Raw genomic sequence first — 72,089 nt, forward strand, 5'->3', positions numbered from 1 at the left:
CATGGAGCTTAAGGTAACAGAAACCCCAACAATGGGTAGAGTCCGCGGGTATGGTACAACAGCAGAAAGCCTGAGGAAATGCTAATAGTGCCAACAGTAACCACAAAAATTGCCAAGACATGTCAAATTAAAAAGCCTCTGACTATTTTTTTTGGGGGGGTAGTATTAGGGATTGAATCTAGGGGTATTCTACCTCTGAGGTATACCCCCAGCTCTATTTAATTTCTATTTTGAAACAAGGTCTTATTAAGTTGTGGAGAACTTCACTAAATTGCTAAGGCCAGTCACGAACTTGTGAACATCCTGTCTCAGCCTCCCAAATACTGAGATTACAGGCATGCATCACCATATCTGGCACCTCTGACTTCTTGATAGATAATCTTACACAAGTCTTAACATCTGACCTCAGGGTTTTCATATGTAAAAGGAAGTTTTTATATATCTCTAAGGTCTTTTTCAGGACCAAAATTTTGTGTTCTATGTACCATAATGAATTTGGTTATTAAGAACTTTCATCCCTTATAAAGAAATCATTGTCCCCACTTTATGGTTTTGTCAGTCAAAGCAGCAGTTCAAGGTTTGCAAATCTAAAATAAGCCCAAGATTTTTCATAAGCCAGATAGTGCTCTAGTCCTGCATCCTTCCAGTCAGTCAGACCATACATACCAGGGCCACTTTTGTGGGGAAGGCTCCAGAACACTATTTCAGAGCCTTCCATTTGGTGATATAAACTCTGGGCAAGCATTTCAGAACTTTCTAAGTAAAAGACATTCTTTTGGGGGATAATAAAACAAATTTCATATATCAAAAGCCTGTAGTGATTTATTATTAATTATCAAAAGTAACAATAAATCATCTCAAAATTCATGTTGCATCTTTCTAGATAATAAGTGGAACCGCACATTCATAAGATACTTTTCTTGGGCCAGAGTTCAGTGGCCTCCCATGTTAGAGAATCTGATATGAGTCTAGTTCATTTCAGTCAGCACCCTGTGGATATAAAAGGAGATGGAAAGGAAGAGATATAGTGGTAAACTTTGTATTTTTTAGTTTGTGACATGATAGAGCTGAATGCAGAATAGTATTAAGATGCCAGCAGTCAGGGTATCAACCAGTAATGAATGCTAGGACACCATTGGAAATTTAGGAATATATTGATAAAAAACATAGAGTTGGAATGAGCCTCTCACCTGCTCAAGTAACATGAGGTAATGCTATGTTTTGAAAGTCAAATGTTCCCTGGACCTCCTACTCTAGAGGCAAACATGCTAAGAGTTGGGTTTCTGGCGGCATAGACAGGTACAGGGGAATGTGTGTGCACACATGCAAAAATGTCCTGGCCACACTCAGCTGCGTCATCTGACTCTAATCCTCTCTCTCTGACCTTTTGCTTGATACTCTCTTCACTCTGCTACCATTATGCCCTAAAGAACTATCACCCCAGCTCCTGCTTGGCAGCCAGCTTAAAATGGGATATATAGCCAGGCATGGTGGCGCACGCTTGTAATCCCCACACTTGGGAGGCTGAGACAGGAGGATCGCACAGTTTCGAAGCCAGCCTCAGCTACTTAGTGAGGCTTTCAGCAACTTAGTGAGACCCTGTTTCCAAATAAAATATAAAAAAGGTCTGGGAGTATAGCCTGGAGGTAGAAAGCCTCTGAGTTCCACTCCCAGTAGAACAACAAAAAAATAATAATAAAATGGGATATATATATATTACATATATATATATATATATATATATATTACATAAGTTATCTGTATCTTGTTCTTTTTTTTTTACGGGTCTGGGGATGGAACCCAGGGGCATTCGACCTCCGAGCTACACCCTCTGCCCTATTTTTTATTCTTTATCTTGAAACCGGGTCTCACTGAGTTGCAAAGAGCTTCACTAAGTAGCTGAGGCTGTCTGCGAACTGTGATCCTCCAGGTCTCAGCCTCCCGAATGCTGGGATTACAAGCATGCGCCACCACGCCTGGCTTGTATCTTGTTCATATTTCTAATTTCAAATTTAAATCATATATATATATATATATATATATATATATATATATATGCAAACAAACACATATTCTTTCCCCTAAGTTGTGGTCATCAGATATTTTGAATCACAGTGGTGAGAATGCTGACTGAAATAGGTAGTACGTTAGTGAGCGGCTGTCTAAGAAAGGAGATTGGGTTAATACAGAGATTTTTCTCGTCTAAACTGGTCCTCACCTTTGGAACTGGTAAGAATAACTTAGAACAATGAAGAGAAGCTAAGTTCTTCAATTTGTATCTTCTCCTCATAAGATAGGTTCTCAGCCTCTGAAGAACAGATGTTGAAAGTATATCAGGCTGATAAGAAGTGAAATTATCAGTATATTCTTGGGATGCTTGCATGTGTTGCCTGGCGCTCTCCCACACACATTCCTCTCGGGTCTCAGGGAAGCAGAGTCTACAAGGAAGGGATTGTACAAAATGGGATTCCAGCTAACCCAGGAGACTTGCTTCTCATTCCATTCAGTTAGTCATGTGATACTTCACATGACAGAACAAGCTGCAGTGCAAAGCATAGTGCCAACTTGATGAAAGCACCACACTTAGAGTTAAGTCTGTTCTGTTTTTTGAGTGTGTGTGTGTGTGTGTGTGTGTGTGTGTGTGTGCAGGTGCGTGCGTGCGTGCGTGTGTGTGTGTGTGTGTGTGTGTGCGTGCGCATGTGTGTTTTGTACAGGGGACTGAACCCAGGGTCACTTTGCCTCTGACCTATACCCCTAGTCTTTTATATTTTTTTATTTTGAAACAGTCTCGTTATGTTTTTGAGGGTCTCCTCAAGTTACTGAGACTGGCCTTGAGCCTGCAATCCTCCTGTCTCAGCCTCCCAAGTACTTAGATTACAGGTTTATACCAGCTTTTGTTTGGTTTTGGTTCATGATAAAAAGTTCTTATAGCTAAAACCTCAGTCATTGACATTTAAAGTGGCTTATTAAAACACAAGTAATTGTCTATATTTTAACAATTAAACAAGCTGCTAACAAATAAAATGAATATAAGAAGTCTGCTATGAGTGGGAAACCCAAGTATGTCTTTTGTGCTCAACAGGTACCAGGGACCCAGGAATGAGAGTGCACAGTTCCTCCCTGCCCCTCTCTGAAAAGAGTTTTCAATGCATTGGATGCTGAAGAGGAGGAGGAGGAGGAGGAGGAGGAGGAGGAGGAGGAGGAGGAGGAGGAGGAGGCGGAGGAGGAGGAGGAGGAGGAGGAGGAGGAGGAGGAGGAGGAGGAGGAGGAGGAAACGATGATGATGACGATGATGAGAAACAAAAAAGAAACACTTTTAGCAACAGCTTTGGACCTTGTTTTTAATTCCTCCTCAAATCTAGCTTTTAATCTACATGTAGTACCTTTTTAGAATATACCAGAAGCTCCCTAGACTAGATATTCGATTGTTCAACAGACATTTATCATGGATCACACTGCACAAGGCACTGCAGCAGGTGCTAGAGATACAAGGATGGATAAGATGAAGGGCTTAGCCTTAGGTAGCTCAAAGGTAGGAACAGCCTCAGGTGACTTGGTTGTGACATTCATACAGAGAGAAGATAAAATTACATGATCTGATCCCATTCACTGAGGACAACAAACTATACTGCTGAATCCTCTAGGTATTGGCTAGGCACTAGATTGCCTTCAAAGGAGCAAAGAGGGATACTTTAAATAATAAAGGAAGTCACAGATGTCAAGAAATTTGCAGTGAATGGAGTAAAGGCACCAGAGCTCTGCATGGGGAAAGTGTCGGGAGAAAACTGAAATCACTGGCTAAGGAGTAGAGAAAGGAAGACACACAGAAGAAAAGGCCACACTGCTGGAGATCTTCCTAGAGGAAATCCATGTGCTGTGAGGGGACCTGTCCCCATGACCTCACAGGTATGCAGGAAACTTGAAATTCTGTAGAAACCAATGAAGACTGAATTTTGGCTCCCAGTTGGCCAAGTAGAGAAATAAATTCTCACACAGAGGAGGGGGAAAACAGCCACTATTTTATAATAAAAAATTAGGAAACCAGGACAAAAATATATTAAGCCAAAAGGCTGCACTGTACTCCCTTTCATGATACAAAAATGTTGAAAGGCCATAGTACTATCTCTGCTTCTCAGGGCTATCGCAAGATGAGGACACAGTCCCCAGTCTTGAGCTGAAAAGCCACTCCTGCCCAAGGGTACACGGAGGAGATCCAAAAGTCCAACTTTCTGAAAATGAAAGATTTGGGGGTCAGAAAGCTGAAATAAGAGGAACATACAGTACATGCAAAGGAATGTTAGAAAGAATTTCTGGGACCTTGTAAAAAGAGAAAGAGAGAAAAAAGATTCATGACTCAGCTACTCTGCATCTCGGTGAAGCAGAAATGCTGAAGCAATCCACCGAGGGCAAGTGGAAAGACCAGGAGAAGAGGAGACAAGTGAAAAGGTAAAATCCTGAGAGCCAATACTCCGAGATGTGGCAAAAGCAAAAACTCAGGGTGGGAAGTGAGAGATTATTTAATGGTAGAAAAAGAGTAAGAGCCAGTTCTACATACATAAAGGATACGTTTTACTTCCAGGAAGGGTCATGAATTTGTGACTAAAAGGAAAGAGAAATTTTTTTTTAATTGGTGCATTGTAGTCATATATCACATTGGAGTACAAGACTTGAGAGGATATACAAGGGTCGAGCTATAGAAAGGGCCCTATAGTGAAGCAACTAAGGTGACCAATCAGAGAGTATGGAATAGGGGAGGATGGAGCCTCTTTTAAATGCAGGAGGAAAGAGAAATTTTAAAAGGATCTGAGCTACACTCCCAGCCCTATTTTATTTTTCTTATTTTGAAACAGGGTCTTACAAAGTTGCTGAGGCTGCCTCAAACCTGTAATCCTCCTGACTCAGCTTTCCAAATACTGGAGTAAGCAGGCGTATGACACCACACTCAACAAGAAATGGAGGATCTATGAGAGTTTGATGCTGAGAAATGGATCTAGGGGAACGTTCACAGTTTTCCCTCAAAGAAGCTTGCCTGTCTTTGTCACATTTCACGGTAGAGAAAAGAAATAGGTCAAATGCGGCACGTGTCCCTCCCCCAGGCTTTGGCTGGGGACCACTGACCTCTGGCTTCTCCTGTGGCTAATGTTGTCCAGGGTGCTCTGGCCACTCTCATTGTCATTCCTAAGTAACTATCAGGGCTGTATCATGGCAAAAAGGAAGATATTTTCCCAAGTTCTTATAGCTTAAATTCTGCAGTCTCTTTGAATATGACCTCTCTATTTCTTCAGAAGGATTTTAATTAATTTGCAACTCAGCAATGGTCCCTAGGCCTACACAACAATTCAGGACATCGACTCTCTGATTTCAGAATTGCTCTTTGTTGTCTCCAAAACTTCAATATTGAAATGGAAAGTCTTTTAACTTGAAGAAAACAAAGGCTGCTGCAGCCACAATGTCGACAGATGTTGAGTAATGGCCCTAGCTCACCAGAGAACTAAAACTCAGAGTGTGATTTTTGAAACCAGTAACTGGCAGTCATGAAATAGTTGAATTGCTTTATACTATACAATGAAGTGTCTCCTTGTAAATCTGCAGGGAGGAGAAAAGCAGGGATTAGGAGTGATGCACTATGTAGATTCACTTACGGCAGCAGTGGTTACCATGACACAGATGTCAAGCAAGGAAAAGTAATTATCGCTCATTAATCTCTACGAGGTTTATGAAAATGTGTTTATGATCAGGCTCCCAAGTATTTACAGTGATGATTATAAGGATGGATTTTTTATTCCAAATAAGCCAACAATTTTTCTGTGTAATGAACCTCTCTTCTTACAGATCAAAATACATTCAGGAATATCAAGCAAATGATACTCAAATAGAATTTGTTACCTTTAAGTTTATTTAGTGTGATTACACTTAAAAAACAAGGAAAACACCTCCTCTCTCTCTCTCTCTTTCTCTCTCTCTCCCTCCCTCCTTCCCTCTCTTCTCTCTCTCACTTTGAATTTCCTATATGTGAATTTATTTTAAGTAATTCTGATATGCTAAATAGATATCTAAGAGTATATTTTTGCTCCTCATCTTCCTTGATATGATTAAGAGTGATTTTCAGCCTCCTGTGGCACACCATGAAAACAGACAGTATATCCAGGAAGCAGAAAAATAATAAAAGGACTTTGTACCAAACAATGGTGGGGTAGAATCTCTATTTTATCAATTATTACATAAAAGTCACTTAATCTTTCTCAGCTACAGGTTCCTTATCTGTGAGATGTGGGTAGAATGGTTTCAACAGGCTGAGTACCACCTGTTCTTGGGCTTAAAACTCTGTGTTTCCTGAAAGGTGACTCCCATCAACAAGCATAGAATTCACTTGTCCCCAAACCTACCTGGACCACCTTGGCTATGGCCATAATGGGGCTCCTGGCAGAGAGGACAAATGCAAAAACTTTGATCTAGGGAAGATAAAAGAAGTCTTTAGGTGGTACCTGATTCATTTGAATTCTTAGAACACTCGGAATCTGTATACTCAGCTCTCACGGGCTAATTGCTTTGAATACATATCTGTTTTTTCCAGTGGGACGAAAATTGAATTGTGTCTTTTACTGTTTAACTCCTTTTTTAAAAACTAACATCTCATCAGCAAATTCATCATATATATATATATATATATATATATATATGTATATGTGTGTATATATTTCCTTTTTAAAAAATCTGAATTAGTTATTGTATTATTTTGGAGCATTAGTCATTAGTCCTTCTACTTTATTAGAGATCAAATGACAGTGGCTTAAAAGGGCAAATTGGGTGATATGTGCATATAGTCTCCACCATCTTGCCTCCCATTAAGATGTATAAATAAAATGCAACAATAAAAATTTTAAAAAACAAGATAGGCATTTAATTATTTTCTACTAAGGTTCTGACCTGGTAGGCAATCCCAGCGTGTAGACAACTCTGCTTTTATCTTGTTGCTCCTAGCTACCCCAAAAGTGATGAACCCATTGATGTGGTTGAATAAGAGGGGGGGAAAGAAGTAAACTCCAAGGAGCTTCTTTTTAAGGACATGAATGTAGGCTTGCACGCAGAATTCATCTTCATAGTCCATTGAGTAACACTTGGCCAATGGTCACGGTAGCTACAAGAGAAGCTGGAAAATAAGTGTCTCATTATGGTGGATAGAGAGAAAAGAGAGAAGATGTGCCTAGTCAAAGCTTGAGGTATCCATGACAAAGAAAGAAAAAAAAAATTAAGGTAAATCCTGGGGCAATAGCACTCCATGCCACAGTTGCCACATTTTAAGTCAGAGGATTTCATATAAAATTTTAGAGTGATGGCTTCTTTTTTAAAAATAGAAAGATTTGACACCACAGGGAAGAAATCCCAATGTATAACAATTAGATGGCTTTGGATAACAGATGCTCTATTTAAAAAGAAAGCATTTGCAGCATCTATTTTTGTCATGGTCCCCAGCAGGTCCTTATATCCTTCTTATATTTTTGTCTCCATTATTCCTTATTATCATTTGCCTAGTCTCTGGGTCATTTGAGATTGCACTTAATGTCTCTGGCATACTGCTGGCCCCCACCTACTGTGCACACACTGTGCACCAAGCACTCTTCCTCTATTCTCTAATTTTATCCTTATAACAATTTTATTCTGTGGTACAACAGAGTGAACTAAGGCTCAAAAAGGTTAAACAGCTTGCTAAATTTATTTAGAAACTGACAGATACAAAAAAATGTAAACCCTTTTGCTGTCTGACTCAAATGTCCATAATAAGAAATAAATGACAGAGGGAATACAGAGAGAAATATGACAAATTTCAATTTACCCTTTTCTTTGGTGAAACAAGGTTCTTCTTTCTTACCCAGGGCACCTTTAATATTGACTCTTCTTACATATAACCTATTTCTAGCACTCCTCAGTATCTTTTCAAAAGAATTAAAGTCGGAACACCATAGTGTTCTGTACAAATACATATACATGCATATCCATATTGATAGCAGCACAAATGTCTGTCAAAAAATGAATGAATGAATAAATAAAGATGTGGCATATATGAACAATAAAATTTTCCTCACCATAAAGAAAAATAAAATTATGCCATTTGCAGGAAAACAGATGAAACTAGAGAGTATTATGTGGAGTGAGATCATCCAGTCTCAAAAGGTCAAGGTTTCTATGTTTTCTCTCATGTGTAGAAGCTAGAGACAAAATAAGAAACAAAATATATTTTGGATAATTGAGGAGATTGACAAGTGGACTAGGGAAGGAACTGAGGGAAGGAGACAGGAAGAAGACAAAGGAGAACTGATGAAGAAAACAGTTCACATAATGCTCTGTCCATATATGAAGGTATCACTACCAACTTCACTAATATGTATGGGGAAGAATAGAATGTGATGCGAAGAAAACACATCAGTGTACGTGTATATTTGTGTCAATTTGAATTTCATTGTGACGTATAATTATGATGCACCAATAACAGTATTAAAAAGTGACTCCTCAGCCGGGCGTGGTGGCGCACGCTTGTAATCCCCGCACTTGGGAGGCGGAGACAGGAGGATCGCGCAGGTTCGAAGCCAGCCGCGCGCGCTGGCTTAGGAGACCCTGTTTCTAAATAAAAATATAAAAATAGGTCTGGGAGTGTAGCCCAGAGGTAGAAGGGCTTCCAGGAACCCCAGTACCACCAAAAAAAAAAAAAAAAAAAAGTGACTCCTCTGATAAAACAACACTTCTATTAGGTAATTCAAGTCATTACAGGAGCACATCTTAAGACCCTTGTACAGAGTGACTGAACCAGTTTGGAGCAGACATCATGAGGTAAATCCTAACTCCCTGGATAGTCCAAAGGTTTTCACTGACAGTCTAAAAGACTGCCCATCCTCAGCAACACCAAACACACCTGCATTGTCCTCTCTGGTGCCTCCCCTCCCCTGAGATTCTCTCTGCTAGCCTCACCCTCTAGCCTTCTGAACCCTCAGGGGCTGAAACAGTTCAGCCTCTTCCAAGAAGTCTGTCCCAACCAGAGAGGGCTCTTCCCTTGGCCACCCACTCTTAGATGCTAAGACCTTCAGTTTTTATCATCGTCTCTTGGTGACATGTTCACATCCATGCCTCCAATCCCCACACTAGAAAGCAAGCCTGTAGCACTGAGCTCAGTGCCCAACACAGAGCAGATCCTCAAGAAATCTGTGGAGACTGATCAATGTTGTCAGATTGAATGTTTCTCATTTTTTAAAGTCAGATAAAATTTGTATTCTTGGTTTAATACTTACTACTTATATACTTGAAACTTGCCATTTCTCCTTTTCCTCTGATTACTTCATGATCACTATGGGAAACAGTGTATAAAAAAAAAAGGAGTAAAGAAAAAATTGCCATGCAATCTGAATGTCAAGTCTTTGGATTTAGTTTTCTTGCCATTCATTCTTTCCTTCATTCATTCCACAGACATTATTGTGCATGTGCCATAGGCTAGACCTTGAAAAAGGCACTAGAAACACAAAGATGGGTAGGACATGCTTATATCCTCAAAGAAGATCTCATTCTGCTTGAAGAAGGACATGATAAAACAGAAATTGTATTATAGGTTAATAAAATGGCTATTAAAACACTGGGCCATAGACAAGGAGTGTGGAAACCAAGCTGTGGGAAAGATTTCTACTTCCCTGTGCTTCAGGGTTTTCATGTGGCAAGAAATAATCATTCTGCCTTTGCTAAGCTTTATGCTATCAAATTAAGCAAAGTATTGGATTTATAAGATATCATTATGGAAATTTGGGGTTTTGTTCTTCTACTGGTCTTGACAACCTTCATTAATCTTTGTAGTCCTTACTCTTGTTTACCAAAAAAGTGATTCATAGCTACATAACAATTAGTGATAAAGTTAATTAGAATCCAGACTCCTTAACTCTTTTTTATTTTTCAGCAATTGCTCACTGTTTAACAGGAAAGATCACACTCAGTGTGAGATAAATGAAAGCAAATATTCATTGGCAAGGGACTAAAAACACCCAAGTACAAAGGATATCTATTTCTTTGAAGATAGATATTTGGCACAAAAAAAATAAGTGTGGATGAAGGAAGACTAGTTGGAGTAATTGCCCCATCACTGCAGGAAACTTCTCACAGGGTTATTCATACCACAGAGGTTAGGGGTAAGAAAAAGTTTGGAGGTATGGGAAAGAATCTGACTCTACCCTGAGCTAGTGTTGAGCGTATACTTTCCACATATTTTCACATTTATTTCTCACAACAACTCTATGAAGCACATTCGAGATTATTCTCATTTGATAGTGGAGGAAACTTAAGTCATCCTGATTTAAGAAAAGTCTCTGCAAACTAACATTAGTAATTATTTAAATCATCCCTCCTTCCCCAAAAAAGAGGCTATAGAGAAAGAAAGAAGAATTATTCAGGACAACATTTCCACCAATTTTCTTCTCAAAACGTGGAGTAAGAAGAGAAGAAACCCCAGAGGAGAGTGCCTGACCGAATGTAGTAAAAGCTTCTTCTATAGAACACAATTCATCTGGGTTGGCAAATAATCAGAGCCATGCCAGACTTGTCAGGAGAAAAAAAAACATGAATCTGCCTCCTGCTTATCATGACTGGATTGCATGACAAAGGGAAAATATAAGGCTCTTGGGTGCCAATTATATATTGTTGAAAACTGAAACTAACAATTTTCTTCACTCCCAAAACCAAAATGACCAAAAGTCAGTTCTGATTAGAATAACTACCCCTGGATAAATAATTTAATAAACTCTGCAATTAAAAAAAATTATCAAATTCAAAACTGGGTGCTGCTAATTGTTCTGTGACTCATTCCAACCACAGTTGGGACAAATTGTATTTCACTTATGTTTCTTCAATAAACTAAGAATTTTGATTTTGTTACTTGGAACTTATCACAGAGAGAGGCTTGATGGGAAAGGAAAATAATGAATAAGGAAGGAATCAGAAAGGAGATACCTCAATACTTATCCTCCCTTTTAGGAGGGAAAACTCAATGATTCAACAAATCCATCAAGCTAATGGTCTGACCTATCTTTGTGTAATAAAAACTACACACCATTTCACAGTAAGACTACCAAGGGATGTCAGTTATTGCCCTTGTAAGCATCACGCCAATCTCTCCAATGCATGTTGATATTGACTAGGCCATGTGTCCATGATAGCCCTGTCTTGCCAAGAGATGCCAGGCCATCTGTGATACATGGAGCTATGCAGTATCCTTCCAATCTGATGTAGGCCCCAGAGGAAAGGGATGCCATCAATCTCGATCTTTCCTAAACAATAGTTCTCTCAGTCAACAGATGTTTACTTAGCACCTACCTGAGGCCAACTACTTTGAACTCTAGCCTACTTCTCTTCCCTGGAATTATCCCATGTTGTCCATAGGCATTGTATGAACACTATATTATATTTCTACTGCTTGAGCCTAGCTCCTGGACATAGCTGATTGGTCCAGGAATGGGCTATTGATACACATAAATCAGAATGCCTTCCTTGGCATTTGGAATTGGAACCTAGACAGAAATCCTTAGCCTCTCAAAACAGTGAAGTTTATATCTTACAAATATGGAAGCTGTGGAGAATACCATGTCTTCAACCATATGAACAGGGTACAAAGGAAGCTCACATAAAGAACAAATAATTGGGGACACAGAGAAAAGCAGAAATCTGAAGCAAGGAGAGAGAAAAAACAAAGTTTTCAATCTAAATATCTACTGTCTTCCAGGTCCTGGTGCTTAGTACCCAGTATCATTCCTGCCTTTAGGTTCTTTGAATCTCCCATTTTTCTTTCCAGTAAATTTTCTCTATTTTAGTTAAGCCAGCTTCACTTGTTTTCTGATGTTTAGAACCAAAAGTATTTTATCCAATTATAGTGAGAGCTGTATTGGAGAGGATTCCAGACAAGGAGTTAACATGAACAAAAATCCTAAAGTGTGAAAATGGCCTGGCTATTTGATAAATGGACAGGAGGAGTAGTGTGCTTCATTAGCTAAGCAAAGAAATATGGCCTTGAAATATCAGGAAATCCACCCCTTCTCTCCAAAAAGGGACCAGATGTGCTGGAAATAGTCCATATTCCTCCCAAAATTTTTAATTTGGAATGTGTTTAGGAATCATGGTCCAAAACTATCTGGCAAGGAAGTATAAATGAAAACCTTCCAGGGATCCTCATGGCCTAGACTCTGGGAACTTATGAAGTTTAAAAACCTGTAAAGGGCCAGCAGGAAAGAAAGCGGATATCAGCACTCAGGATAAATGTTTGCTCATTTATAAGATGTGGTGATGACAGACCCAGGAATATGTGAGTCTGCCTGTGTAGGAAATTCTATATTATGTGACCATAGGATCATAATGTCTATACACATACTATTAGAATTTATCTATTCTAGAATTTACTCCTCCATTTTCCACACATAAATTAATTTTCCACCATGCTCTTCTTTACCTCCTTAATCATGTTGGAGTCCCTTAAGTAGCTTCTGATATATTTTCAGTTCTTTTTCTAGTACACAGACTCTCATGTTACAGGGTAGAGGAAAATACATATCCACATGGCTTTCTATATTAATGCTATGGATAGTGTGGCCCCACTTCTAGAACTTCTAGAAATTCCAACTTAGTATATCACACATTGAACAGATATACAGGTAAACCTTATTAGCATTACAAATAGCATTACAAAAATGAATCTACTCTTAGCAAAGGAATGGGCTTCAAGGTTCCCTTAACTTGTCTGTTTCACCAGCTCAATTAAAATATAATGTGAAGCCAGGCATGGTGGTGCACACTCGTAATCCCTGTGCTTGGGAGGCTGAGACAGGAGGATCACACAGGTTCGAAGCCAGCCTCAGGTGGTTTATAAGAGACCCTGTTTCCAAATAAAACATAAAATAGGTCTGGGAGTGTAGCCTGTAGGAAGAAAGCCCCTGGGTTCCACCCCAGTACTACCAAAAAATAAAATAAAATATAATGTGATTTTTCCCCAAACAGCATTTCCACACACTCTCTCAGGAAAACATTATTTTTATGTGGTGGGTTTGACCTATATTTATCTTAAGATTGTTGGCAAAAGTAATTCTAAATCACAGCTCTGGGAAGTTTTTTTAAGGAAGCCAAGAGTACAAGTTACCTTTTGCTATATCAACACAGGAGGAGATGTGAGTCAAGGAAGTCTCTCTTGGTTTTAATAATTTACACATGGTGTTATCTATGTCCAAATGACCACAGGCTGGGGTATTGAGCATACACTCAACAACATCTCAGGCATATTAATAAACCATCTTCTGCTTTCAGTCCAGGAGAAAGTTATTGATCTAGGTCGTGATCTTTTTCTACCTGACTTTCTGAGCATTTCTAAAATAGCTCACCTTAGAGGAATTAGAGGCTCAACTATTTTTCTTTTGCCCTTTAACCAATAAAAAATCACTGATATCTTGCAAGATATGAATTCTGACAGAAGAAAGATCAGTATTTGCTATGATGGAAAAATAAAATAAGACTGACCTGGTATCTTAGTCTGGAAGTTGAGATAATAAGAAAATTCTCCATCCCCTGGACATCAAGGCCATCTTGCTCCATTATGAATCAGACGCCAGCCAGAAACAATGGCACAAGCTTGTAATCCCAGTATTTGGGAGGTTGAGACAACGCTAAGGATATAGCTCAGTGGTAGAATACCCCTGGAAGGAAGGAAGGAAGGAAGGAAAGAAGGAAGGAAGGAAGGAGAAAGAGGGTGAGATTCCAAAAGACTAAACTACAGCTCTGGATCCAAAAGGGAAAGAAATGCTGTAGTATAGAAGTTACTCTCTCTATACACTCAGTTTACCATTGGGGTATTCAACTAACAAAAACTATATTCTAGATCTGGCTCCTACTGGCTATGTGACTTCAGAAAAGTGTCACTGTTTACACTGCATGATTCTAAGGACTTCAGTATCTATGATATTCAGATGCCAATGGCTGGCTATCCAGCAGGCATTTCCAACCCTTGTCTCCTTTGATTGCCTCCTAACACAGAGCCACAGATGGTGAATTGTCTCTTTTCTCTCTTTGTAGTCATGATCCTGTGAGATGGATGATAAAATCAGCTAGAGGGATTCTGTATGAGCTTCATCCTTGAAAAATAGATACAAACAGGAACACACTCTCTTACCACCACAGGTATACTCTTGACTTCTCTTTTAGAACTTTCCATGAGAGTTGTGATAACTGGATGTGCCACACAGAGACATGGGAGAGAAGAAAGACCAGAGGAGCTGACATCTTTGGGGAGGTATCACTGAGCCAATAAACAAACTTAAGACTCTAACCTCTTCAAACTTATGTAAACAACACATGTCTCTATGATATAAAACCTGTATGGAAGGTTTTCTCTTACTTGCTACCCAAGTATCACCACTAATACATACATTTATGAAATATCAGGGTCAGACTAAAGTTTTATGGTTCTTCCTAGCCATAAAACTTCTGAGATAGTTCTTATGCCTATTCTTATTACCCTTTTCCCTTGGCTAGATTGTCCATGTAAGTGTATTATCTATAGAGTTACCAAAGACATTTCTTCAAAATAATAAGCTAAAAATAATGATGTTGCCTCTTCCTATAAGAAGATGGCATCTCTATCTCACCAATGGCATGGCAGTGAGCATGCATTTACACTGAGCACCCATATACCCGAATGTGTGACAGGATGCATGGGTGATATAATGAAAACATCACAGGAGATAGGCCCGCAACAATGGCCAAAGGAGTAGTGCATATTGGAATTTGATCTAAGGAGCGCTGATTAAAAAGGTTTCCAGTGCTTTTTCAACTTATCTGCCCCAGGAAATTGCACCAGGTTTTAAGCATTTTAATACTAGAATTTCCTTCAAACATACAGATAGAAGTAACATATTCGCCGAAGAATTTTTAAGCCCTGAGGAGATGGAAAGCCAAGGAGATGGATTTTGGAGGTCATTCTGGATAGTAAAAAGACCATAGACTTTATAGCTCTAGGGTTATGTTCAAGTCCTTATTCCACCACTTAACTTCTATGTGTCATAGAAAAGTGACTGACGCCCTCTGAATATTACTGATAAAATGTCCTGCGCTGGCTTTCTTCTCCTCATAGCTAGTATAGGAAGCCAATGAGATCATGCATGAAAAAGGTCTTTGTAAAAGATACTGTGCTTTGTAAAGGATGAGAAGTTATAGAACTTAATGAGGAGGAATGGGCAAAGGACAGATGGATAGACAAAAGGCACAAGAACCTGAAGGCTTGCAGGGTACACTGCAAGGCAAACAACCACGAGTTAATTTGCCCATCTCAGCCAGGCCTGTTCTGGATTCATGTTTCTAGGGGTCCAGTCATGGAACCTCTGCAGGGGCTAAAACAAATTCTGGGCCCAAACACCCCCTTTCTGCAAACTCAGTAATTGTTCACATTACAGTTATCTTAATAGCCACAGGTATTAGAAACACCCACAGTGAAGGGCTTCTTTGTTCTACTGACTAGTTTGGGCTCTTTCCAAAGGCATTAAAGCTGTCTAAGAATACTATATTCTCTTATCTATAACAGGTTAAATTTACAATATGTGGGAGACAATTCAAATCACATGAACCACATGGCCATGAACCACTAGGATAGGCTACACACCATCCTCAGTCTCAGTTTCTATACCTGCCATATGAGCCATAGTACCTGTTCTCCCAGGAACACTCTGAAGCTAAGGTGAGATTAACTTCAAGCCACAGAGAGAGCGGCTTGAACGCTGGAAAGTAATGTGCCGATGTAAATTTCTCTGGGACAGTGTGCAGACGTGGTTACAAAGTCAGACACACCTGGATCATTTCCAACTGCATGATTCTGAGCAAGCTGCTCCCCTTTTCAAACTTTTCAATATTTTCAAATATTCTTTAAAATAGGACCCATAACATTTAAAATATAGTTTGTCTTCATGATTAAATAACAAATTATGGTAGTTAAGTGAACACTTAATAACATCAATAGTGTTTGTGGCTATTATTATTATTATTATTATTATTATTATTATTATTAGTGTGTGTGTGTGTGTGTGTGTGTGTGTGTGTGTGTGTGTAGTAATTGGTATTAAACCCAGGGGCAGTCTACCTCTGGGATATACCCCTAAACTTATTTCATTTTTTATTTTGAAACAGAGTCTTACTAAATTTCTGAGGGCCTCTCTAAATTTCTGAGGCTAGCCTTGAGCCTGGGATTCTCCTGTCTCTGCCACCCAAGTATTGGAATTACAATTTTGTACCACCATGCCTGACTCTTCCTCCTCCTCCTCCTCCTCCTCCTCCTCCTCATCATCATCATCATCATCATCATCATTATTATTTACTTTAAATTTCATTCCTAGTCATATAACAAGAGTGAAATCCAGAAAAACCCTTAGCATGTGCTGCCTTCTAACCTTATCTGAACACTCATTCCAAAAAGTCACAGGATCTCTGAAGGTTTTATTGAAACTCACAGATGTGAAGGTAAATTCAAAGCTTTACAGTTGATAAGACCAGTGTCCAGAGGTCCCTTCCTGACCACTTCTGTCCAGTTAAATCCTTTGCTGAGTGAGGTTTTTCACTGGATTCCTGTGCTGTGATGCAGACCACAACCTGCCAGGCTCCCTACAACAGGAAATAAACATCGCAGCACTGTGGCAGCCTGGCAAAGGTGCCTGGTAAACTCAACCAAAAAAGCCTCAACCCACGGGCTCTACAGCCCCTAAAGGGGAGAGTTTAGAAATAATTTTTACACAGTAAATCAACACCTCCGTCCTGTGCAGACCTGCTGCTCTTCTGAGTGTCCCCTCTGTCTAGAAAGGCAGGGTCTGAGTGTCACTTCTATCTGCAGCTATTCCACTGTGTGTAGGGACAACATGACGGATTGGGGCCAAGCCTTCACTTGACACCCACAATCCCAGTCCTTACCTTTAGACTCAGCACACTGTAGGGTTTTTTTAATGTAATTATTTATCTGTATCTCCCATTAGACTGTGAACACCTGGGATATAAGAACCCCTCCAGATTTATTTTTATATTTCTAGGCACTGACACTGGTCTACAAAAAAAAAACCCTCTGAATTAGTATTAATTTACTTAAACTTCTTAACTGCTAAATCATCAAGTGCATGGTCAACATTTTGGAATGTGTCAAACTAAGAACAGTCCAAACAAGTGTCTTTAAGACTCCACACCTGTGTTACCTGATCAGTATCCACCCTTCCTTCACTCATCCGGCCAGTGGACTCCAGGCAGAGAAACAGTCAAAAAGCAAGAACGTAGACATCAAGGACCTCAAAGAAGACATTCTTTCAATCACATTCCAGACAGAATTACAAGCTCCCTGCAGGAAACTGCCAAAGCTACTATAAAATAACCAATTTTCCCCTGCCCACCTGCCTCTGATCTTTGAGGACTACTGGAGACCAAGACCACCAATCCCTCCTTCCACGTAAGAATAATAATTATACTAAGTTCTTCCTTGGGAATGCTGTAGCTCTAATTATCTTTTATTGTTTTATTTTTTTATTGGTGCATTATATTCATACATCACATTGGGGTAAAAAACTTATGTGTACATACATGTACACATCACCGATTTAACCCCTACCCAATTGCCACCCCATTCCCTCCCCATCCCTCCTTCCCTTGCTTGACTTAGTGGTTGACTTCGGTATGTTTAAGTACATTGCGTGTTTTAGAGAATTTCCTTCTTCCCCCATCCCATCCCCTCCTTTAGGTTGTCTTGTTTGCTCCTCTATAGGATTTCCTTTTTCATCTAGAATTCCTCCTATGACCCATTTCTCCCTAGCTTTCACATATTAGGGAAAGCATCTGATTTCTTATTTTTTGTGACTGACTAATCTCACTTAGCATAATGTCCTCCAGTTCCATCGATTTCCCTGAAAATGATGTTCTAATTATCTTTTCTAATAAATACTTTCCAGTGTCATATAACATCCTAAAGTATCTTTTTTTTTTTTTTTTTTTGGTGGTACTGGGATTCCTGGAAACCCTTCTACTTCTGGGCTACACTCCCAGACCTATTTTTTTATATCTTTATTTGGAAACAGGGTCTCTTAAGCCAGTGCGGCTGGCTTCAAACCTGCACTATCCTCCTGTCTCCGCCTCCCAAGCGCAGGGATTACAAGCGTGCATCACCACGCCCAGCCTAAAGTATCTTTAAAATCAAAAAAATTAATAAGAAATATAAGCCAGCAAAATTCCTCCTTAATCTTGGTATTTCCCCAAACCTTTTGGAAACATTTACATAGATACCTACCTATGGATATTTACAGTAGTTTACCCATAATTGCAAAAACTTAAAAGCATCCAAGATGTCCTTCAGTAGGTGAATAGATCAATAAATTGTGGTGTGTCCAGACAATGGAATATTACTCAGTGCTAAAAATAAATGAACAATCAAGCAAGACATGGAGGAACCTTAGATGTATATTTCTAAGTGAAAGAAAGCAATCTAAAATGGCTACTGGCTGAACAATCCCAACTGTGAAGTTTTAGAAAAAAAGAAAAAGTATAGTGACAGTAAAAATATCGGTGGTTGTCAGAAGTTAAGGTAAGAGTAGATAGAACACTGAGGATTTTAAGGCAGTGAAGGTATTCTATATGATACTATAAAGTCTGATATATATCATGCATTTGTCCAAATTCATATAATGTATAACACCAAGAGTGAACTCAAATGTAAATTACAGACTTTGGGTTATAATGATGTATCAATGTTGGTTTATTACTATTACAAATGTACCACTCTCATGGGGCACATTGATAGGGGAGAGGCCGTGTGTGTGTGTGTGTGTGTGTGTGTGTGTGTGTGTGTGTGTATTGGGAAGAGCTTTAATAGGTACTCTATGACTTTCCATTCAGTACCTATGGACTTTCCATTCAGTTTTTCTGTGAACCTAAAACTGCTCTTAAAAAATAAAGCCTAAGGCCGGGCATGGTGGCACACGCTTGTAATCCCTGCACTTGGGAGGTGGAGACAGGAGGATCGCACAGGTTCGAAGCCAGCCTCTCTGGCTTGAGAGACCCTGTTTCCAAATAAAAAAATAAAATAGGTGTGGGTGTATAGCCCGGAGGTAGAAGGGCTTCCAGGATCCCCAGTACCATATATATATATATATATATATATATATATATATATATATATATATATATATATATATGTGTGTGTGTGTGTGTGTGTGTGTGTGTGTGTGTGTGTGTATCCTATTTAAACTATATATATGTATATGTATATATATGTATATATACTAGATATAAATGTATGTGTATATATATTTAAAAATTCATTCAACTATCAATTCCAAACAATCATTAAAATAACTACAAATTTTTAGAAGTTATAAAAGGATAAAAAAATAAGACAGAGGTAACACAGAATATGCTCCTCACACAGCCTTCCCAAACCTGAGTGGTCTGAGAGTCATTCTTCATTATAAAAGAACTGTTAATGAACTGCCATAGATCCTAGGCTCTCTCTGTACTCTTCAGTCTGAGCCAGTATCTTAACTCAGATTGTGCTTTGTCTCAACCAAGAGGGAGTTTTAGACCATGAGAATTTGAAGATCAAATCTTGAAATTTGTAACATAATCTGGACTTCGTATTTTTTGTACTATAGATTGAACCCAGAGGCATTATACCTCCAAGTTATACCCTCAGCCTAATTTTATTTCTTATTTAGAAACAGGATCTAAGTTCAGGGCTTCACTAAGTTCTCAAGGCTGGCTTTGAACCTGTGAACCTCCGGTCTCAGTCTTCCAAATACTGGGATTACAAGAGTGTGCCACGATGCCTGGCTGGATTTAGTATTCTTTTAGCCAAGCTCTAGTGACTGATATGGTCTAACCTTTATGTCACACACACACACTTCAGGTCATAGTTCCTGAATGTGGTGGTGTTTAAGCACAGTCTCTTTAATACAAATTGTTCCTCCCAGTTGAACTGTATGATTATGCCTTATGCAAAACATATACAAGTACTCCTTTTTATAATGTATATTATATAGAGCCTATCAATATGTAAGTATATTATATTTAAGTATATGCTTATTTAATTGTATATGTTATATATTAAATATGAATAGAAATTAATTCCTAAAACTAAGTCAAATGTTTTGAAAAGACCTCAAAAAGCTGTCATTAAAAATAGTGAATTTGGTGTATATGAGACTTTTAAAAAGATTAGTGGAGAAGGAGATTTAAGAATTCCAGAAGTGTGCAATACTGAGATGACTTCCAAGTGTTAAGTTCTCATCCCACTTCACAGACAGTGGAACTAGAAGGAGCAGCAGATAGTACAGTGAGTGTGGTTTTGCAAGAAAGATGGCAGTGTGCTCTAAAATGAAGGATCTATATGTAAAGGCTTTGGTTTTATGTCCAAAGATCAGTGAATAATATACATGGCTGTACATTTTAAGTTAAAATAACATGTCCAGGGGACCCACAAATCATGTTTTATGCTTCCTCCTTATAATCAGCTTTTTCAATTAACTAATCAACCACTGGTCCTGATCACACACAATCAGAGTGTGTAGGCATACGATGCTACATCGGGACCCAGCTACACTCAGCCTTCCTCAAATAATGCCACAAAATCCCACAGCAAGGCCAAGAGGGTGCTCTTTTTAGAGCAAGGCTTTCAATCACACTACAGCAAGCAAGCCATGCCAATTATGACATCAAGATGTTTAAGCCAGGCATGGTGATAGTTGGGAGGCTGAGACAAGAAAACCACAGGTCCGAGGCCAGCCTTAGCAACTTACTAAGACCCTGTTTCAAAATAAAATAGAGGTGAGGATGTAGCTCAGAGGTAGAATGCCCCTGGATTCAATTCCCAGAAAGAAATTTTGCAAGAAAAAAGCGGTGCTCAATAAATGACTGGCAGAACAATGAGTTAGAAAATAATAGAAGAATAAAAATTTGAAGGTTCTTCCAAAGTCCATTACATCTAGTACTCTATCACTAACCTAAACTAGTTCTCTCCAATGCTGACGTTTTCCTCATAAAAGCACTCTAGAGCTAGAAATAATTACCCGTACATTGGAAATGTAATGATTTATCTTATCTACATCATCCGTTCTAAAATATAAGTTTATCTTTCTTGTCTGCTCTAAAATACACAGACACTGCTTATCTCTGAATCTACTTTGGTTTCTCCAAATCTTCCCAAGTTACTCATTCAACAAACACTCAAAAATATTCATTATGTGCCAGTAGTATTCTGGGCACAGTACTAGGTATTGGGGACATGACAAGAAACAAGGCAGAATTAGTCCCATGTCTCAAAACACCTAAGTCACAAAGTCATTTAAAAAACAATAAGACGGTAGTTTTAAATTCTAGAACCATGAATCAACAGAGAGGCCAAGACTACCATGAAGTAAGTGGGGCACCAAGGATAGAAACTCAATGAGGCCTTACTCTCAAGCTCTACTGCTGGAAAACCTTTAATGGCACACTCTAATTCCCACCCTGTCAGTAGCTTCCCGATTTCTCCTCTTGACTCTGCTTAGTTTTTCTGTAGCAAAACTTTCCCAGTTTTATTTCTTCATTTCATTCATAGCCCACTGTAAATCTCTGGGCCTTTTTGCCACTCATGTCTGCTATATTTTGGCATGGCTTACACCTGGGAATAGATGTTAAGGGTTTGTTTAACCGTAAATGTTTCAAACTTACTACTCTCTAGTGGGAAAGAAAGCATCGTATATTTTGCTTTGCAGCTAAGAAATTAACAAGCAAACTTGAAAGTAACAATAACTGTTTCTTACCCTGAGGTATAAACAGTTTTCAGCATAAACACATACCTAAAACTGTGTAGGTTTGAAGGTGCTGGAGGAAAAATCTCTTGCCGAAAAAATTTACTGAAAGACAGGATAAAGCATAACTAAAGAGATGAGCACTATTTTTATTTTTATTTATTTATTTATTTTTTTTTTTGGTGGTACGGGGATGGAACCCAGGGGCTTTCTACTCCCGGGCTATACTCCCAGACCTATTTATATTTTATTTGGAAATGGGGTCTCACTAAGTTGCTGAGGCTGGCTTCGAACTTGTGCAATCCTCCTGTCTCAGCATCCCAAGTGCGGGGATTACAAGCGTGCGCCACCGCGCCTGGCTAAGAGATGAATACTAAAGGGCTGAGTTCGATTTCAAGTTCTGACATTTGCTGGTTGGATTAAAAAACACAAACCAGATATAATACCTACCCAGCAGAAATCCAACAGAGATGACAGGTGATAACAGCACAGTGATAGAGATGTGCATAACCTCAAGGAACACAGAGGACAGAGCCTGAGAAGAAGAGAGGAGGATGCACTGTGGCCTGAATACTTGTGTGCCCCCAAATTTTATATATTGAATCTTAATCCCCATGGTGATGGTGTGAGGAGAATGGGATTAGGTCATGATTGGGATTAGTGTTCCTTTAAAAGAGACCACAGAGAGCCAGGCAGCCAGTCCTTCCGCCACATGAAGCCAGCCAGCCCTTATCCCTTATGTCACAGTGAGGGGATGCCATCTATAAACCAGAGATCAGACACATCTGCTGACACCTTGACCTTGAACTTCCCAGCATCAAATTTGTTTATAAGCTACCTAGTTTATGGCATTTTATTTAAAAGCTTGATGACTTAAAATAGGAAAACTGAAGGAGGATGATGCACCCAAACTGAGTTGTAAACCAAAATTTGAAATTGCACATTGGTAGAAGAGAGAGATGGGCAATTGAGGCAAGATGCACCTTACACTATGCTGTTTCTCCAGATGGAAGGACTAAAAATTGGGTTCTGCTGATGAAAATTGAATATATAAAGGTGCACAAGAAATCATCAAGAATATAATAATAATAATAAATGCTGGTAAGGATGCTGGAAAGTAGGAACTCTAAGGAGACTAGTATGAAGGTTTCGCAGAAGACTAGAAATGGAGCTGAGTGTGGTGGTGCACACCTGTGATCCTAGTACTTGAGAGGCTGAGATGGGAGGATCTCAGGTTTGAGGATAGCTTCTGCAAGTACTGAGATTTTTTTTTTTTATCAATCTAGCAAGACCCTGTTTCAAAATAAAGATAAAAATAGGATTCAGGTAGAGCTCAAAGGCAGAATGTCTCTGGGTTTAATTCCCAGTGCCCCCTCAAAAAAAAAAAAGACAAAATGGAACCACCATATGGCCCATTTGTACCACTCTTTAGCATCTTCCAAAAGAAATAAAGGATATTATAGTGATACATTCATACCCATGTTGACAACAGCCAACCCACAATAATCAAATTATGGAACCAACCTACATGTATATAAACAGATAAATGGATAAAGAAAATGTGGTATACCCACAATGGAATTTTACTGAGCCATAAGAAGAACAGTATTATGTCATTTGCAGGAAAATGGATGGAAATGGAGAATATTATGCTGTGAGATCAACCACTCTCATTAAGTCAAAGGTCATATGTTTTCTCTCATATGTGGAAGCCAGAAAGAAAATAGGAAACAAAAAATGGACTTCAGTCAAATGAAGAGAGAAACCAGTGAAATAAAGAAAGGGGTTTGAGGAGGAAAGTAAGAAGGGGAAAGAGGAAGGTAGAGAATACTGTTCTGTCCAGACATGAAGGTATCATTACCAATCTCACTAACATGTACGGGGAGGGAGGAAGGCAGAGTGGGGTGGGACATGGAGGGAAATACAGTGAGTGGTGTGTGCATGTATGAATGTATAACTTTGGGACCTCCATCAGGACAGTCAGGTTTCATTTGGGTCCTTCACAATCAGACACAATGCACAAGAAACACACATTCTCAAGAATCAACATAATTTTTAGCACTCAGTTATCTTGGGTTCTCTTAGACATAAGTGCACTAGCTCCTATTCTAGTGATTCAATATTATGGTGATTAGGCATTTGTACCCCACTCCCTCTTCCTCTTGTTGTATCTCTGTTGTTCCCTTTTTTCCATTTATTCACTGTTATTCTGTTATTCACTGAATAAACAGAAAAATTATTTATTATAAATAGATAAAAAAGAACTGTGAGCTTCTACCTACCATCTACCTCTTCCCAGTATGTCTTGGCTTCTTCCCCTCTTACTGCCTTGTGATTTTTTGTTTATTGCACTTGAACCCCCCAAGCAAGGAGACCTATTTATTGTCCGGGTCCCACCCAGTATGGAGCAGCCTGCCAGCAGAGATCTCGTGAGGGTGCTGTCCATGTGTCAGGTGATTGCTCCTAGACCAGTTATTTATACACAGAGCAGTGAGGTCACACAATTGATGGCACAGAAACTTCTTTGTTCAGAAGCATCTTCTCCAGGCCCCAAGCAAAGGCACTGAAGTAGAAAAGCAATTCTGCTTGGAACTCCCAAGTTACTTGGCCACGTGAGAAAGTACAAACAGGAAATGTCTATGAATTAAACTTATCCAGCCCTTGAAGGGTTTGCAATCAGGCTTAAGATGTAGCAGGAATTAATCTCAGTGTACATACTCAGATATAGAAGAAATCGAATTTCCACATGTAGTTTAATTAATGTAAATCTAATGCTGCAGCTCTCTTCAACTGAGTAGCAAAAAACTCCATCTCAGTTGATTAGAGGTGGGCTTGGCCCTCTAATCAACCCTCTTCAAAGGCTGCTGTGGTTATGATAGTCCTCTGAAAACACTATAAACAAGGCTGCAGCCAAGCATGGTGATTGAGACAGGAAGAATGAAGGTTCAACACTGGTCTTAGCAAGTTAGAGAGATCCTGTTTCAAAATAAAATAGGGCTGGGGTGTAGCTTGAAGTTAGAATGCCCCTGGGTTCAATCCCCAGTATAAAAGATGCCAGAGTCTGCTACTGGACCAGGGCACTGAGAAAGCTCCCCTTGGATTCTGGCCATTTGTCCACCCAGGTAACCACTGAAACACCCTGTGTAGGGCACTGCCGTCACTGCTTCTGTGCCCCATGAGGACCCCTTGCCAGGTCTGGGACCACCTGTGCTGTGGTCAGACCTCCCCCCAGGTCACTGCACTGTCATTTGCCTCTGAAGCAGGAGACATCCCTGGCAGAGAGGCAGGAGCTGAAAGCAGACCTCTGGTTGCCTTTTGCTGAAGGCAGGTCTTGAACCTTGCTCACCCAGGGATGATGGAGCCAGAAAAGCAGCTAAGCTCCTGAGTTCACACTCACTGTCCCACACACACAGGTAGGCTTGCAAATGGCAACTGTCTGCCTAGAACACCAGTTGTTGGTGATACCTCCATGTGCCCCTCCAATGGCTATCCATGGTTACAACGCAGAAGCCAAAATTTTTATTAGATAAGTCTGTACTGTTAGAGAGTGTATTCATGAAACCACCTGGCTTAGAATAATGAATCACAAGATAACACATCTGATAAGAGTAGGCTTGGGCCGAGAACAGGGCATCAGAAGGAAATGCAAGCAATGATGGGCCAAAGGATGCCACTTCCCCAGCAAGGCTGTGTGCTGTGGCTGGGATGAGAATCCATCACTGGCAGAGATGAGAGGGGAGTGTGTGCAACTGGCTGCGGGAGGAATCAGTGAGACCAGTATGTGTCTTTCAGGACTGATTTAGCAGAGAAGGAAATAGCAATATTTCAACTAAGACTTTAGAGCAAATAGAAATCAGATCTGCAGCTGAAATGTTGCAGAAGAAAAACTGAATTCAGAATAAATTTTCCCCTTCAGGAAGAGACATTTATGCAGAGCCACAGAGAGAAAAGCATTGTCAAAACAGGACAGCAGTGAGTCATGGTCACCGTGGCCTCTCCTCTGCCACACTAGGAAGACACAACTGTAGAAAGGGGGTCCAAAAGTCCAGGGTCAGGTCGGGCTTCACCCTACTTGCTATGTGACCTCTAGCCAAGTTCTTAAAAGCTCAGAGCCTCGATGTTCTCCTGAATAGAATAGGGATAATAAAACCTCTTCAAGGGTTACTGTAATTATGATAATCCTCTGCAAACACTAAAAACAAGGCTGCAGCCAAGCATGGTGGCTTAGACAGGAAGATTGAAGGTTCGAGACTAGGCTTAGCAACACAGCAAGATCCTGTTTCAAAATAAAATAGGGCTGGGGTATAGCTTGAAGTTAGAATGCCCCTGGGTTCAATCCCCAGTATAAAAAAAAATCCACAAAAACAAAAAACCAAAGACTTCTACATACTGTATAATTTCAACTATATGGCATTCTGGAATAGGCAAAACTGTGGAGACAATAAAATAATCAGTGGTTGAAGGAAAGAAGAAATGAATTAGGTGGAGCACTGAGGATTCTTAGAGCAGCTTAAACACTCAGCCTGATGCCACCATGGTCACACATTCAACTACTATTGATTCCCCAGGTCAGTAATGTGGTACCCATGGGGAGGGACACTAGACTGAGACAGTAGTAGCCTCAGGTACAATCAGGGAATAGTGAATATAACTAAGTGGGCACTTCTTTGTTTGTTTTTCAAAAAAGGAGTAGTAAGGCAATAAGTTTTGGAATCTGTGGTAAAGCCATAGAATGTGTAACACCAAGAGTGAACTCTAATGTAAACTGTGTTCTGGAGAATAACATGTCAGTGTGGGCTTATCAACTAATAAATGCACAGTTCTGGTGGAAAGTATTGATGATAGAGGAGGCTAGCTAAGTATCAACCAGAGAGTAAGTGGGGAATCTCTGTACCTTTAGTAAATTTGCTATGAACATAAAGCTACTCCAAAAATAAAGTTTATTAATAAAAAATAAAGTCTTTTTTTAAAATGTCATATTGTCAGCAAACATCAGTATGTTAGCACATGGTGTTCTATGTGCACGCATGCATGTCTGACAGCTCCAGGGCTGTCCCGTTTCCAATATTACATAGCACTTAAGCTGTAAACCACTTTCACATGCCCCCTCTTGTGGCTTCTCCTAGGTCACCCAGCCCCTTGACTGGTTAGGGGAGAAGCAGGTCTCCAGTAGACCCAGGCCTTAGGAACTCAGGCCCCTGCTTTCCCACTGTGGTGTGCTTGTGGATGGCTCAGAGATGGAGTCTATCTATACCCGGCCTGGTGTTCACAGCCATTTGACCTCCTGAATTACCCAGGAGCTGCCAGGCTGTGCTGGCCCTTCTTTGGTACTATGTCACCCTATCCTGCTCCCCAACCCTGTAACTGACAACTGCCATGGAGATCACATACCTCTCCCTCCTGTTCCCTGGCCTGTGCTCACAATGTGTCTGGATGGGCCAGATCCATTCCACTCCTTGATCCCAAAGTTTCTGCCCTCAGCACTTCAGAACACCATTCTGTTTTAAATCCTCCCATGGGAAAACAATAATAGCAGCAGCACTATTGAACATCCATCATATGCCAACCACTTCTATACATGTTTCGCATGTATTCCGACTTAGTATTTTTACTTATCATCTCCATTTTTCAGATGAGAAAATTAGGGCTTGGAAGGTTGGTTGAATCTCCCGTTCATATTTAGAGGAACCAGGATTCAAACCAGGTCAGTCTGACTCCATATTCCATGTGATGTTGGCTCCAACACTCAATCCTCAAAGGTCTCTTCACAGAAACATTGATCTCTGACTCTACTTCCCTCCCAGCCCTGTTCAGTGCAGGTGACTTCTCCTCCTGCCGAGTCTTTATTCTGGGTCCATCTTCAAGCTTCTTCCCTCGCCTGTGGCTTTCAACTGACTCCATCACAGCCCTTCCTCTACACTGTCCTTTGTCTTCCAGGATTCTACCACCCCGGTTGACAATCCTGTTAATTCCTTAACTCCTGGATTTTCTTACAAAGCCAATGACCCCCATTTATATTTAAGCAAAATAACTTTCAGGTACTTAGGGATTATACAGGCATCTTTGTTGTTCCAAACACCAGCAAAACATCACACTATGTCTGTAAACTCCTAATGTCCCCACTCCTGATCCTTTACTCCACCTCTGCAGCCTCTGTGACCTCCATTTCCTAATCTGTTTCTTCCCCCATGAAAGTTTCCTAATCCATCAAACTCCTAGGGTCCATTTGCCCATATTTTACAGGCATTCATTTTAATAATGCATCCATAGTCATTCTAGAAACCCATTTGCCACCAAAAGTGGCCTTTCCATAGCTAAGCAACACCCTCTTCCCCCGAGACTTTCCCAGGAAAGTTTGACAGTCTAAAAAGTGGAGATAGTGTAATAAAATAAACCTGAGAAGCCGGGTGTGATGGAGCACACTTGTAAACCCAGCATCTGGGAGGCTGAGACAGGAAAATCATGGTTCACAGATAGTCTCAGCTATTAGTGAGGCCTTTTGCAACTCAGTGAGACCCTGTTTCAAAATAAAGAATGAAAAATAGGGTTTGGCATGTAGCTTGGAAGTAGAGTGTCCCTGGGTTCCATCCCCAGTACAGCAAAAAAAAAAAAAATCTTAAAAATAATTGAGTATAAAATCAAATATAAATTACTAATCCCCACAGGTCCCACCAGAACTTTCCATTCTGTTCTCAATACTCTCTCGGTGGGTGATATTGTCCATAGCAGCCACTCCCCCTGGTTCCTTACCCTTAATCCCAAGGTGACACCTCACTTTTTACAGGTACCATGACTTTTTTGGTAAGATTATAATGATTTAATGTGAATATTCTCAGCTTTCTCAACTCTTCTTCAAATTCTCTAGTTTCTCCTTCACTCACAAATCTGAGAAGCATCCTGCTCTTTTGCCAAGCCTAATACTTCTACATGCTCTCGATCCCATTCCCTTTTATCTCCTCTTACTTCTCACTTTTCTGTAGTCCCATCTCTCACTCATTTCCAACCTCTCCCTCTACTCCTCTCTCTTCTGGCCTCTTGCACTATGTCATAAATGACCTGGTCTCTCTATGTTAAATCAGTGTTCTGACAAGACCAACTACACATTCCAAAATTGTTTCTGAATACTACACACCAAGTATTGTGTTCATTGCTAGAGAAATGAGGTAACTTCCACCTTCAAGAAACTTAATGTTCAAAAGGGAGACACAGATAAATGAAGAGAAGGATGCTTTCTGGATGATGAATCTGTAAAAATAATAGGATAAAGGCATTTAAAGACTGAAAGACTATTAAAATAATAGGAGAAAGACAGTTACTTTACACAAGGAGTGTGCTCTCACCTGTATCGAAAGACTAAAAGACTGAGAAGTACATGTTCCAGATTCTCTTGCCATAAAGAATCTAAAAGTTTATCTTAAGCCCATTCCTCATGTTCTCTTTCCAAGATTCTTCTGGATACTCTTATGGTTTCAAGTCATCTTTCAGTACAACCTTCACACCACTTGAAGGGTGAACATCACTTCATAAAAAACACTTGAATGATAAATATTTTCAACAACTCCATCATGTAAAACCTTCCTCCAAACTGTAAAATGAAACAAGCTACTTTTAAAGTATACAATTCTCACCAGTACTATTATTTGTATTTGTGTGGTACTAGTGATTGAACCCAGAGGCATTCTACCTCTGAGTTATAACCCCTATCCTATTTTATTTTGGAACAGGGTCTCGCTAATTTGCAGAGGGCCTTGCTAAATTGTTCAGGCTTGCCTCAAATCTGCAATTCTCCTGTCTCAGCCTCCCAATATCTAAGATTAAAAGCATGTGGCACCATGCCTGACTCACCATCACTATTGGTATCACTTATTTAGTATTTATTTTGTTGCCTATCATTACTTGTTACATTTCCATTTGCATATGACTCATATTCTTTATTAAATTATAATTTCCATGAGAGAAATGTTACAGATGCTAGCATTCTGTATCTTTTCTACTGAGTCATGCCATGTCTTAATTCCATAGCAGCCTATAAATATAAAAGCAAGAGATAAATCAAGAGAAATATTTATGGTAAAAATGAATATTATATAGAAAGAGTTTTTTTAGAAACCCCAAAGAAAATAAGTTAATAAACTAATGGTCAATGAATATGAACAGACATTTTGCAAATGAAATATAAGTAATGGAGTGGTAATCTAAGGTGAGTTTGTCTCTAACTTACCTTTGGAACTCTGAATTGAGCAGCATCCCACATCCCAGTCTACCTTCATAGGAGGTGGGAATTAAAGACAGAGAAACTCAAGAATATCTACAAGGATGCTTTTAAACACCAAGGCTGAAGAAGAAAAAAGGAGCAACAGATCCCTGATCAAGCAGAGACACAAGAACTATAGCATGCACTCTAAATGTCAGGAACTGTGGAAACCCAAAGAAATCTCATATCCAGCAACCTGAGATTTACTACTAGCTTGGTTTTTTTTTTTTTTTAATTCGTGTGTGTGTGTGTGTGTGTGTGTGTGTGTGTGTGTGTGTTTCTTTGTTTTTGTCCCTGCTGGGTGTGTGCTAGTAGGCTTTTTGTTCTTTACCCTTTTATTTCCTCTCTTTCCTTCCTCCTTCCTTTTCCTTTTCTTCTCTCCCCTTTTTTTTTTCCTTCAGTGTTGGAGATTGAGCCTAAGACCCTAGTGAACACAGAGTGAGTGCATGCCCTGGGCCACATCCTTAAATCCCAGCACAAAAGAGCCTTTTTCCAGAAGCTAGCAGTAAAGGCCAGTCCCTCCCATCTCCTTTGCCCCACTCTGCCTCATTAGCAAAGGAGGAAACCCTGCAGGCAGGGCAGCAGGCTTGAACCAGAGCTTTGGAGCAGCATGCACATCTCTTCTAAGCAAGCCTCAATCCTACAATGCAGAAAAACTCAGTGAGGAAGTATCCAAAGCCACAGCATGATTCAGCTCTTCTCCAATAAGGAAATATGACTCATTTTCAATTAAATAATTCTTAAGGTTTTCTCTTTTTTCTTTTTTTCTCTTTTCTTTATTTTTCTTCTCCTTTCTTCTTGTATGTGTATATATGAGTGACTGTGTTCTGATTTGTTTGCTTGTTTGATTTCCAGTTCACCTGTTTACCTATACTTTGTACTTTATCCATTTATTATCATTATATATATTCTGTACTAATTACTAGAATATTTATTTTCATTATTTTTATTTTTTATTATCTTTTTTCTAGCCTTACTTAAACTCTTATTCTACTTGATTCCATTTTCTACTTCACCCTATTCTTATATACCTCACACTATCCCTTTCCTCCTCATTCACCCTTTACCAGCTGACTCCTCTAAATCCCTACTACTGAGGCTTGACCAGATAGGTGAAGTAAACATTTCACTAAGGACACTAGGGACAGGCCAATACCAGCTGACAATGGTGCCACCTTCACTCCACACAAAGAAGTTGAAAAATAAACAGGATACAAACTGCACTGACCCCCATCTCAGAGACTACTCCCTTATTAGGAAGGTGACAGGCAAGTTATTGGTCTTTAACACCTGAGACCCACCAATGCGACCCTCACAGAAATTTATAGACAGAAGAACAACAGAGGGGTGGTATGAAACACAGACCACAAAGAAGGTATGGTAGGGTGATTTTCAACATAAAATCTTTGAATACCCATACAGTTGAGAGTATTCACTTTTAAGACATACCCTTAGGTAAATATTTAACTCTAGGATAGGATATTATAAAGGGAGAAAGATTAGACAGAAAAAATCCAGAGAGAGAGAGAGAGAGAGCAAAAATAACAAAGATACAAACATAAGAAACTTAAACCTGAAAAGATGAGAAAGAATATTAAGGAAGCAATGAGCCCTCACAATTCCACAGCAACAGAACTCACAAACTCAGAGTTGCAGACAATGCCAGAAGGAAAATTCAAAATAAAAATGATTCAGGATTTCAGGAAAAAAAAATTCAAAGATAGTGTGAAAGATATGAAATATATTAACAAAGAAACTGATTCCTTGAACAAGAATCATAAAAGAAATTTTGAGGGAAATAAAGGATGCAATAAACAAAATTAAAACATTAATACAAACCATCAATGGTAGACTAGACCACATGGAAAACAGAATGTCACTCTTAGAAGATGACCATTCCAAAAATGAATGCATAGTATATAATTTAGATAAATCAATTTGACAGCATGAGCTGGACATCCAAGATATTTGGGATACCTTTCAAAGAACAAACCTAAAAATAAAAGATATAGAAAAAGGTCTAGAAGCTAAAACTAAGGGAATAAAAATCTCTTCAGAGAAATAATATCAGGAAATTTCCCAAACAGAAAATAAGGTAAATACACAGGTATAGGAAACATACAGAAACTCTATTAGACAAGATCAAAGGAAAAGTTTACCACACTACAAAATAATAATGTTGACTAATGTAAAGACCAAGAAGAGAATCTTAAAATAAAAAGAGTAAAAACTAAGGGACATTCAGAAGCAAAATAATAAGACTCACTCCAGATTACTCAAACCAAGTCATGTTGGCCAAGAGGGCCTAGAGGAACACATTCTAAACTCCTCACCACTCCTCCCCCCCAAAAAAAACCCTTTCAGTCAAGACTATTCTACCCATCAGAGATATCTTTAAATCTGATGGAGAAACAAAAATATTCCATGAAAAACAGAAGCTGAAAGAATTTTTTTCTTCCAAATGAGCACTAGAGAAAATACTCAAAGAAACAAATAACAAAGAAGAAATAAAAACTAAATGCCAGAACTAGAGAAAGAATGATTTCACCAAATAACTAAGCAAAGAAGAACAAAAACTGCCTCAAATAGAAATTATAACTCAAAATGTTAGAATTAAAAATTATCTCTCAATAAATACACTGACTATCAATGGCCTCAATTTCCCAATTAAAAGATATAAAGTGGTAAAATTGATTAAAGGTCATAATCCATCTATATGCTGTCAGCAAGAAATGTACATTATAGATAAAGATACTCACAAACTAAAGATAAAGGGCTTGAACAAGGTAATCCATGCTAATGGAACTCAAAGATTAAATAGGGATAACAACTCTCATATCAGACAAACTAGACTGTAAGCCAAAACTTATCAGAAGAAACAAAGTAGATCATTTTTTACCAGTAAGAGGAACAATCCAACAAAAAGATATAGCCATAGTCAAAATTTATGCTCTAAACATAGATGCAAACAGTTTTACAAAATGACCTCTTAATGACATTAAGTCTCACATATATCCCAATATAATAATACTGGGAGACTTCAATATTCCTCTTACACCACTAGACTGATATTACAGAGAAAAGATCAGCAAAAATGCCTCAGATTGAAAGAAAACCATAAACCAAATGGACCTACCAAGCATATATAGAATATTCCATTCAATCACAGCTGACTACACATTTTTTTTCAGCTGCTCATAGAAGCTTCTCCAAAATAGACCATATCCTGAACCAAAGAGCGAGAATTAGCAAATTCAAAAAATGTGCATAACTTCCTGCATAACACCATTCAGACTATATTGGGATTATATTAGAAATCAACAATAAGAAGATCCAGATAATTTACAAAAATACATGGAAACTGAATATCATACTCCTGAATAAGAAATCGATAATAGAGACTTCCGGGAAGATGGCGACCGAGAAAAGCGGGGCTTAAGAGTCCCGCTAACAACCAATCTCCATTACCACAAAAAGAGCGCCTTTCATAGCCAGAAAACACCATCACCAGAAAAACAAAAAAAACCACCAGGCTCCAGAGACAAAGCGGACTGAGAACAGAGCTCAGGGCCACAGAGGAGACACACGCGCCTGAGGACGCGGCAGCAGCGCCATACTGCCGGCGGCAGCTGCGAACTCAACGGACGGCTACAGCAAGCCAGGTGAGCCGCTGCGGAACAGCCAGGCGGGATCTTTCGGTGCAGACAGCATTTAAAGCTCCCAGTGGCTGAGCTCAGCACATGCTGCAGGGATTCAGAGTGGAAATCAAAACCAGAGAAGAAAAAATACGCCAGCCTCATGGCCGAGGGCGTGGCAGAGGCGCCATATTGCCACCGGCGGCGGCAGCAGCAGTGAATTCACCGAGTCCAGTACAGCTACATCTGCGTACTCAAGAACAGTGAGTCAAATTGCGGGCCACAGAGGAGAAATCCCAGTATTGTGCCTCCTGGGACTTGACCCAGTGAGGGAGTGGTGGTGGCAGAGATATCACACCATAGGAGAACCTGCAACCTGGCACCCCCCATAGTTTAAAGCAGCCTCTATCGACTCCCTGGGTCGGAGACTCTGTGATACAACCCAGTAAAGGAGTAGTGGGGTCTGAGATAATACAGACTCGAGATCCAGAGCACCTTAAGTGAAGCCATAGTGACCCAAGGGAAGAACCCAGAGAAGGCACAAACCTCCGAAATCATGGGAAAGAGGAATAACACTGGAGTAATGAATGTGCACAACCCCACAACATCAGAACCTGATAAAACAGAAAATCAGAGATTTCTAGAAGATCAAATCAGGAAAATAACTGTAGAAATAATAGAGGTGCTTCGAAAAGAACTCAGAGAGAGCCAAAAAGAGATAAAGGATGCAATTAATGAAGTAAAGGCCTCAATTCAAAGCACAAACAACCGATTAGACCACATGGAGAACAGAATCTCGCTCTTAGAAGATGAGCAATCCAAAAATGAACGCATAGTTTCTAATCTAGAAAAAAATATCCAACAGCAGGAATCTGACATTGAAGAAATATGGGCCCATCTTAAGAGAGCTAACCTAAGAATAATTGGAATAGAGGAGGGAAAAGAAAGTGATACCAAAGGGATCAACAATCTCTTCAAGGAAGTAATAGCAGAAAATTTTCCAAATATAGAGCAAGAGGTTGATACACAGGTCCAGGAAACTTATAGAACTCCCTTTAGACAGGATCGGAGAAGAGGATCCCCACGCCATATAATTGTCAAATGACCAATGTGGAAGCCAAGCAGAGAATCTTAAAGGCAACAAAAACAAAGGGCCAACTGACATTCAGAGGCAAACCAATTAGAATCACTCCAGACTTCCCAAACCAAGTCATGAGAGCCAGAAAGGCTTGGAGTAACATATTCCAAACTCTGAAAGAAAACAACTTCCAGCCAAAAATTTCCTATCCAGCAAAACTTTCTATCAAATTAGATGGAGAAATAAGAAGCTTCCATGACAAACAGAAACTGAAGGAATTTATGTCTTCAAAACCAGTACTAGAGAAAATACTCAAAGAGATTAACTACAAAGAAGAAATAGGTAACACTCACCAGAACCAGAGAAACAAGAGTTTCCATCCAACAGACAACTAAGATTGGTTATCTGTGGAGATTCATTATTTATGTTAGTCTTTTACCTATCTCTAAGTTGTATTGTTTGCCTTTATTGTTGTTAATTTTTAGGATTTCTAGTTGGAATATTAATATACCTTCAGATATAGCATTTGGAAATATTTTATCCAATTCTATTAGTAACTTTTAACTCTGTTTACATTGTCTTTGGATATACAATATTTTCTTTTATTTTTTAGGGAGTTTGTATATTCTTCTGTTGCCTGTGCCATTGAAATCATATTCAAGAAATCACTGCCAACTTCAATGTTGTGAGGTTTTATGACCCAGATTTTCTCCTAAAAGTTTATAGTCTTAAGATTTATATTTAGGTCTTTTATCTAGTTTGAGTTAATACTTGTATATGGGATTAGGTAAAGGTCCAACTTTATTCTTTTCCATGTAATTATTATTTTTCAACAATATTTAGTTAAAAGATTATTATTTCTACCACCAAATGTTCGTGGAAACCTTGTCAAAAATAACTTGACAATATAGGCAAGAATTTAGCTCTAGGCTTGTATTTAACTCCAATGGTCTATATATCTGCCTTTAGAACAGTACTACACTGTTTCAATTATTGTAGCTTTATATGGTTTGAAATCAGAAAATATATATCTGCTAGCTTTGTTCTTTTTCAAGATCGTTTTGGGTATCTAGAATTCATATTCCATATTAGGATAGATTTTTTTCTGAAAAATAAATATATAAATATATGATAGTTTCACCTAAAAAAACAGAAAAAAATATGCTCTAGTAAGAAAGAAAGCAAAAAGAAATATTGAAATGCTATCTTTAAATCATCAAACGCTTGGTATCAGACAAATGAAACTGTTATGTGAGATTATCATTTTTAATTTTGGATAAATTGCTATAATACTAGATGTCAACTACTAAGCCAAGCATGGGAAGGAGGGATGGGGAGAGAATGGGGTGGGGATCGGGTGGGGGCTGACTGGGCGATGTGTGCATGTATGTCTACAAAAGTTTGTATCCCACTATGATGTATGAATACAGTGCACCAATAAAATAAAATTAAAAAAAAGAAAAAAAAAGAAATCGATAATAGAATAAATAAGGGAAGAAATAAAAAAATCTAGAAGCAAATGAAAATCAAGACAAAACATAGCAAAATGTCTAGGATACTTTGAAGGCAAAACTTTATAGCACGGAGTACTCACATAAAAAGATCAAAAAGTCACCAAATAAATAGCGCAATGACACACCTCAAAGCCCTTGAAAAGCAGGAGAGTCTAATCCCAAATCCAGTAGAAAACAGGAAATCATTAACATTAGAACAGAAATTAATGAATTAGAGAACAAAAAAATCAACAAAACAAAAAGCTGGTTTTCAAATAAATAAACAAGATTAAAAAGCCACTAGCTGACCTAACCAAAAGAAAGAGGGAATGAACCAAAATTACTAAAATAAGAGATTAAAAAGGTGATATTACCACAGACAGCATGGAAATCCACAGGATTATTAGAAACTACTCTGAAAAACTATACTCAAATAAAATGGAAAACCTAGAAGGAATTAACAAATTTCCAGACCCATAAAACCTTTCTAATTTAGAAATTAGAATTTAATTGAATCAAGAAGATACAGAAATTTTAAATGGCAATCAAAGAGATTCAAGTAGTAATAAAGAGCCTACCATCAAAGAAAAATCTAGGTCCAGATGGATTCAGCCAAATTTTATAAAACTTTTATAGAAGATCTAATCCCAATACTTCTCAATCTATTCCATGAAGTAGAAAAAGACATGATTATTCCAAACACATTCTATGAAACCAGCATCATGTTAATACCAAAACCAAATAAAACAGCTCAAGAAACAAAAGTCAATATCGTTGATGAACTTAGACGTAAAACTGCTAAACAAAATACTAGCAATGTGCATTCAAAACCACATCGAGGCCGGGCGTGGTGGTGCATGCTTGTAATCCCTGCGCTTGGGAGGCAGAGACAGGAGGATAGCACAGGTTCGAAGCCAGCCACGTGTGCTGGCTTAGGAGACCCTGTTTCCATATAAAAAATGTAAAAATAGGTTTTGGAGTATAGCCCGGAGGTAGAAGGGCTTCCAGGAACCCCAGTACCACCAAAAAAAAAAAAAAAACCCACATCGAGAAAATTATACACCACAAACAAGTAGGGCTCAACCCAGGGCTGCAAACCTGGTTCCAAATATGAAAAACAATCCCTGTAATTCACCACATAAACAGAACAAAGGACAAAAATCACATGATCATTTCAATAGGTGCTGAAAAAACATTCAACAAAATATGACACCCATTCATGCTAAAAACACTACAGAGAATCAGAATAGAAGAAATTTTCCTGAACATCATAAAGGTAATCTACAATAAACCCAGTGCCAACATCATATGAATGGGAAAGAACTATAAGATTTCCCTCTAAAGTCAGAAACAAGACAAGGATGCCCACTATCACCACTCCTAAGACTCTAGCCAGAGCAATAAGGCAAAAGAAGAAAATAAAAAATAAAATAAAATAGGAAAAGAAGAACTGAAATTCTTTATTTGCAGATGACATGATCCTATACTTAGAAGACCAAATAAATTCAACCAAAAGACTTTTGGAACTGATTAACAAATTGATCAAAGTGTCTGGATACAAAATCAATCTAAAACAATCAGAAGCTTTTCTATATGCCAATCATAAATCCATTGAAAAAGAAGTCCAGAAAACATTTCACTCACAGTAGCTTCAAAAACAATAAAATCCTTAGGAATAAATCTAAGCAATGAGGTAAAAAGACCTCTACAATGAAAATTATAAGACATTTAAAAAAAGAAACTGAAGAACTTATTAGAAGGTAGAAAAATCTTCCAGATCCTTGTATCATCAGAATAAATATCATCATAGTGGCTGTCCTTACAAAAGTGACCAAAGATTGAATGCAATCCCTCATTAAAATACTATGGTCATTCCTTACAGATATAGAAAAATCAGTCCTTAAATTTATTTGGAACAAAAGAAAAATCAGAATAGTCAAAATAGTTCTCAGCAGTAAGAACCATGCAGAAGGCACCACAATACCTAACTTCAGACCACACTACAAAGCCATAGTTAAAAAAAAAAAAAAGCCAGCATGGGATTCACATAAAAGCAGACATATAGACCAATGGAACAGAATAGAAGATTCATAAACAAATTTACACAGTTACAGTTAATTTATTATTGACAAAGGAGCCAAAAACATACACTGGGAAAAAAAAGCCTCTTCAACAGTTGGCAAACCTGATTATCAATATGCAGAAAAATGGAAATAAATCCCACTTTCTCACTCTGCACAACAGTCAGTTCAAGATGGAGCAAAGACCTGGAAATTAGACAGTGACTTTTCACTTACTTAAAGAGGGCATAGAACAAACACTCCTCCAACATATAGACACAGGTAAAAACTTCAAAAAGACCCTAAAGGCACAAGAAATTAAAAGGAGGATCAATTTGTGGGACTGAATTAAGCTGAAGAATTTCTGAGCATCAACAGAAACTATCAAGAACCTCAACAGAGAACTGAGAAAATGGGAGAAGACCTTTTCCAGCTATTTCTGTGATTAAGAACTAATATCTAGAATATAAAAAACTTAAGAAACTCACCCACAAAAAATAACCCAATCAAAAATGGGCAAGTGAACTAAATAGATACTTCACAAAAGAATAAATACAAATGGCCAATACATGTATGAAAAAATTTTCAACATTAGTAATCAGAGAGATGTAAATCAAAACTTCCCTTAGATTTCACCTAACCCCAACTATAATGGCAACCATTAAAAACACAAACATTAATAAATACTGGCACAGATGTGGAGAAGTAGGAACTCTGATACCTTGTTGGTAGGATTAAAAATTACTGGAACCACTTTGGAAAAAAATAGAGAGAGACTTCAGAAAAATGGGAATGAACTTATCATATGATCCAACTATACCACTCCTGGGTATCTACCCAAAATAATTGAAGACAGATTATCAGAGTAATGCATGTATACCTATGTTTATAGCTGCACAATTCATAATAGCTAAACTATGTAACCAGCTTGATGTCCATCAACAGATGAGTGGATTACAAAATTATGATATATATACACAATGGAATTCTACTTAGCCGTAAAGATGAACAAAATTATGTCATCTGCAGGGAAAGGGACTTTTTCAATATTGAGAAAATGTTTAAGCTGTATTCCTCCATACTATATAATTCCAAGTAATTATTTTCTTCTTTATATTTTCTGAATTTTTCTATTTTTTTAATATTTTCAGTTGCAACTGCAGAAAAAAATACCAATTTCTCTAGACAGTTCCACATAATAAACTAAAGATGGTGTCTCAGGTAAAGTACCTGAGGTAGTATTTCTACCTGTAGTTCACTGTCAGAAACAGTGGTTACATTGCAGACAAAAGCCAAGAATAATGTTTAACTACAAGCTATTCACAGAAAAGTCCAGTCCTTCTTCACAAACCCAAGATAATTCTCCAGAAGTGTCTGGAATCTTCTGGAAAATCACTCGGAATCTCTTCTTAACAGCAGAATCAAGAAAATTCTTTCTTGTCCTAAAGTATTTTATTTGAAGGTATTCCCCACAGTTACTTCAGTTAAACTTAAGCCAAATGGAGTAGGATAAATCAAAACATGTTCACTAGAAAGATAAAAAGCACAGAACTCCAGTGCAGGACTGAGCTGCTTGAATACTGAGCCACTCTCCTGTGTCTGTGCAGACTGACTCCCTCTGCCTCTCTATTCATGGCAGAAGATGGCCCCTCAGTTCCTGAGTCCTCAGCCTAAGGACCCCTTCCACAGGCTCACTGGAGGAAGGCCAGCTGACTTAACTGGGCTCAGGCATCATGCCTGTCCCGGGCAGGACCAGCGCGTGGGCTCCAGGGCTTACCTGTGGAGTAGCCTGTGGCCCTGTGGTTGAAGGGCATGGTTCCCAGGAACTGGGATGGGGGAGCTGCTGCAGAGGAGTCCCTCCCAGAAGGTGTCCTCTGCCAATTCATTCTACCTCTCTCAAAGCTGTGCTGCTGCTTCTCCTGCAGTTAGAATTCCACCAGCTAGTATCCTGCAGCTCTGAGGACTTGAGTCCTGTCAGTGAGCTCCACGGTAAGGACAGTGAGCTCCATGGTAAGGACCTTATCTCTGCTTCACTTATGTCTTCCTCAGCACAAAACATCAGAGAATTTCAAGGTTTATTATTTAATTGCCTCAGAGTAGTATCAGCCTTAACACAAGCTAACAGCATAGCATAAACACCCCAAAACTAGCCTTCAGGTAGCAAAACCAAATACACTGTTCTGCCCCAGAATCAAAGCCAAGGAAGAGGGGTGGAGTTTGGCCTCTGTGGCTTAAAAAGAGATATTTGAGTGGATCTTAGGTTATCCTGTGAATGTAAAGTGAAAAGATGAAACTCTAAATGGCCTCCATTTTACCAACACAGTTTTCCATGCAGAAAGTCTATTAAAAAGATATTTTGAGCTGGGCGTGGTGGTGCACGCTTATAATCCCAGCATTTGGGAGGCTGAGACCGGAGGATCGTGGTTCGCAGACAGCCTCAGCTACTTAGTGAGGCCCTCCACAACTTAAGTGAGACCCTGTTTCAAAATAAAGAATAAAAATATAGGGCAGGGAGTGTAGCTCGGAGGTTGAATACCCCTGGGTTCCATCCCCAGCTGCAAAAAAAAAAAAAGAAAGAAAAAGAAAAAGAAAAAAGAAAAGAAAAGAAAAAGATATTTTGATCCCTGAAATAAAGGAGTGATATTTGCATAAGAATGCTGACAGAATAGAATTTAGATCCCATCTTTTCAGGCCTATCTGACATCAAACTCAGACCTATTATAAGTGGCCATTTAGAAACTTGTTTTAACTGAATTTTCTAATCTTCCATATGGAGGGAAATCTTGAGTGTTGAGGATGCAGCCTCTAAGGTGATCCCAGAGCGTTCTTCTCTTTGGGTTGCTACATCAGAGCATGAAGGTGCAGGGGGGTCTAGCATGAATCTTCATCACCTAAGAAATGTCCCAGCCTTCAGGAGACACCTGTCCAAGCCTTCTGTTCCAGTTCCTATGGAGCTATAAGAAAGAAAGAGCACTCAAAGGCCTATGCAAAGCATCTCTCTGAGATCTCACTGCAGTTCAACATGTCATGCTGAAGAATGAATTAACAAGCATCTTCAAATCCAGTGGCAGACAGAGTGGGTTGCAGACCAGAGGGACAGAGGGCTCTGCTATCCGCCACCCAACAAAGGGTGACTTCTAAATCCCTGGCCCACAACCCAGACTGGAAGGTGGACAGGGATGCCTGGTCTCTTTGCAGTAATATCTGGGGTGGGAGGGAACGGGCCTAATGCTGACCACCTGTCGCCATCTGTCTTATTTGCTAGGACTGCATAAGAAGTATCAAAGACTGAGTAGCTTAAACTATAGAAATTTGTTTTCTCACAGTTCTAAAGACTAGCAGTCCAAGGTCAAGATGTTGGCAAAGCTGATTCTTCTGAAGCCTCAGACGTTAGCTCGTACATGGCTGCCTTTTTGCTGAGTTCTCTTGCGCTCTTTTTTCTTTGTGTGAGTATGTGGCACTGGAGATTAAACCCAGTGACGTTCTACCTCTGAGCTACACTCACCAAAACTTTTTATTTTTTGTTTTGAAACAGGGTATCACTAGGTTACTAAGAGTTTCACTTTACTGCTGAGGCTATTCTTGAACCTGTGATTCTCCTGTATCAGTCTCTCAAATACTGCTATTACAAGTGTGTATCACCATGCCCAGTCCTGAATTCTCATAATGGTCTTTCCTCTCTACTTGTCTATGTATAAATTTCTTCTTATGACATAACTCACATTGAATTAAGACCCATTATTATTCCCATTTAATTACCTCTTTAAAGACTCTAGACAGGTGTGGTGGTGTATGCTTGTAATCCTAGTTCTTGGGAGGCTGAGACGGGAGGATGATGGATTTGTGGCCAGCCTCAGCTACTTAGTGAGGCCTTCTGCAACTTAGTGAGACCTTGTTTCAAAATAAAGAAAAAAAAATAGGTCTGGGGGTATAGCTCAGACGTAGAATAGCCCTGGGTTCAATCCTCAGTAACACACACACACACACACACACACACACACACACACACACCCTATATACAGGTAGGCATGGTGGTACATGCTTATAATTCCAGTACTTGGGAAGTTGAGAAAGGAGAATCACAAGTTTGAAGCCAGCCTCAGCAATTTAATGAGGCTCTGAGAAACTTAGTGAACTTTTTTCCAAATAAAAAATAAAATAGGGCTAAGAGTATAGCTCAGAGGTAGAATGTCCCTGTGTTCAATCCATAGCAACACACACACACACAAAAAAAAAAAAAAAAAAAAAACCAATACAAGTTACATTCTGAGGTGTTGGAAATTAAAACTTCGACATATGAATTTGGAGGTGAGGAGACACAATTCAACCCATAAAACCATCCAAAGGAATTAATTGTATGCAGGTATACTTCCATCAAATCTCTCTCACCCCATTGGGGAATCACCTCAGCACTGATCTTATATGGGGTCCAGCTCCCAGTACTTCATGTCCAGATACAAGCAGAGAAAACTTGGGGAAGTTTACTGTCCTCTCTGGGCCACAGTTTCTCAGATACAAAATGAGGATGATGATAATAGTCCCTAGTCCTAGGATACAGAATTGCTATGACAACTAAATGGGTTCACACATACAAAGGGCTCAGAAAAACAACTGATGCAAAGTAAGTGCTTAGTAAATATCAGTGACTATTATTTTTTAAGAGAGCCACTAGGCACCTCAATTAATTGGTAGATTCACCTGGGGAAGGAAGCATAGGATCCATATTCGAAGCCCCACTGAAATTGTTCCCAGTGGACTCTAACAGAGGTCACCCTGAGCGCATGTGAGTCTGACCACAACCTGTCAGCCACATATTTGGGAAGGAAAAGCTCATCCAGAAGCTTTAGTCTGCTTCTTCTTTAAGTTCCTGAGTATTTGAGACTTCTGTTTCGTAGTGAATGAAGTTGCATCCATTTTAAGTCCCTTTGTGTAGGTTGATTTATAGAAAAATTCAGGGAAATTTCCCTTGTTTTTCTTCTCATTGAATACTAAAGAGAAAGGCTTAAATTAATCCTGGTAAAAGTCTTCAAGTGACTCTGCTTTTCCAAGTCTACTTATCCTTGCCTGTTGCTACCCAGCTTGGACCAAGGAGACCATGGATCTGCTGGAACTACATTACCAGGAGGAATATACAAAGACAAGGGACATTTTTGCCCTGGTGAGAATACCATTTGTCATTTGAGGGTGCTGAGCTCCCAACTTTAGGGAAACTATATCATAGCCAATGGAATTCCTCCATCTCAGAAGTGGCATGCTTTCACTGACATTACTATCTGTTTTTGAAGAGCTCCTATTTTCACTTCTGAAAAATAGGGGACAGGAATGCTTTATCAAATAAATAAGCAAATCCCTCAAGGGGTGAAAGTATAGTGGGACTAACCTCCCTCATAATTAATGAGTAAAAAATTTGATAAATGCTAGAAGAATTATAGCCATGCTACTTGGAAACAAGCATAGAAAAAGCAATGATTGTGGCTTGTCATGGGGGAGCTGTGTTCGAGATGGACCCTTAGAAGGACGCATAGTCAGGTAGCAGCTTATGGATAAGGACCTTCACCATGGAAAAAACAGCAGAAGAAAAAGAAACAGGGCATGGAGACACTGGACGGGATAAAGTTACATCACTGGGGCATTGCAGGGAGTGGTGAGAGAAGACACTGAGGTCCACAAATACCCCTTCACTTACAGGGTCAGGCCTTCTGGGCATGTACACGGCCAGCAAGCTCCCTGCCCTCTTCATTCAATACCAAGCCCATCTTCATTCTCATTTACTGAGCGTTCCTAGTCTCTCACAGTAAACTAGTCACTGAATAGCCTCTTGGAACATAATTCATCACTGCAGAAAGTTTTATCAGACAGCACTATCTTCAAGAATATTATTCAAGAGAGCTGGTGGCTTTAGACAGGTTTGGAACAAAGCAATTCCATAACCGTTGGTTAGGGAGGTTAGAAATCAAAAGCATGACAGTTATTTAATGTGAAACTGTTCTTGCCTTTGTCAACAAAGCCTCTAAGTGCTATGAGGGAGATCTGATTTAGGCTAAGTTGTAGTCAACATCCTCAGTCTTAAATGTTTCTGCAGGCTTCATATAGCCCTTGGCAACTTAACTGTTATTTAGGACCTGGCTATCTCTTTGCTGCTGGTATCATTTTTGTGTTTTGTGTGTGTGTGCATAAACCCACATATATGTTCTGTTTCTCAAGAAGACTTTAAGCTCCTTAAATGAACATTTTCTCTTTTAACTCTTCATCCATATTACCAAGCTCAAAGCTTTGCACACAGAACACACACACACACACACACACACACACACACACACACACACCACAAAACTACAAAATTCTCCTGACACAGCCTTGCTTTCCTTCTAAGCTTATGCTCCCAGGCTCATTCTTCATAGTTTACCCTTCTGCAGCATCTGTCTGTGGGCAATTACCAGGTTAGATCTCAGTGTTGCCACTAGATATGAGCTCTGCCAGGGTAGCAATTGCAGCTTGCTCTTGTGGCCTCCCCAGAACAAAACAGTGTCCAGTGCACAGAAATCATGCAGATGCTGCTGATGAATGAATGGATTAACAATAAGTCATACAAACAATTGCTTATCACCCGCATTCAAGATTTACAGAAATGGCGTGGGACTCTTTCCTACTAATGATGTACACTACTCATACTCTGGCATTTGCTCCTCCCTATTATTTAAAATTCAAGACAAATGGGAATGATAAACCGCAAACTCAATATTTACCTTGGCGTAGACAGGGCCCTGGCAAGGGGCAAGAATACAGAGACAGAGGAACCTGCAAGTTTAATGTTCCGGTTTTTAAACTGGGTATTGTACCTATGCTATTTAGCATATTAGCATGTTCTGTAACATATGTGTATTATATATTATGTATAAAATATTACACAATATTAAATATTTATCATTTTCAGACAGTTTTATTAGACTTCAGTGACAACATAATTTTATTGTTATTTTTTTTTTGTGGTACTGGGGTTCCTGGAAGCCCTTCTACCTCCGGGCTACACTCCCAGACCTATCTTTACATTTTTATTTGGAAACAGGGTCTCCTAAGCCAGCGCGCGCGGCTGGCTTCGAACCTGCGCGATCCTCCTGTCTCTGCCTCCCAAGCGCGGGGATTACAAGCATGCGCCACCACGCCCGACTTAATTTTAAAGGCTTTATCTTTTTTGCTTATTTGCAAAATTTTAACTTTTTGCTACATTTTACAATATTTCAAGATTTTTATTTCTTTCAAGTGGAAGACAAAGGGTGCTTCCTTAAATATAAAGACAATGTGCTCAGTCCTTCACCAGACAGAGGAAATGGATCTCAATCTCTATGTTGACCCTTTCAGCATCTTTAAAAGATTACTTTTCCTCTGTAGCCCAGATGGTCATGACGACCCTAAAAATGGCCAGTGTAACACACTTTGCCTAAAGCACAATATTGACGCAAGGAGATACTTTCCTCCAAGGAAGCAATGAAGGCAGCAAATGGGAGCTGAGGCTCAGGCTTGCTCCTCTCCTCAGATAAATGCATCCCTGTGGTGCTCACTGTGTGCTCGACACTATACCGAGCACTAAAGCCACTTAATAATAACTACGGGAAAAGCACACAGCTGCCGACCCCAAAGTTCTTACCTCTTTATGTGAAGAGACAGACAAGTAAACAAAGAAGAGCATCTCAAAGAAACAGGAGTAGCCAGGTGTGGAAAAATGCTTCTATAGCTGGAGGAAAGATGTTTCAGACAAGAACAAAAGCATAAGCTATGCATGTTCTGTTACTAAACGGCAAATTAAGTAGATGTTATTAATTTATAGACTGCCTTCCAATCCTATTATCCATATAAATGCATGAGAACAAGAGGGGGGCATCAGCATAGCACACCAGGATTTTAAGGAGTTCATGAATGTGCCCACTCATCCTTAATTTTGGCCCTTTGGGTTGTTGGAACTTAGAATATACAGGTTATATTAGAAGTCATTTTAGCCAAGTGCAATGGTGTACACCTGTAATCACAGTACTTGGGAGACAAAGACAGAAAGACTGTAGGTTCAAGGCCAGAAGCACATGTAACATAGTGAGACCCTATTTCAAAATAAAAATAAAACAGGGCTGGGGATGTATCTCAGAGGTAGAATAATCCTGGGTTCAACCCCCCGTACCACAAAACATTATTCAAAATTTGCTTTGCAAGACTTAACACCTAATTACATTTGGCTTGGATCAATACTACAAATTATTTTACATTTCCTGAGCACTCTGAAAATTAAATGGGGCAGGGAACTAGTTCAGAACCACTGAGAAATAAAAGCAAAGAAATTTGAAAGTTGGAAAGTTTTCTACTAGAGGGATATAAAACTCAGATACTGGGCATTCTCTGGAATTAAATCACCAACTCCCCCCACTTATGTTTCCATGTGCAGAGTTTCTACTGTGGCTTTCTTTACCGCAAGCTTTATCCATGGACACAGCTATTCTCAGTTTCATGAGTCTTTTCATAGAACCAGAATTCTGGTCCTGCCAGATGGAGGCACATGGTATCACCTCAACATCTGGCCTGAAAAGGTTTTCAAATTTCTCACTTGGGTGGGTTAAGAATTGATGTCGCCGGGCGTGGTGGCGCACGCTTGTAATCCCCGCGCTTGGGAGGCAGAGACAGGAGGATCGCGCAGGTTCGAAGCCAGCCGCGCGTGCTGGTTTAGGAGACCCTGTTTCCAAATAAAAATGTGAAAATAGGTCTGGGAGTGTAGCCCAGAGGTAGAAGGGCTTCCAGGAACCCCAGTACCACCAAAAAAAAAAAAAAGAATTGATGTCTGGGCCCCAAGTCTTTCCTAGCAGAAAATAGCCAACTACAATTGCTTGATTCCCTTTTCAAGTAGCTGCTTCTTCTCTGGTTTATTCTGGGTCTCTCCATTCCCATTCTGAGTAGCAAGCCCTGCTGGCAGCAATCGTAATTAGGTGTGATTTAGGTACTGTATAATCTGTACAACGCTACAAAGTGCTATTGCAAAACCAAGGAAGTTTGGTCAAGAGGGAAATTTATTTTGGAAAAGAAGAGAAGACAGAGAGCAGGTGGCACGAGGCCATCTGCTTCAGAAGGGATAATTAGGATTCTGGTTTTGCTGAGAACATTTTTAGAAAAAGCATTTGCAAGGGTTGCTGAAAAGTAGCATCAATTCTGAGAAGGAAGTAGGAAGAGATGCAAAGCCTGAGCCAGCAGGGCCCTCGGATGATTCCAGGCCACATCAAGCTCACAAAATAAAACTGCCCCAGCCAGGTGTGGTAGCATATAAATAACTGTAGTGTACTTGGGAGGCTGAGACAGGAGGATGGCAGGTTTAAGACCAGCCTCACCAACTTAGTGAGGCCCTCACCAGCTTTTTCTAAATAAATAAATAAATAAATAAATAAATAAATAAATAAATAGGGCTTGGCATATAACTCAGATGTAGAATCCTCCTGAGTTCAATCTCCAGCACCAAAAGAAGAGGAAAAGAGAGGAGAAGAGACGAGAAGAAAAAAGAGAGGAGAGGAGAGGAGAAGAGGGGAGGGGAGGGGAGGAGAGGGAAGAGAAGGGGGAGGAGAGAAGAGAAGAGAGAAGAGACGAGAAAGAAGAGGAAAGGAGAAGAGAGGGGAAGAGAAGTCATTACCCCTATCTCTTTGCAGAGAAAACCCTGCAAATGGGAATTAGTCATCAAAGTATATAGGATAACCCCAGCTCTGATAATTATCTCTTTGATCCATTGATAATCTGCAGCACAAGAAACAACATGGACCAAGATGTTTTTAAAATATGAAGATTTTCTTCCTTCTCCATTTCTAGCTTCTAACTATGCGTCAATTTTTTTAGTGCCTCTGCCTCTGCAAGGATGAAGGATTTCAGCATTTAACTCTTTAGGAGGAAATACCCAGGAAGAAAGAAGTAGGCTTTTAAAGCTCTGGAGAAGAAAGGAAAGAAGGGAGGGAGGGAGAGGGAGGGAAGGAGGGAGGGGGGAGGAAGGGAGAGAGGGAAGAAGGGAGGGGGAGGGAGGGGGAGGGAGGGGGAGAGGGAAGAAGGGAAGAAGGAAGGCAAAGAGAAAAGTATGTTTTTGGACTCTAATTTTTAGAAGGTATTGATTTCTAAACATATGACATAAATTTAGGCCAGTAAAGATATAATGGTTTCTATAAAAATATCAATATAAGTATTTGTGCAATGTGATTCTGAATAAGTATTGCACACTTAGAATTTAATGCTTCAGCTTTAGTAGATTGTGTAATGTGAACTAAATTAGTCAATTTATTGCAATATTTGCCAGCATCTATTATAATCACTGTAATTACCTTCATCTGTCTACTAAAGGACAATTTCTACTTTGTGTCATTATCCTTACACTGAAATAGCACAACATAAATTAGAAATTATATATAGACAAATTAGTTTTCTCACAGGAATTTAGTTTCTCACATGAAAACTTCAGTGAGAATCGAAGTTTGCTTAGAAGATTTCAAACTTAACTCAATCTCTACTTACCGAATATTATCCATTAAACTTCGTTTCATATTTAATGGATAATTTTCGGTAGAGTAAAATCTCATGAATTCAGGCTTCATTAATATAGAACTTTCCATGTTTATATTTACCAATATCTATAAAAACAGTTTTCTAGTAAATTATTAGTATAAATTCAACTTACCAAGAAGCTTCCTAATGCCATCTTCAAGAGTCTTCAGTGTTTGTTTATTTATACTGATGATTGAACCCAGAAGCTTTCTATCTCAGATTTACACCCCCAACATACTGTGTGTGTGTGTGTGTGTGTGTGTGTGTGTGTGTGTGTGTGTGTGTGTTTTACTGGAAATAGAACCGAAGGACCTTCCACCTCTGGGCTACACCCCCAGGCTTATTTTATTTTTTATTTGGAAACAAGGTCTCACTGAGTTGTTGAGGACCTCACTACATCGCTGAGGCCGGCTCCAAATCTGCAATTCTCCAGTCTTAGCCTCCCAAGAACTAAGATTACAAGCATGTGCCACCATACCCGGCTGTCTTGAGCATATTAAAACTAAGGATGTAAAAAATTTTTTGCATTATACTGTGAGTTATGCTATCACAAAGGCTCTGTTTACTATGTTTGCTTTTTGAACTGAAAATAGTATTAGATCTAACCTATCCTATGCATCTGGTAAAATACATCATACTAAAGTTAACATTTTATCCCTCTCCCACATTAAAATGCTCATATTAAGAGGCTACACAAAAAAAAGCTAACTGAAAGAAAAAATATAGTAATATCCCTTTGTGGTGCTCACTCTTTGTGTAGATTTCCCAAGAGGAAGTAAAAGGGAAGAGAAGGGAGTGGAAAGATTCAACTCCTACCCCAAAGCCACCAAACAAGTATATAATTCCATATCATCGCAGAGAAAAAGATCCAGGTCACCTGCTAGAGAGAGACCTAATCCAGCTCCTCAGGGAAGGCCTCTAGAGGATACTACCACCCTCAGATCTCAGCTGGATGTTTCCAGGAGCCATTCAAGAAAGTGAGAAAGCAAATGCATATGTTTCCATTTGGTGCATTTCTGGTCCTTTGCCACATTAGAAATACTCAACTGGCTTGGGCTCATTGGTCAGTTTATTAGAATACAACTTCCTTATGCTTGTCTCAGGAGAGGAAAAACTACCCCTTGTGAGATTATTGAGTTGAACAACATGATTCCTAAGCTCCTACCAATAACAATCTTCTAGTTCTAGCTCAGTCTGTGCTCAATTTAACTGAATTGTGTAAGTAATGACATTTTTCTAGACAAAGAAACCCAAACAGCTGGGATGCTTGGGAAGGTGAAGCCATGAAGCCCTTGGAAGATCGTATCAGGAACAGAGGCACAGCACTCTCAGACTGTGCTGAAAACCATGGTCCCCAAAGGAAGGAAGAGGGGTGGGAGAAGCACCAGCCCCTTAGAAGAGCCAAGCACCAGTCTGCCTGAGCTTTTAACTACGTGAGACCTGGGGCCAGCACAACCCTACTGGACATTCAGAGTGTGTCTCACCTATAAAATGAAGGTAATGAAAAATAGGACTGCTAGATTTCTTCCAGCTCCTGGATTTCATGGTGTTAATGAAATGCGCCCTCATTAAGATAATGAGAACATAATGCTATCTTTTTAAACCATGAACTACATTCATGAGGGGTGGTAGGATTTACCCACAATTTTTGAAAGAATCAAACCCAAAAAAAAGTTTGTAAAAAAATCAGAATTGAATTCATTAAAACACTTGCTTCCCATATCTCAAAGTCAAGATAGATGGTTTCAGTCCACAATGAGTGATCTCGAGAAATCTTTGGTGAACAACAATTTGGCCTGGTCCTGAGAAATCCTGGCAGCTCATATTTCTTTATTGTGTGAGCAATTAACATTCCCCTCAGCAGAAATATGAGTGATGACTTGGGGCCATGAGTAATCAAGGAGTCCATTTTCATTTCCCAACGTAGAAAAGACAGACACCCAGGGGTTTTGGCAGAAGCTAGAAAATATCAGAGTAGATGTTGATTGTGTTTTTAAATTTCCAATTTTATTTTCAAGTGTGGAATGTGCGCAGAAGCAAGACTCAGCACAGCAACCCACAACAAATGTATTTAATTACTTCTTTCCTAGGCTCCTTTCAGCATCAGCGTTCTAGAGGCTGGGTCAATATAACTGGCTGAAAATCACCCCCAAATGGCTTTTTACTCATTTACTTGAGGTACTTGGCAAGACTGAGGGACACAGCACATCTCAGTCGCTGTAAAATTTGAAATTCAACCACCATGAAGGCAGCTCCTTGACAAGAGAAAAAAGCAGCTAAAAGTTGAACAAAGCAATGAAAAATTGAACCACAGCAGAACAAAATCCAGAAGACAGAACAGGGAATAGCATACCTCACCTGGGAAGTGCCACCAGCTCATGCATGCCTTACCTGGGGAGCGCCACTGTCTGCAGCACCATCTTGCCTGTCCACCTCACTCCAGGATTGCTAGCACTGTGACCTCCAGAGACCCCTGGCAAAGAAGCCAATGACTTGATGTGAAGTAAGCAACTGCAGATCCGCAGCATCGTAAGCCATCAGCACCTCACTCCAGGTTCAACAGAGATCTGACACCTGGGCAGAACCTGTGGCAGCAGCTTCATGCAGCCCACCTCTCCATCCAGAAATACAGAGCAGCTCTCCACTGTAAGTTAACTGGGCTTCTCAGCTGGAGGCCACCCAGCATGGTCCCAGGAACTTGCATGGCAAGAGATAGATCTGCCATGTGGAATCTGAGACTTTGTGGTCTACCACTGGAGGTTGGGTTGGAGGCTGCTGCTGAACACAGCAGAGGCACAGGAGAGGCTCGTAGTGCTCAGGGTATGGTGCCCACACAGTGCCACTGGAGATTGCCCCATGATTACACTGGACACCCACCACGAGGGTAGGCAGAGATAGACAGATGCAGGCCCAGGGCCTGTAGAAAGCGCAGGGCCCTGTCCTTACATGGGATCTATTCCCAGTGACACCTGTACCTGCTTAGACAGAGAAAAGTGTAGGGACAGGCCCTGTGGAGAGCTCAGCAGCCCAAGCATGCAGCAGGAAAGGCATCAGTGGCACTCAGCACCTGCACTGACAGATCAGTTGAGGGTCCTAATCCCTGTTGGAGTCCCAAAAGTGAAGCTGCAAACTGTCATCACTGCTCTAGGTTATTGGGAAAATGAGAATTCTTAGAACATGCTGGAGAACCTACTACAGTGAGAAGACATTCAGTGGCTGAGAGTCTTCAAATAGACCCAGGAGGACTGCAGAGGCCAAGTCTTCTTTGTACTGGTATATTTCTTTTTTGTTTGGTTGTTTTATTTTCTGTGTTAGTTTGTTTGATCTCTTCCTCATTCCTTTTACAAACTTCCTCCCTCTTTCTTATCTACTCTCTTTCCTCCAAATTTTTTTCTTTGCTTTATATTAAATTCAATTCCTATCACTATATCTAAATACTCTACATTGACTACTAGAATCCTCCCATATTTACTCTCTCATCTCTACCATATAATACCTCATTACACTTACACTCGCATTCTACTCAATCATATCCTCTACTTTACTCTATTCCTGCACCCATCACTCCAGCTCCTCCCCCCTCACCCAAAAATCACCATTGAATACAACACAACTTGCCCTTGTATATACCAGCTGGCGCCTCTAAATTCCTTCTGCTGAGATTGGACCAAAGAGGTGAACCACCAGAAAGGACTGCCAGACACTAAGGATAAACTAACCACAGCTGACAGATGAGGTTTAAAAATGCAACGGTCACAAACTGCTCTGCTCACACCTCTGAGCTAACTTCCTGCAACAAAGGTTACAGACAAGACGCCAAACGGTAACACCTGAAACTCATCAGTGCCACCATTACACCAGCAGAAGGAACCCTAGAGTACCATGTAGTAGAGGCTACTCAATTGTAAGGTCTTTTCATAACACAATGGAATTAAACTAGAAAATAACTATAAGAAGACCCAGAGTAAACACATAAACTCATGGAGATTGAACAGTACACTGCTGAATTAAAAAAATGATCATAGAATAAATAGGGAGTTAAATTAAGATATTCCTAGAATCAAATAAAAATAGAGACTCAACATATCAAAACCTCTTAGATACATTGAAAGCAGTATTAAGAGGAAAATTCAATAGCACTGCGTATCCACATAAGAACATAAAATCACCAAATAAGTAACCTAATGATACACCTCAAAGCCCCCCCCCCTTTTGGTGGTACTGGGGTTCCCAGAAACCCTTCTACCTCCGGGCTACACTCCCAGGCCTATGTTTTTATATTTTTTTATTTGGAAACAGGGTCTCTTAAGCCAGCGAGGCTGGCTTTGAACCTGCACAATCCTCCTGTCTCAGCCTCCCAAGCGCGGGGATTACAAGCATGAGCCACCACGCCTGGCTCAAAGCCCTTTTAAAAAAGGAAAAGTCTAACCCCAAAGCCAGTAGAAGACAAGAAATTATTAAAATCAGAGCAGAAATCAATGAAGTAGAGAATTTTTTTTAAAAAATACAGAAAATCAATAAAACCAAAAGTTGGTTTCTCAAAAAAAAAAAATAATCAAGATAGACAAATCACTAGCCAACCTAACCAAAAGAAAGAAAAAGGAGAGACATTTTATGTGCAAATAGGTGACCTAACTAGGGGGTGATAGGATAGGGTAAAAAGGGAAACTTTCTAATACATGTGATGTGCATTCACAAACATATCAAAGTCAATCACTAAGCCAAACATGAGAAGAAGAGGAGGGGAGTGAATGGGGTGGAAACTGGGGAAGGGCTAAATGAGTGATATGTGCATGTACGCCCCTACCATCTTGTACTCCGTTAAGGTGGATGACTACAAGCATCAATAAAAAAGATAAAAATCGTTTACTTGAGAAGTTGGCATAGTAATGTGGCTCCCCTAAATAATTACTCAATAGAACAGGGCTTTTATTTCTGCAATCCTTTTGGACCAATGGAATTTCAAAAGTGGCATTGAAACTAACATGCTTCCCTTGGAATTTACATGTCATGGTTGTCTCTGTTTCCTTGTTCTATATACTTAGATGGAATAGCAATTGGTTCCTTCTAAGTTCTGGGACAGCCAAAAATAAAACAGTTTGCCCTGTTTCTTTCACTATTACAAAAATATTTGCCAGAGTTTGTGCCCCAATTTTTAGCCAAAGAATTGGATATCCTGAGGACTAGGCCTACCATAATTTTTTCTGTAAGCATTCATGAGTTCTTGCTCTCACTCCCTTTATCCAGGTTGGTACTAATCAATAGACTTCGTATTTCTTCAAATAATATTTATAATGCCCCAAACCTCATATTGGTTTTAGTCAAAAGAGTCTTTAAAAAAAACCACTAAAAGATCATAAGAATTTATTTCATCTCCATGAGTCAGTACAAGATGTCAATTACTGATATAGAAGCAAACATCTTGTGGAGATTTAAATAAACGCCCTGTCTAGCAATGTCAAACATTAGCATGTGGGGATAAGGGAAGGAGACTGGGACACAGGGACACAGGACAAGGAGAGAGAGATGCAATTTATCTTGGACACAAGGAGGTGTTTCAAATCCTTTTAAGTTTTCATAAAACATTATCTTCAGAACAAGATCACCAATGGGAAGAAAATCCAGCCACAGTCTGCACCGCTTTGGTACTTAGCAGAAGTCAAGTAAGGAATTCATCTTAGGGAACCCAGTGCCCTCCTTAGGCAGATGGGGTAAGACCTGTGGGGAGACATCATAGTGATGTCCATTCAGGCATCTCCCAGCCACTACCTCCCCTCCAGAAGCCAAAGAGACCATTTCACAGCTGTAAATGTTCCTATCTTAACACTCCTGGCAAACAGACTGGTGGCTGGACCAATTTACTCTCAGGGAAATGGAAGCTACTGAATTCTCTAGAGGCCTTCTCTCCTTCCCAGGCTGCCCACCACACACCCTGCCTGTGATCACTGGGAGCAGCCAGGCTACCCTCCTGACTAACAGACGGAAAGCTTTCCACACGGATGAGCAGCGGCACACAGCAAGGGTAACAGACCAAAGATGCAGCTTCTCTTTCTATAAATAGACAGAAATCTGCTCTGGGACTCCAAAGTTATAAAGATACGATACAGACACCAGGTTCCCTACTTCACCAAGAAAACCTTGGCATTATAGAAGAATTATATGGTATTTGAACAGAAGATTTTTTTTTTAATGTCAAGGCTCTTTTTAAATGAAATTTAATGTTAACACTGGAACAATTCAGAAGGGCATACTCTAGAGCATGTAATAACAGGAACTTTCTAGTCCTTTTTAGTTGCCATAGACAACTTTTTTTTTTTTTGCAGTATTAGGGATTGAACCCAGGGATACTCTACCACTGAGTAGAGTACCCCCAGCCCTTTTCTTTTTTTTATATTTTTATATTTTGAGACAAGATCTTGTTAGACTTCCCAGGCTTACCTTGAACTTTTGATCCTCCTGCCTCAGCTTTCTGAGTTGCTGGGAATATAAGCATGATCCACTGTGCCCAGCATAAACATCTTCAAACCCAGTTTATCATCATTCTATTCTTATTTCTCCAATATCTGTTTGGCACATTTGTCAAAAATCAATTGGCTAAAAGTGTGTAGATTTGTTTCTGTATCTTCTATTCTGTTCCTTTGGTCTATGTGTCTATTTTTGTGCCAAAACTGAGTATTTCTACAGCTCTATAGTCTAACTTAAAGTCAAGAATTATGATGCCACCTGCATGGTTCTTCTTGCTGAGAACTGCTTTGGCTTTTCTGGGTCTTTTGCTTCTCCATATAAAATTTATGACTGATTTTTTAAGTCTGTGAAGAATGACATTGGTATTTTGATAGGAATCGCATTGACTCTGTAGATCACTTTTTGGTAAACTGGCCATTTTGGTAATATTTATTCTGCCTATCCAAGAGCTAGAGAGATTTTTCCATCTTCTAAAATCTTCTTCAATTTCTTGCTTTAGTGTTTTGTAATGATCATTATGGAGGTCTTTTACCTCCTTTGTTAGGTTTATTCCTAGGTATTTTATTGGTTTTGAAGTAATTGTAAACGAAATTGTTATATGGATTTCTTTTTCAGTGGATTCATGGTTGGCATATAAAAACAGTGATTTTTTTAGATTGATTTTGTATTCCACTACTTTGCTGAATTTGTTAATCAGCTCTAGTAGTCTTTTGGTTGAATTTTTCTAGATGTTCTAAGTATAGGATTATCTCATCTTCAAATAGAGATAATTCTAGTAATTCTAGTTCTTCTTTTCCTATTTGAATTCCTTTTATGTCTTTCTCTTGTTTTATCACTCTGTGCCACCCCATTTTAATGAGAGCTGGGGTACACTCCATCAAAACCATTATTCTATGTGTGTGTGTTTGTGTGTGTGTGTGTGTGTGTGTGTGTGTGTGTGTGTGTGTGTGTGTGTTAGTGGGGACTGAATTCAGAGACATTCTGTCCCCAAGATATACCCCCTTTTATTTTTTATGTTTTTATTTTATTTATTTTATTTTTTGCAGTGATGGGAATAAAACTCGGGGCCATTCTACCTCTGAGCTATATCCCCAGCCTGATTTTTTATTCTCTATTTTGAAACAGGGTCTCTTTAAGTTTCAGAAGGCCTCACTAAGTAGCTGAGGCTGTCCACAAACCATGATCCTCCTGTCTCATCCTCTCAAGTACTGGGATTAGTCTCCTAAATACTGAGATTACAGGCATGTGCCACCATGGCTGGCTACTACATTCTGTTTATTGCTTATTTTGCATTAATATGTGTGAGTTAGACTAGTTTGTAGTTTTCAATTTTTCAATATTTCCTTTATAGAGTTAAGTGTTAAAATTAAATTGGGTTCATGAAGTAATTGGGTTCAAATCTAGAGAAGTTTATGGTCTAGAGAAGTTTAAATAACTACGCAACAATGTCGCATACCCATTCAGTGTTAGAGAGACCTGTTTTCATTATTTTTTGTTTATTTACAGTACTGGAGACTGAAACCAAAACCTCACCCATGCTTCATTTGGGAATTCTTTAGAATTCCTTGGTCTCTGCTCTGCTCTCTATACTCTGGGCTCCAAGCCTGGAATCTTTCAAGATCTACAGAAAACGAGGGTCCGTACGTGGAACTGCTTCTTCTCCATGTTGTCTTCTTGGTATAGTTCAGTTGTTGTTCCCTTTTATTTCTTTTCAAGTATTTTGATGAGATAATCAATGTGAGTGAGATGATCAAATATCTTCAAATTGCTTATTTTTCCTTGCCTTGACGGGTGACTATATTGACTGGGTATGGAATTCTTAGGTATTTTCTGTAGATTTTGTTCCCACATCTTCTAGCTTCAAGGTCAGAAATGTGATGTCAATCTTACTCATTCCTTTATAAGTAACCTGTTTTTCCAGTCTAAAATCTTAGAAGATGCTCTCTTTATTCTTACAGTTCAGGAATTTTTACCAAAATATGTCCTGGATAACTTGTCTCATCAATCTAATCTGGAACTTGGCTAGTCCCTTCAACAAATAGCTTCGAATCTTTCCAGAAAATGTTCCTCTATTAGGTTTAATTATTAACTCTTCCTCAGCTGATCCTTTTTATCCTTCAGTAAATCCTAGCACTTGCAAGTTAGGTCTCCTGGTTCAGTGATACCTGTCTCTGTCTCCTTGTGATTTTTCTCTGTGTTTTGATCTGCCAAAGCACAGAGTCTCACCAAAATGGGTCTCAATAGTGACTGTTAATTTTCAGTTATGTCTGTTGAATTAAGCAGGATATTTTTTTCCTCTAGAAATTCTTTTTGTAATGTACTTAAATCTCATTAGATTTCTTATTATTCTGTGCCTATTTCCTCCGGCAGCCCCATTTTGCTGACATTGTGTTCTCTTCCTTCTGACTCATCTCTCTCCAGCTGCATATCCTTTTCCCTCCTGCCTCAGTAGGTTTGGGGCTGGTGGTGCAGGGTGGAAGAAGTCTCATCCTCCAAGGGCTGGCAGCACAAAGCAGGCAGGTTTGGGGAACTGCTAAGGCTTCCGGAGGAAAGCACCTGGCTCCCAACAGCCTTCAGGCCATCCCTCTGGCTCTTCCTTGGTTTCTTAGGTACCTGGTAACTGGAAATGCTCACAAGACTGATGTTATCCTCCTTCCCTGAGATACTGAGATCTCCCTAGACTAAGATCTTTGCAAGACCAACCCCTTTATAATTCCTGAAGAACTCTGATGCTATCCCCACAATCTTATGAAAACTGCATTTAGTTCTGACATGAAATCCCTTCTTCAACATTCCCTCTTTCTACAGAGCCTCCAGCCACCTGAGCTCAGCACTCAGCACCTTCCACTGCCATTTAGTCCTGGAGATGTTGGCAAATTGGAATTGGCGGTATGATGTAATTAACTTGTTTGCTCGTTAGTAAGACACAAAAACCTTAAATATTTTGTATGTCTCTCCTCCTCTCTTCAGCCTAGTTCCAACAAGAAAATCACATGGAAACCTGCTACACAGGGCTGCTGGGGGGTGGGGGGAGACTAAAAAGCAACCCAATTTAAGAAACACTTTTAATGTTATTTCTTTTCATTTCTGCAGGCCTGCCCTGGTTCTGTGGAGGCTCGCAGCATGTGGGTCAATTCTTATGTTTGTACTGTGATCATTAAATACAGGAAACAAGGCTAGGAAGGTAGTTCAGAAGGAAAGAAGATGTTTTCTTCAAGGTCCCATTTGGCCTTCATTTGACTCAGCTGTAATTAAAAAAACCCCTAAATATTACATAGCAATAATCCTTGCGTGAACACTTAGTTAAATGAAGAAAAAAATATCACTGGCTCATGCCCTAATAAAGCCAAGCTATTGAAAATCTTGAGGATTTATGGCAAATTCCCCCTCTGAGGTGCTTAATGACCATTTAGCTTGTGCATTTTTTTTTTTTTTACTGATAATTGAAGTATGTTTGTGCAGCCTGAAGCTACTCACAAACCTCAGCCTCACTTATTTAAAATCAAGCACACTGGAAAGGGCATGTTCCAAAGGTCTATGGGAAGCATCTTTGGGCTGCAAAGATAAGACAGGAATGAGCCAGGGCCACATATAGGGCCATGCAGGCTGCAGTGGAAGGAGAGAGCCCAGGACTCTTTGTTTGGCCAGGTTTCCTCACCTGAGGGATGAAGGCCAAACTTGCCTTCCAGGGCTCTTGGAAAAGTAAAGAAAATGCTTCATAAAGAGCGATGCCAAAGAAGAGTAATAGAGCTGTGAGCACCCGCACCAAGGGCCTCATGGGCCTCCCTTCCAGGCTCAGGCCTCTGTTCCTTTCAAGCCTGGCGAGTTTCAGAAAACACATTCCTTCACACCTCCATCTATTTTTATAGTCCCTATTAGCAACAGGAGGCATTGGAGTGATTAAGCCAGTGTTACTATTAACAGTCTCTCATTGATTTATGAGAGCACAAACAGAAGCAGCCTCTTTTGAGTGCAGTTATCTGGCTACATTAACTGAGCACTAAAAGGTATGACTATCTTCATAAGTAATAAACTTAAATCAATCCTAGCTTTAAAAAAAAAAAGATAGGAATAAAAGATCTTAATGGATTCCACTAGGAAAGCATCTTTTTTGTTTTCCTTCTTTGCTTTTGCTTGCCTATTTGTTTGTTTTTCCACAAGGACCTTTTCTGGTTCTTTTGGCACAGAAATAAGCAGAGTTTCTTCACCAGAGCAATTGTAGGATGTGTGAGCTGATTGCCCTCCCACTAATAACAGAGGAAAGCGTCTTGGCTCCAAAAGGCCAAAATTAACAGAAATTCAGAAAATCATTGTGACTAATCCCATAACCTGGCAATCCAGGGCAGTGGTTAAGAGTTAGATATACTTGGGTTCTAGCCATGTACCTCCACTTGGCTATTTGAACTAGCTACACAAGCCTCTTTTAGTTTCTGTTTCCAACAGGTTGGGTTTGGAACACGAGGATGCTCTGAAATCCAACATGGAGTATTATACTAAGTTAATCATGATAATGGTGTGTGTGTGTGTGTGTGTGTGTGTGTGTGTGTGTGTGTGTGTGTTATTGGGGATTGAACCCAGGGGCATTATACCTCTGACCTACACATCAGCCCTATTTAATTATTTGTTTTGAAACAGGGTCTCACTAAGTTGCTGAGAGCCTCTCTAAGTTTCTAAGGCTGACTTCAAAACTGCGATCATCCTGTCTCAGCCTCCCAAGTACTGGGGTTATAGGCATGTACCACCACACCCAGCTGTGATAATCCTTTTAAAAAGTACAGATACCATTATCTAGAAATAGCAAGTATTCAGCAAGTTAATATTAGCTTTTATTAACAAAACAATATTCACTTCTATCCTAAAATGTCACATTTCCTTCAAAGAAAATAAAATGCTAATGTAAGCAAAAGTGGGGTTATAGATCTGAAGACCCCAACCCAGATAGATAATTCCCTAACCTGGCTCCTCATCAGAATTTTCTGATGAAATTAAAATGCAAATACCTCATCCTTATTAAATCAGAATTTCCTGGAGGAGAGGTCATACTAAGAGGCAACATTTATTACAAGCATCCCAGGTTAGCTCAGCTGTTGGATGAAAACTACCTGATAAGGCAAACAGAGCTGCCAAAAAAAATTAGTCCCATTACATTAAAAAAATAGGAGATAAATTCATCACACTCTCATTTCAAATTGTGTCTCCATGTTCCCTTAAAAACACTATTTTAGAAAATGACGAGTGCCGGTCCCAGGCCACCAAGTCAGTCCCTCCCCACGCCACCTAGGTCTGTTGCAGCCACCAGCTGCAAGTTGTGCAAGCCAGCGGGACTGTTGGCCCAAGGCCCCAAGACCTGAGCGTCCTCTAACCGACTTGCTGCTTCTGCCACACCACAAGAAGCGCATTTCAGTGTTCTTACAAAAGCCAGAAAACACCACAACTTTAAAAAGAACAAAAGTGACAGGAAAAAGGATAAAAGACCAATTAGAGAGCAGAAAAGTAATCTGCCTGCCTCGCGGCTACAGGCACCACAAAGACACCATCTTACCTCACTGCACCCAACTCCAGAGCCAAACAGGAAAACAAACAAGGGCCTAAAGTAAGTGGCTGCAGATCATCAAAATTGTAAGCCATCAGTTCCTCCTGTGCAAACACCAACTACAACTCGCAGCAGTGAAGGCAGAGCTCACCACGCCCTCCAAAGATTCAAACCAGTGCTCAGCAACACTACTCAATCCCCATCAGTAGGTGAACTCGCCATCCCTGCAGAAGAATGCCCAGCACAGTGCCCCCAGGGATTCACATAGCCATGATAATCTCCCTGGGTCTGAAACTTTGCAGTTCAACCCAGCAAAGATGGAGATAGAGTCTGCTGTTGGACATAGCAGGGGCTCATACAGACGCAGGCTCTGCATCAGTAGAGAGTGTTGGGGGAGAGCTACGCTTAACACTAGATCCGACTAGTAGCATCTCTGGGATCACCACAGACCATCCAATCATGGTGAACAGGGAGAATTTAAACCAGCCCAGCCCTGGTTGTTCAGAAAAGAGACTCTTAGATTGAGTTTGATCTCAGAGGCACCTGCCATCTAAAGAGGCAGGGAGAGACTGAGAATCCACATTTGTGGAAAGCATGGAGGGCAATCTACACTTAACACTAAATCCAGCCCCATTGAAACCAGCCATCTGTGTAGACTGAGAAAGACTCAAGAAACCAGAATAGCAGCAGAAAAGGTGCCAGTGGCACTTGGTGTCTGCACAGAGAGAGACTGCAGAGGCACAGTCAGCTGACTATTCATATATTTGTAGAGTTGCATTATTTTGTTTTTGTTTTGTTTATTTTGTGTGTGTGTATGTATGCTTGTTTGATTGCTTTGTTCACAACCCCTCTCCCAAGCTTCTTTCCTTGTACATACCTAATCTTTTTTCTCCATCCCTTTTCTTTTTTCTCTTTTCTTTTCTCTTCTTCATCTTGTAGTAAATCCACTTCATGCCTCTATACTAAAAACTCTACATTAGTTACTAGAATACTACTAAGTATTCACTATCTCTAAACTATCTCTAATGTCTACTATATACTGCCTTACCAAATGCACACTTTCATTCTATTTGATTCCATTTGTGGCTTTACCCTATTCCTGCATTTATGACTTCTCTTCCCTCCTCACTCAACCTTCACTGTTGAACACAACACACCTTACATTTGAATACAACACAACTTGCCCTCGAATATACCAGCTGACAGCTAGAGACTGAGAGAAATCTACCAAAAGCAACAGATACAAGCTTCTGAAATAATGAGAAGGAGGAATAGCATGGAAGCAATGAGCTCCCACAACATCACCTTAACAGAACCTGACAACACAGAATTGCAGAGATCTCCAGAAGGTCAAATGAGGAATGTAACCATAGAAATAATATAGGATTTCTAAAAAGAATTTAGAGAGAGTCTGAAATAAATAAGGATGCAATCACTGAAGGCATCAATTCAAACTATAAACAATAGATTAGACCACATGGAGAACAGAATCTTGCTCCTAGAATATGGTCACTCTAAAAACAAATGCATAGTACATAACTTAGAAAAAAAAAAAACAATTCAGCAGCATGAATTGGATATTGAAGAAATATGAACCCATTTTAAACAAGCTAAACTAAAAATAATTGGCATAGAAGAGAGAACAGAAGGTGAAAACAAAGGGATAAATAAATTTTTTTAGGTGAAACTCTCATATATTTATATATTTATTTTTCAGAAAAAAAAATCTATCCTAATATGGAATATGGACTCTAGATACCCAAAATGATCTTGAAAAAGAACAAAGCTAGAAGATATATATTTTCTGATTTCAAACCATATAAAGCTACAATAATTGAAACAGTGTAGTACTATTCTAAAGGCAGATATATAAACCATTGGAGTTGAATAAAAGCCTAGAGCTAAATTCTTCCCTATATTGTCAAGTTATTTTTGACAAGGTTTCCACGAACATTTGGTGGTGGAAATAATGATCTTTTAACTAAATATTGTTGAAAAATAATAATTACATGGAAAAGAATAAAATTGGACCCTTACCTAATCCCATATACAAATATTAACTCAAAATAGATAAAAGACCTAAATATAAATCTTAAGACTATAAGCTTTTAGGAGAAAATCTGGGTCATAAAACCTCACAACATTGAAATTGGCAGTGATTTCTTGGATATGATTTCAATGGCACAGGCAACAGAATAGTATACAAAATCCCTAAAAAAAAAAAATTGTATATCCAAAGACAATGTAAACAGAGTTAAAAGTTACTAATAGAATGGGATAAAATATTTCCAAATGCTATATCTGAAGGTATATTAATATTCCAACTAGAAATCCTAAAAATTAACAACAATAAAGGCAAACAATACCATTTGGAGATAGGTAAAAGAGTAACATAAGTAATGAATCTCCACAGATAACCAATCTTAATTGTCTGTTGGATGAAAATTCTTGTTTCTCTGGTTCTGGTGTGTGTTACCTATTTCTTCTTTGTAGTTAATCTCTTTGAGTATTTTCTCTAGTACTGGTTTTGAAGACATAAATTCCTTCAGTTTCTGTTTGTCATGGAAGCTTCTTATTTCTCCATCTAATTTGATAGAAAGTTTTGCTGGGTAGGAAATTTTTGGCTGGAAGTTGTTTTCTTTCAGAGTTTGGAATATGTTATTCCAAGCCCTTCTGGCTCTCATGACTTGGTTTGGGAAGTCTGGAGTGATTCTAATTGGTTTGCCTCTGAATGTCACTTGGCCCTTTGTTTTTGTTGCCTTTAAGATTCTCTGCTTGGCTTCCACATTGGTCATTTTGACAATTATGTGGCGTGGGGATCCTCTTCTCCGATCCTGTCTAAAGGGAGTTCTATAAGTTTCCTGGACCTGTGTATCAACCTCTTGATCTATTTTTGGAAAATTTTCTGCTATTACTTCCTTGAAGAGATTGTTGATCCCTTTGGTTTCACTTTCTTTTCCCTCCTCTATTCCAATTATTCTTAGGTTAGCTCTCTTAAAATGGGCCCATATTTCTTCAATATCAGATTCCTGCTGTCGGATATTTTTTTCTAGATTAGAAACTATGCGTTCATTTTTGGAATGATCATCTTCTAAGAGCAAGATTCTATTCTCCATGTGGTCTAATCGGTTTTTTATACTTTGAATTGAGGCTTTTACTTCATTAATTGCATCCTTTATCTCTTTTTGGCTCTCTCTGAATTCTTTTCGAAGCACCTCTATTATTTCTACAGTTATTTTCCTGATTTGATCTTCTAGAAATCTCTGATTTTCTGTTTTATCAGGTTCTGATGTTGTGGGATTGTGGGCATTCATTGCTCCAGTATTATTCCTCTTTCCCATGATTTAGGAAGTTTGTGCCTTCTCTGGGTTCTTCCCTTGGGTCACTATGACTTCACTTAAGGTGCTCTGGATCTCGAGTCTGTAGTATCTCTGACCCCACTACTCCTTTACTGGGTTGTATCACAGAGTTTCCGACCCAGGGAGTCGATAGAGGCTGCTTTAGACTGTGGGGGGGGGGGTGCCAGGTTGCACGTTTTCCTATGGTGTGATATCTCTGCCACCACCCCTCCCCCACTGGGTCAAGTCCCAGGGAGTACAGTACTGGGATTTCTTTTCTGTGGCCCGCAATTTGACTCACTGTTCTTGAGTATGCAGATGTAGCTGTACTGGATTCGGTGAATTCTCTGCTGCTGCCGCCGGTGGCAATATGGCGCCACTGCTACGCCCTCGGCCATGAGGCTGGTGTATTTCTTCTTGGTTTTTATTTCCACTCTGAATCCCTGCGGCGTGTGCTGAGCTCAGCCACTGGGAGCTTTAGATTTTACCTGCGGCGAGAAATCCCGCCTGGCTGTTCCGCAGTGGCTCACCTCGGCTTGCTGTAGCCGTCCGGTGAAGTCGCCGCTGCCGCCGGCAGTATGGCGCTGCTGCCGCGTCCTTGGGTGTGAGGCCGGTTATCCCCTCTGTGGCTCTGAGCTCTGTTCTCAGTCCGCTTTCTCTCTGGAGCCTGGTGATTTTTTTTGTTTCTCTGGTGATGGTGTTTTCTGGCTATGAAAGGCGCTGATTTTGTGGTAATGGAGATTGGTTGTTAGCGGGGCTCTTAAGCCCCGCTTTTCTCGGTCGCCATCTTCCCGGAAGTCCATAAATAATCTCTTCAAATAAGTAATATTAGAAAATTTTCCAAACATAGAGCAAGAGGTTGTTACACAGGTACAGAAAACTTATAAAACCTCCTTTAGGTAAAATCAGAGAAAAAGTTCACCATGCCACATAGTAGTCAAACTGACCAACACAGAAGCGAAGGAGAGAATCTTAAGAGCAACAAAAACAGAAGACCAAGTGACATTCAGAGGCAAACCAATTAAAATCACTCCAGAGTTCCCAAACCAAGTCAGGAAATCCAGAAGGATCTGGAGTAACATATTTCAAACTCTGAAAGAAAACATCTTGTAGCCCAAAATTTCCTACCCAGCAAAATTATCTCATAAATTAGATGGGGAGATAAAAAAATCTTCCACAACAAACAGAAGCTTAAGGAATTTATGTCTTCCAAGCCAGCACTAGAGAAAATACTCAAAGCAATTAACTGCAAAAAAGAAATAAGTAATACACACCAGAAACAGTGAAACAAAAATTTCCACCCAGCAAACAACTAAGCAAAGAAGAACAAACACTACCTGAAACAGAAATTAAATCTCAATATGCTAGGAATTAAAACCATCTCCCAATAATTATACTGAACATAAATGGCCTCAATTACCCAATAAAAAGACAAAAGAGGGTAAAATGGACTAAAAAATCAGAATCTATCTATCTGCTGCCTGCAAAATCCTACCTTACAAGCAAAGATAGTCACAAACTAAAGGTAAAGAGCTGGAGCGAGGTAATCCATGACAACAAAACTCAAAGGTAAGCAAGAGTAGCAACTATAATATCAGAAAAGTTAGACTTCAAGCCCAAGCTTATCAAACAAGACAAAGGTCTTTTTTTATTGGTAAAAAGAACAATACAGCAAGAGAAAATAATGATAGTCAACATTTATGCCTCAAACATAGGTCCATCTACTTTCATAAAACAAACTCTTTGTGACATTAAGTCATATATAAGCCCCATTACAATAATACTGGGAGACTGTAACACCCCTTTCACACCATTAGACTGATCTTCTGAACAAAATTTCAGTAAAGATGCCTCACACCTAAATAACACCATCAACCAAATGGACCTATTAGATACATATAAAATATTCCATCTAACTACAGCAGAGTTCAAATTTTTCTCAGGTGCTCACCAAACCTTCTTCAAAATATATCTCATCCTGCCGGGCGTGGTGGTGCACGCTTGTAATCCCCATGCTTGGGAGGCAGAGACAGGAGGATTGAACAGGTTCAAAGCCAGCCACGTGCGCTGGCTTAAGAGACCCTGTTTCCAAATTTTAAAAATGTAAAAATAGGTCTGGGAGTGTAGCCCAGAGGTAGAAGGACTTCCAGGAACCCCAGTACCGCCAAAAAAAAAATGTATATATATATCATCCTGGGTCACAAAGTGAGCATTAGCAAATTCAAAAAATGTTACATACTTCCCTGTGTCTCTTCAGACCATAATGGAACGAAACTAGAAATCAACTATAAGAAGACCCAGAGAAACCACATAAACATGTGGAGACTGAACACCACACTGCTGAATGAAGAATGGGTCATAGAAAAAACAAGGGGTGAAATCAAGAAATTTCTAGAAACAAAGGAAAACAGGAATACAATATATCAAAATCTCTGGGACATTATTTATTTATTTATTTATTTACTTACTTATTTATTTATTTAGGTGGTACTGGGGTTCCTGGAAACCCTTCTACCTCCAGGCTACACTCACAGACCTATATTTTTATATTTTTATTTGGAAACAGGGTCTCTTAAGCCAGCAAAACTGGCTTTGAATCTGCAGGATCCTCCTGTCTCCGCCTCCCAAGTGCGGGGATTACAAGCATGCACCACCACACCCGGCATAACCTCTGGGACACTTTGAAGGCAGTATTAAGAGGAAAATTTATAGCACTGAGTGCTCATATAAGAAAAACAAAAAAACACCAAATAAATAACCTCATAACATACCTCAAAACCCTTGAAAAACAGGAATAGTCTAACCCCAAAGCCAGTAAAAGGCAGGAAATTATTAAAATCAAAGCATAAATCAATGAAGTAGAGAATAAAAAAATACAGAACATAAAAAACAAAAAGCTGGTTTCTCAAAAAATTCAACAAGATAGATAAACCACTAGCCAACTTAGCCAAAAAAGAGTGAATCAACTGAAATTATGAAGATAAGAAATGAAAAGGAGATATTACCACCAACAGTGTAGAAATCCAGAGGATTATCATAAACTACTTAGAAAAACTATATTCCAACAAAATGGAAAATCTGGAGGAAATTGACAACTTTCTAGATAAATACAACCTTCCTGAACTGAGTCAAGAAGATAGAGAAAATGTAAACCAACCAATAGCAATCAAAGAGATTGAAACAGCAATAAAGAGCTTACCATCAAAGAAAAGCCCAATCTATAGAACAAAACAGGACTCTCCCAAATACATTCTATGAAGCCAACCTCACATTAATACCAATACCAAATAAAGACAGCTCAAGGAAGAAAAACTACAGGTCTATATTTTTTATGAACTTGTATGGAAAACTGCTAAACAAAATACTAGCAACATGCATTCAAAACCACATCAAGAAATTCATACACCATGACTAAGTAGGGTTCATCCTAGGGATGCAAGGCTGGTTCAACATATGAAAAACAATCCATGTAATTCATCACATAAATGGAACCAAAGACAAAAATCACATGATCATTTCAATAGATGCTGAAAAAACATTTGACAAAATTCAACATCCATTTATGCTTAAAGCACTGCAAAGAATCAGAATAGAAGGAACATACCTCAGCATCATAAAGGTAATCTACAATAGGCCCACAACCAACATCATATTAAAGAGGAAAAACTGTGAGAATTCCCCCTAAAAAAAGAAACAAGATAAGGATATCCATTATCAATACTTCTTTTCAATATAGTACTTGAGACTCTAGCCAGAGCAATAAAGTAAGAAAGGAAATCAAAAGACTACAAATAGCAAAAGAAGAACTCAAACTTTCACAATTTGCATATAACATTATACTATACTTAGAAGACCCAATAAACTTAACCAAAAGTCTTATAGAATTGATAAAAAATTCAGCATGGTGTCTGAATACAAAATAAATATTAAAAAATTGGAAGCTTTTCTGTATACCAACTGTAAATCCACTGAGAAAGAAATCCAGAAAACACTTTCACTCAGGATATTCCACAAAAAAATAGAATACTTAGGAATAAGCTTAACCAAGGAGGTAAAAGACCTCTACAAAGAAAATTATAAAACACTGAAATAAGAAATCAAAGAAGACTTAGAATATGGAAAAATCTTCCATGTTCATGGGTACGCAGAATAAATATCACCAAGATGGACATACTTCCAAAAGTGATCTACAGATCTAATGCATCACTGATTAAATTACCAAGGTCATTCATTTGGAACAACAAAAAACTCAGAATAGCCAAAGTAGTTCTCAACAACAAAAACCATGCAAGAGGAATCACAATATCTGACTTTAAACTATACTACAAAGCCATTGTAATAAAAACAGCATGGTACTGGCACAAAAACAGATACATAGACCAATGGAGCAGAATAGAAGATCCAGAAACAAATCCGCACACTTAGAGCCAATTGATTTTTGAAAAAGGGGCCAAAAACATACACTGGAAAAAAGATAGCCTCTTCAAAAATGGTGTTGGCAAAACTGGTAAACCATATGCAAAAAAAAAAAAAAGAAAGAAAGAAAGAAAAAAGAAAAAAGAAAAAAAGAAATCCCACTTTCTCACCCTGTACAAAAATCAATTTAAGAAGGATCAAATACTTGGAAAATTAAACCAGAGAGCTTGAGGCTCCTTGAAGAGGGCATAGGTCCAACACTACAACATATAGGCACAGGTAAAAACTTTCTAAACAAGACCCCAAACGCATAAGAAATTAAAAAGCAAATCAATATCTGGGATTACATGAAACTTAAGAGCTTCTGTATAGTAAAGAAGACTAACAAGAACCTCAACTGAGAGCCAACAGAATGGGAGAATTTTGCCCCCTACTCCTCCAATAGAGGACTAATATCTAGAATATACAAAGAGCTCAAGAAACTCAGTGATAAGAAAACAACCTAATCAAAAACTGGGCAAGGGAACTAAATGGACTTCAAAAAAGAAGAAATTCAAATGGCCAATAAATGCATGAAAAAATGCTCAACTTCATCAGCAATCAAAGAGATAGAAATCAAAACTACCCTGAGATTTCACCTAACTCCAACTAGAATGGCAATCATTCAAAACACAAACAACAAGAAATGCTGGTGAGGATGTGAGGAAGTGGAAACTCTACTACATTGTTGGTGGGGCTGCAAATTAGTACAAATACTCTGGAAAACTGTATGGAGGATTCTTAGAAGAATGGGATCAAACTTACCATATAGCCGGGCGTGGTGGCGCACGCTTGTAATCCCCGCACTTGGGAGGTGGAGACAGGAGAATCGCACAGGTTCGAAGCCAGCCACGCTGGCTTAAGAGACCCTGTTTCCAAATAAAAATATAAAAAAAATAGGTCTGGGAGTGTAGCCCAGAGGTAGAAGGGCTTCCAGGAACCCCAGTACCACACACACACACACAAAAACTTGCCATATGATCTAGCAATACCACTTCTAGGTATCTACCCAAAAGAATTAAAACCAAACTACCAAATTAATGCTTCTGTATCTATTTTCATAGCTACACAATTCATAATTGCCAAACTATGGAACAAGCCAAGATGTCCATCAACAGATGAATGGATTACACAATTATGGGATATGTACACAATGGAATTTTACTCAGGAATACGGAGGAGTAGGTGACAAAAGTCTTCTCTCATTCTATTGGCTCTCAGTTGAGGTTCTTGATAGTTTCCTTTGCTGTATGGAAAAACATGTTACATCATTTACAGGGAAATGTATGGAACTGGAAAACATTATGCTAAGTGAGATTAGTCAGTCACAAAAAATAAGTGATCAGATGCTCTCCCTAATATGTGAAAGCTAGGGAGAAAAGTGGGTCATAGAAGGAACTCTAGACAAAGAAGGGGATACCATAGATGAGCAAACAAGGTGACCTGAGGGGATGAGAGGGGAGAAAAGGGAAATTCTCTAATGTTCATGAAGTACATTAATAGACATATCAAAGTCAATCACTAAGCCAAACATGAGAATGAGGGAGGGGGAGGGAATGGGGAGCCAACTGGGTAAGGGCTAATTTGGTGATGTGTGCATGTAGGCCCCCATCATCGTGTACTCCATCCATTAAGATGTATGACTACAATGCAGCAATAAAAGTTTTAAAAAAGAAAGGCACTCCCGAAAAAAGAAAATACCTTGCATGTGTGGTTAAATGTAATAAATGTGTAATGGAAAACATTCCTTTACATATTTATAACTAAAGAAAAATACCAACAGAAGCCAAGTAAGTTATGCACTGCTGTAAATGAGCAGCGTATGATGGGAAAATGAACTGAATCATCCTCTAGTTTTTAGGTTATAACTGGTTAAAATTCAGACAAGTGTCCCAAGGACCATTGCAAACTGTTTACTGATGATACAGCACAGAAAAACCTAACAGGATGTTGTACAGCATCTCAAGGAAGGCTGGTGCATGGGAGATACATGTGGGTTTGAACTCCCCTTATATTCCCAGCTACCTATGGTCCAAGACAAAGACCTGAGAACATCTTTGACTTTCTTCTTCCCTCCCCTGCCTCAACCCATACAGTGACCAATGCATCCTGTCCATCTCACCTGCTCACCATCTCTCCTATTATTTCCCTCTACCTGAAAACCACTGGCTCAACAGAACTTGTCATTTTCCCATCCAAGCTATTCAAGCCTTGTCAGACAGAACTCTGTTTGGGACCAGGGCAAACAGAGTTAGCAAGGAAGGACACAGGAAGGTCATGGATGCTGAAGCCAGACAAGGCATAGATAGGACCAGCAGCCTCAAAGGTCTTTGTGCTGGATTTGAGGCCCCACAGAGAGGTCTATATACAGCATGCTGGTCTGCTGGGCCTTATGCCTTTTTGTCAGACAGTTTATGAAAATGAAGGGTCACCATCTACAGGGTCAAGGCACCTGGCTAGAGGCCCCCCAAATTTCCATCCCAAAAATAAAGAAAACGTACTCTAGGCTAATATCAGGTAAAATCTGGGTCAGAGCAGGAATGTGTTTGAGCCCCAAAACTGCTATGTCATATGAGACAAATTATTTGACCTCTCTAACTCTGTTTCTCCATTTGAAAATGAGCATAATAATGACCACTTTATAGGGCCACATGAGGAATTAGAAGTGTTTAAAATTACTTGGCTGGATGTGGTGGCACACACCTGTATTTCAATTCTTGGGAGTCTAAGATAGGAAGATTACAGGCTCAAGAGTAGCACTCAGTAACTTTGCAAGACCCTGTTTCAAACTTAAAAAAATAAAATAGAGGCTAGGGGGTGTAGCTCAGTGGTAGGGTGCCCTTAGGTTCAATCCCCAATACCATGCACATACAAAGTGTCTAACACACAGTAATCACTCAAAAAATTCTAGCTACATTTCTATCAATCACTGCTTATGTGTGCGTGTATGTGTGTGTGTTACAGACTAAAGAGATTTATTTTTTTTAAAAAACCTATTCTTCAAGGTCACACCACCCTCATTTTGGAATGTCAATATCTTATTAATTTCCCCACAGCTACAATCTAAAATTCCCCTTTACCAACCAGTCAGAATCCACTGCCACTTTGATGGCATCAGTGCATGAAGGAGGGTGGATATGGACAACAGAAGACTTAGGTGCAAATACATTAAAAATAAGTGCTCTGAGCTTTTCTCCTTCGTTTTTTTCTTAGTGGGCAACTCCTAGAGTCGGGTCACAGTGTCCCCGTTCATCAGTGTGAACTGAGTGCATAAGTGTCTGGGCACGACCTTGTTAGGATCTCAATTGAACATGCTCTGTTCACTTAGTGCCTAATGCAGCGCTCAGTAAAGACAGATGCTTAGAAATTACTTTTAAATGAGCATTTTACAAATGACCTCTCCCTTCTCTCAGTAAGCAAT

This window comes from Muscardinus avellanarius, assembly GCF_963383645.1.
Source record: "Muscardinus avellanarius genome assembly, chromosome: 1".
In the NCBI taxonomy this organism is placed as follows: Eukaryota; Metazoa; Chordata; class Mammalia; order Rodentia; family Gliridae; genus Muscardinus; species Muscardinus avellanarius.